Below are 66699 nucleotides of genomic sequence, written 5' to 3' on the forward strand. Positions count from 1 at the left end.
TGAAAAATTACCAAATAACATACTCAACAGAAATTTTCTTCCTCTGCTTAATCCTCTTCCTGTCCCCAAGCTTCAGCTCATCCTGTATCAAGCTGCTCCAGGACAGCGGGGTTTAGGAGAAGTGTAAGGGCCAAGGATGTCTGTGCATATTATTTTAACAACTTGAAGTGTGTTTCTTTATGCAGAAGTACAAATTGTCCCGAGTCAAAATGCCTGCTTTAAAAAGTCCAAGTCAAATCTCCTTCGTTTCAGTCTCATCTCCAGGTACTTCCCTGGACTAGCCAGCCCGTGCTCTGCTCCCCAGACCTCTTTGAGTTTTCCTGTCTCTGTTCTTTGATTTACATCATTCATTCCTCTCCCCTCCATCTTCCTGTGTCTGGGGCTTCCCTAGGGATAAAGCTCCAGACCTGGATGTTGCCTCACACGTCCGTCAGTTTGTCGTACTGTAGGGGCTTACCTATTGCTGAGATGCTAAAAGCTATGGCACCATTATTTCAAATATCAGCAGGGTCACCATAGAGAACAGATTTCAGCTAAGCTTCCAGACTAAGACAGACTAGAAAGAAGGACCCGGCAGTCTACTTCTGAAAGCATTAGCCAGTGAAAACCTTATGAATAGCAGCAGAACATTGTCTGATATAGTGCTGGAATGTCAGCCCCACATGTTGGAAGACACTTAAAATGCAACTGGGAAAGAGCTGCCCTCCTCAAACTAAGTCGACCTTAATGACATGAATGGAGTCAAGCTTTCGGGACGTTCATTTGCTGATGTGGCACGACTCAAAATGAGAAAAACAGCTACAAACATTCATTAATAATTGGAATGTGGAATGTATGAAATATGAATCTAGGAAAAGTGGAAGTTGTAAAAAATGACATGGAACACATAAACATTAGTGGCATTAGTGGGCTGAAAGGGACTGGTAGTGGCCATTTTGAATGGGACAGTCATATGGCTTACTATGCCGGGAATGACAAATTGAAGAGGAATGGCTTTGCATTCATCACCAAAAAGAACATTTCAAGATCTATCCTGAAGCACAATGCTGTCAATGATAGGATAAAATCCATACGCCTACAAGGAAGACCCAGTTAACACGACTATTATTCAATTTTATGCACCAACCAGTAATGCCAAAGATAAGGAAATTGAAGACTTTTATCAACTTATGCAGTCTGCAATTGATCAAACATGCAATCAAGATGCATTGGTAATTACTGGTGATTGGAACAAGAAAGTTGGAAACAAAAAAGAAGAATCGGTAGTTGAAAAGTATGGCCTTGGTAATAGAAATGATGCTGGAGATTGCTTGATAAAGTTTAACAAGACCAGTGACTCCTTCATTGCAAATACCTTTTTTCAACAACATAAATGGCAACTACACACGTGGACCTCACCAGGTGGAATACACAGAAATCAAATCAACTACATATGTGGGAAGAAACAATGGAAAACCTCATTTTCATCAGTCAGAACAAAGCCAGGGTCCAGCTGTGGAACAGACCATCAATTGCTCATATGCAAGTTCAAGTTGAAGTTGAAGAAAATTAGAAAAAGTCTATGAGAGCCAAAGTATGACCTTGAGTCTGTTTCACCTGAATTTAGAGACCATCTCAAGAATAGATTTGACGCATTGAACACTAATGACTGAAGACCAGACGAGCTGTGGAATAACATCGAGGACATCAAACATGAAGAAAGCCAGAGGTCATTAAAAAGACAGGAAAGAAAGAAAAGACCAAGATGAATGTCAGAGGAGACTCTGAAACTTGCTCTCAAACATCAAGCAGCTAAAGCGAAAGGAAGAAATGATGATGTAAAAGAGCTGAACAGATTTCAAAGGACAGCTTGAGAAAACAAGGTGAAGTATTATAATGAAATGTGCAAAGATCTGTAGTTAGAAAATGAAAAGGAAAGAACACTCTTGGCATTCCTCAAGCTGAAAGAACTGAAGAGAAAATTCAAGTCTTGAGTTGGACACAGAACAGAAGAAAGGCAAAGGGCAGGCATCAGTTGACGTTAAAGGAGGGTCCCCCTAAACTGCCATCGAACACTTCTGTCATGTGAGTGTGCACTTACAAACATAAATATATTCCCTAGATTTGTCCACTGAGAAGGCTGGGAGTACTGATACCTCAGTAGCAATGAGCACACCTTGAGCCCAGGTATTAACTTCTACATGACGTTCTCTACAAAAAGAAACCAAACTTGGAACAACGGTTGATACCAGGGTTAAAAAGGTGCAAGATGGACCCCAAACAGAAAGTAAGGAAATGTTCCAACTGTGATAGGGAAGTCAGAAGGAACACATGAGTCCGTTCGACATAAACGAATGGGGAGAAAATAAAGGTTTTTGTAGCAGAAGACCAACCTCTATATTTAGAAAGAATGATGATGGAGTTGGAAAATCACCACTTGGCAATAATAATAACTAATAATAGTAATAATTAATTTTAAAATATCCCAATTTGCTAAAGCTGGTGGGTGAAATTTGATAAGGATAGGAATGTTTATGTAGTTTTAAAGTGTCTCCTCCTCAAACACTTATTAATTAGAAAGGCAAAAAGAATAATCTTACAGTGGTGAAACCTGGCAGATGCCACCTTAATCAAGTGATCACAATTAGTACAAGTGACAGGACAGATTGACACCTGGTGCCACCTGATACAGCGAGAAAAAAACACGTATCACCTCTGTGACGTTTCTGCCAAAAATGCACATCCCGTATGTGATCATGGGGAAATGTTACACAAACCCAAACTGAAGAACAGTCTACAGTCTGCCATCTTCAAGACTGTCAGGGTCATGAAACTCAGAAAAGACTGAGAAGCTGTGCCATTTTGAAGGAGACTAAGAGACATGTAAGGAGCTCTGGCAGCACAGTGATTAAGCGTGGTCTGCTAACCGAAAGGTCGGTAGTTCAAACCCACTAGCTGCTCCAAGGGAGAAAGATGTGGCAGTCTGCTTCCATAAAGATTTACAACCTTGGAAACCCTATGGGGAGGTTCTACTCTGTCCCGTAGGGTCACTGTGAGTCAGAATTGACTCGACGGCAGTGAGTTTGGGTGGATTTTGAAGAGACGTGGTTCGAAATTGGAAAAGGAGTATGGCAGAGTTTTTTTTCACCTTATTCAATCTGTATGCTGAACAAATAATCTGAGAAGTTGGACTATATGAAGAACATGGCATCAGGATTTGAGGAAGATTCATTAACAGCCTGCGTTATACAGATGACACAACCTTCCTTGCTGAAAGCGAAGAGGACTTGAAATACTTACTGATGAAGATCAAAGACCGCAACCTTCAGTATGTATTACACTTGACCATGAAGAAACATAAAACCTCACAACTGGATAAACAACATCATGATAAGTGGAAAAAAACTGAAGTTGTCAATGAGTTAATTCTTTTTGAATCAACAATCAATGTCCATGGAAGCAGTAGTCAAGAAATCAAATGATGTATCGCATTGGACAAATCTCCTGTTAAAGGCCTCTTTAAAGTTTTGAAAAGCAAAGATGTCACTTTGGTAACTAAGGTGTGCCTGACCCAAGCCATGGTGTTTTCAATCACCTCATATGCATATGAAAGTTGAACAATGAAAAAGGAAAACCAAAGAAGAATTGACGCATTCAAATTGTGGTGTTGGTAAAGAAGATTGAATATACTGTGGACTGCCGGAAGAATGGACAAATCTGTCTTAGAAGAAGGACAGGCAGAATGCTCCTTACAAGCAAGAATGTGAGGCTTAGGCCCACTTACCTTGGGCATGTCATCAGGAAAGACCAATTACTAGAAAAAGACATCCTGGTTGGTAAAGTAAACCACCCCCCCGCAAAAAAAACCCAAACCCATTGCTGTCGAGTTGATTCCGATTCATAGTGACCCTGTATGGACAGGGTAGAACTACCCCATAGAGTTTCCAAGGAGCACCTGGTGGATTCTTTGGGTTTGCAGCTGTTAGCACTTAACCACTATGCCACAAGTGCTTCAGTGAAAATGAGGGAAGTCCTCAATGAGATGGATTGGCACACTGGCCACAACAATGAACTCAAACATGCAAATTATCGTGAAGATAATGCAGAACCTGGCAACGTTTTGTTCTGTTATGCATAAGCTTTCCATGGAGCCAACTAGACAGCAATTAACAACAGGGAGAGACTGAGAACTAAATACAACATAGGATTCCAGATTTTATCCTTTTGCTGTGAAAGACTTTATGGTGAAATTTAAGTGGTGTCTGAGGATTTTTTTTTTTTTTTTTTCCTTACCGGTTGCCTTCAGGTTGACTCTGACTTCTGGCAGCCCCACGTGTGTCAGAATATAACTGTCCTCCATAGGGTGTTCAGTGGCTGATTTTTCGGAAGCAGATCATAAGGTCTTTCTTCCCAGGTGCCTCTAGGTGGACTTGAACCATCACCATTTCAATTAACAGCCAAGCTTGCACCATGCAGGGACGTCTGTAGCTACAATTTCTACCAAGGGTATCACTGTACTAAGCGTGGGTTTACTAACTAAATATCAGAATATTAAGATGTATTCGATGCCTAAGAAAAGTAAGTTAGGGTAAAAAGAAAAAAAGATGTGTTGCTTTTATAGATGACAGCAAAATTCAATAATGAACTTCCTTGATAAGTGGTTGAGGGCAAAATTTTAAAAAAAGTAAAATAAGATTTAAATAAATTGTGGCTGTTAAAAACCACCATCGATTTTTAAAAGAAGCAAGGTTGTTGTTTTTTTTTTAATTATTTTTTTTTTATTAACAATGTCCTTAACTTTGTATTTGTCATCAAGGAGGGCGTGTGTAACCTGCCCCAGCGTGACACTGGTGGTACTGTTGTCAGAGACAAAACCGAAGGCAGGGTAAACCATGTATCTAATATTACGCTGTGATCTTTACCCTCCATTTCAACTAATCTGCTTCGGGGTCATTACTAGAATATTCTGGGGGTGGAATTATCCTTGGAGGGCTTGGAGGCAGTGTAATAGTTGTATTGCATAGATCCTCAAGTCCTACGCACCGTCTCTGTCGTACACAGTTGGCTAATCCACAACTCTGGTTGAGCCCAACTCTCCTCATACTCAGCTCTTGCACCTACATCACTCAGTGTGGCTAGAGAAAGAGAGCAAAGAATTTTGGTGACTAGTCTCATTTTAAATTTGTGATTGCCTCCCTAACGTGGGCCTTCATGTGTCCTGGCCGTTATACAGTTCTCTAGCTCCTTAATTCTCCTTCTTCCCTAGACGACTGCTTCGTCTCTTCTCAAAGCACTAACTCCGCTTTCTCCATCTTCACTCTCAGCTGATGACCTGGTTTCCTACTTCTCTGAGAACATAGAGACAATCAGAGAAAAACCTTCATGAGCTCTCCGTACCACACCCACTTGCCTACACTGGCCTCTGCCCATGTGCTCTGCTTCTCACCTGCCGCTGTGGAAGAACCACCCTGCTCCTAAGGGCAATCCTTGGCTGAGCCACTGAGCCTTGTCCTCCTGGGTCTATTCAGTGACATACATCAACCGTATCTCTCATCTGTTTTTTGCATTGCTGTTGTTAGGTGCCGTCCAGTTGATTCCCACTCACAGTGACCCCATGTACAACAGAATGAAACACTGCCCAGTCCTGCACCATCCCCACAGTCATTACCATCTTTGAACCCATTGTTGCAGCCACTGGGTCAATCCATCCAGTGAGGATCTTTCTCTTTTTTGCAGACCGTCTTCTTTGCCAAGCATGATGTTCTTCTCCAGGGACTGGTCCCTCCTGATAACATGTCCAAAGTATGTGAGATGTAGTCTCACCATCCTCACTTCTAAGAAACATTCTAGCTGCACTTCCTCTGAGACAGATTTGTTTGTATTTCCGGCAGCCCGCGGTATATTCAATATTCTTCACCAACACCAGAATTTAAAGGTATCAATTCTTCTTTGGTCTTCCTTTTTCATTACCCAGCTTTCGTGTACTTATGAAGTGATTGAAAATACCATGGCTTGGGTCAGGTGCACTTTAGATTTACAAAATCTGAAATTTAAGAGAAAACCTCTGGCTGAAATTTTGTGGGAGAAAAAGTGACATCTTTGCTTTTTTTTTTTTTTAACACTTTAAAGAGGTCCTTTGCAGCAGATTTACCTTATGCAATGTGTCTTTTGATTTCTTGACCGCTGCTTCCATGGGTGTTGATTGTGGATCCAAGTAAAAGGAAATCCTTGACAATGTCAATCTCTTCTCCATTTATCATGATGTTGCTATTGGCTCAGTTGTGAGGATTTTTGTTTTCTTCATGTTGAGGTGTAATTCACACTGAAGGCTATGGTCTTTGATCTTCAGTAAGAGCTTCAAGTCCTTTTCGCTTTCAGCAGTGCAGGTTGTTAATGAGTCTTCCTCCAATCCTGATTGTATTATACAAGTGTTAATGAACATGGACAGTAATATTTACAATCATATGGGCAAGAAAGGAGAGAGGTGGCCAAACCAGAGACAGATACTCTCACTCTTCCCCAGAAGAAGTTGTGGGTGTTTCCCACCAAGAGTTAACTCAGGATTTTCCTCATAGGGACGTGTGGCTTGACACCTAATTACCATGGACTTGGTGGGACAGGTACCCAAGATTTCCCCTCAAATCACAAAGTTAATCCCAAACAGCAGTCACTTGGGGGATGTGGACTCAGGTTTCTGCTGCCCATAAACAGGTCAGGTATGACATCTTGGCCCCACGTGGTAAAGCGTGCATCAATCTTTCAAGGGTGGCGTTTCTCCTCTTCATCTGAGTTATGCCTCCTTTTGAAGCTGTGGCATGGACCTAAAGTGGCATGGTTTGTGAAATGCTAATTGTCCGTTCCTTCCATATTTACCCATAAAGAATAAGTCACATGGTACTTTCAGGCTTTTTATTCTTTTCAGAACAGGAAAGTGGGTAGTTGATTATGAAGCTTATTTAGGTGTTGTGTGGAGCTTTTCAGAGAGCTTTATAAACATTCTAATTAATTTGTAATTTCCAAGAAGAACCAAGGAATGTTCTACAAAATAATAATTCTGAAATGAAAACTTTTTACATTTAAAATGGAAATTATCGAGTGACCTAGTTACATAAGCTTTCCTTCCGTCCTTTACCTCATTATTTTTAGATGATCTGAGGTATGTGTTGGAAGGATAGAACTTGTGGTGAGGCAGTTCCCCACATCACCCAGCGTGTGGGCAAAGACCGAGAGAGCGTCAGCTTCAGAAGGCAGCTGAGAAAGGAGCCTGTGAATGCCCAAGGTACAGATATTGCTTAAGTAGCCTAGCACAGGTCTTTAAATCTGGAAGAAAAAGACCTGTGTATTTACACTGGTGAACAGAAGTCTAAGAATTTATGAAATCTGAAATTTAGGAGCAAAACTCTGTGGCTGCAATTTTGTGGAAGAAAAAGCTGCTTCCTTATTGGGTAAGCTTTTGTTTTTGTCTTGGAATTTAGAAAATACGCCAACCTACTGATGGTTCAGTGGTTCAGAGCTCAGGCTGCTAACCGAAAGGTTGGCAGTTTGAATTTACCAGTTGCTCCTTGGAAACCCTATGGGGCAGTTCTACTCTGTCCTATAGGGTTGCTGTGAGTTGGAATGGACTTGAAGGCAATGGATGTGGGTTGTTTTAATAAGTGTTCTGGGCTTTAAAGTTAAGAGAGTTAGCAAAATTTTATATTATCAAGTCAGACTTTCTATTTGATGCTTGCTTACTTATTTACATGACTTCAGTGGTGCTGAGGAGAGATGGAAGACACTAACTTTTGCTGAGTCTATTACATGCCAGACACTATTCTAGGGACTTTGTACGCATGGTTTTATCCAGCACTCACGACGTCCTGGGAGGTTGGTATTATGCTATTTTAAAGAGTGTTGAGAGACTGAGGTAGATAGTGTGTCCCAGTAGAGGGATCTGACTCCAGGGGTTTCTAATTTTAGAGTGTAAGCTCTTGCTACCTCACAGAGACAGGAGGAAATATCTTCCTCAAGTCACTGTGATCTAATATTTGACCAACACTTACAAAAGGGGCCCTGGTGGCTCAGTGGTTTAGCTCTCGGTTATTAACTGAAAGGTTGGCAGTTCGAACCCAGCAGTCGCTCTGTGGTAGGAAGATGTGGCGGTCTGCTTCTGTAAAGATTATAGTCTTTGGAAACACTATGAGGCAGTTCTACTCTGTCCTGTGGGGTTGCTATGAGTAGGAATCAAACTTGACAGCTACGGGTTAGCTCTTATGAGGAGTTTATGGGTGGTGCAAATGGTTAACATGCTCATTACCAACCAAAAGGTTAGTGGTTTGAGTCCACTGAGAGGTACCTTGGAAGAAAAGCCTGGCAAACTACTTCCAAAAATCAGCCACTGAAAACCCTAAGGAGCATAGTTCTATTCTGACACACATGGTGTCCCATGAGTCAGTGTTGACTCCACCGCAACTACTTTTTTTTTTTTTTTTAACACTAATGAGCCATCACCATGAAGAGGAATGACAGATTCCGCCAACCTAACCCAAACGCAGGCTCCTTTCTTTACAGTGTGAGCTCAGGGCCCGACCTGGGTCAGGGGACAGGTGGTGTTGGGTGGATCCAGGTGAGGCCAGCGGCACAGAGGAGGTGGCCTGACTGAGGACAGGGTCAGGGATGGACACGGAATAGCAGGGAGGCATGCTGGTGATGACATGGTGGTGCAGTGGCACCTCCCGTATGGGGAAGGAGGGAGCTTCAGGAGACGGACAAACGGGGGGACGAGATGAGAGCATGGGAGAGGGTTTAGCATGCAGCCAGCTCAACAAGCAGATAAATCCATACATGATAGTGCGTCCATGCCTGTGCTTTTCTTATGGGTCAGTTTCAAGAGGATTCACGATGCTGTTATAGTGAGTTGAAGAAGTTCCCATGGTAACATAATCAAGTGAAAGTGCTAAATGGGAAGCCCTCATTTTCACTGCCTTTGGGTTAATGTATCTACGCCACAGGAGTCCTAGTGGCGCAGTGGTGCAGCATTTGACTGCTAACTGAAAGGCTGGTGTTTCAAGCCCACCAGCCGCTCTGCAGGAGAAAGATGTGGCAGTTGGATTCCCAGAGACGACAGCCTCGGAAGCCCTGCGCGGCCTGTCCTCTCTGTCCTGTAGGGTCACTGCGAGTTGGAATCATTCCATAGCAACAGGCTTTTATCTACACTACTTAAAACATGCTGTTGGGTGTTCCGTTTGTGATAATACTAGAGGTGTTTGCTTTAATCCTGGGTTATGTCTTCTCTTATCAAGCTCTGAACACCTTGCTGAGCGCTCGCTAACTCGTAGGTCACTCATCTGACAATCTCAACCATCCAAGACAAACTGAGAAAGAGGAAACGAGCACAGAGTAGTCTGTAGCCAAAATAGAAAATCACAAAGCACATGTCCTCCCAGGGGAGGCCCTCAGGTGCATAGATAAGGTGATGCTTATTTTAGGAACCGCCTTCCTAATTAGGCTTGTTTCATTTCCCAACCTAGAGCTTGTTTATTGGGAGCCAAAAGTTAGGCACAGGAAGGCCGGCGTGAGCGTCAGACACCCTGGAAGGAAAAGGGGGAATATCGGACAGGCTGCTGTCCCAGGTGAAGACGAAGAAGCCTGCACGCTTCCCTTGGGGCGCTGGCTGCAGGCCCAGGCCTACCAGCAGGTTTAGCCTCTGTGCAGGTGTGCAAGCTCAGCACACTTCCCTCGGGCGTTGGCTGCAGGCCCAAGCCTACCAGCAGGTTTAGCCTCTGTGCGCTGCACAGATCTTACTAGAAGAAGCCAGGAAATGCATCGTGTGCTTTAGCAAGATCTCCACCAGTCAGGTCTCAGATTTCAAAATGTCTAAAATGGCAGGCAATCGGCTTCAGCTGAAAATTACTGTGGAACAACTTTCCTTGAGAATGAAAGCCGGTTTAGGTATTACTGTGTTCCTGTGGAAAACACACGTCGGTCGTCAGGAGGTGCTCAGAAGACTTCATGGCGAGGCAGTGACATGCGTGGGCTCCATGTCAGAGACAGCTCATATATTCCCCCTCAACTTGTTAAACCTTTTGCTATTTGAAGGGTAGACTGAGCAGTTGGCAGACACACCAGTGTCTGAGTGCTGCCGTAACAAATTACCACAAACTGGGGGGCTTCGAGCAACAGAAATGCATCCTCTCACCATTCTGGAGGCTGAAGGTCTGGATTCAGGGCGTTGGCAGGGCCCTGCTCCCTCTGGAGGCTCTAGGGGGAGGCTCTTCCTTTCTCTCTGGCAGCCCCAGACTTTTCTTGGCTTGTAGAGGCATCCTTCCAGGCTGCCTTCCCGGGCGTCTCTGTGTCTCTTCTTGTCAGGACACCACTCAGATGGATCAGTACCCGCCCTACTCTGGTATAACCCCCGGTTAACTGATAACATCTTCAGAGACCCTGTTTCCAAACAAGGTCACGCTCACGGGTACCATGAGCCCTTCAACATGTCTTTTTCGAGGGACATAATTCAGTCCATAACAGGAGATGTACAGGGAAGGAGAACTGAAAAAGAAAAGAATGAAGATGTAGAAGAGGAAGAAAGCCCAGGAAGAACGTCACAGAATAAAAACGAAGCAGAAATGTTGAGCCAGTGAGCAGAGGCTGGGAGGATGGGGTGTGTGGTGGCCAGGACCAGGAGAGGGCTCAGCTGGGAACTGAGAGCTGGCCCTCATCTGGGGAAAACTCTGTTTCAGCAAATGCTGTGAAGATGCAAAGCAGGGACCCCGCTGTGCAACTGGGCAGCCTCGGGAGGTGGGCAACTCCCTTCTCTTGGGAAGGAGTCCAGCATTAGAAGGTCTTCCTCCTCCCATCTTCTCTCCATGCCAAGCCACCAGATGCTCCGGGGTTTGTGGGTGACGGAGGGTGAGGAGTGATTGTCTGTGGGCACCACTTGGCGGGTGCTAGAGTCACAGGGTCTCAGGCCCTGCCCTGACCCCATCGATCAGAGTCTGGGTGGAACAAGATCAAGAGGCATTCATGAATACGTCCAGCTTGGAAAGCCCTCCAATGGGTGTCTAGAGCCTAATCCATTCAGGTGTAAGTTGCTGTTGCTGTTAAGGTTTAAAAAAAAAATTTTTTTTTAATTTTTATTATTTTTCAAACTGTTGTAAAATATATATATATGTAAAATGGCCTTGGTAAGCATTTGTAAGTGTACAACTTAGTGGCGTTAATTACATTCACCATGTTGTACAACCAACACCACAACTTATTTGCAAAATTTCTCGTCACCCCAAATAGAAACTGGGTGCCTGCTCAGCTTTCCCAGCCCATGGTGACTATTAATAAACTTCTGTCCGTGCATTTGCCTATTCTACGTATGTTCTTGTGGCTGGTTCCTGTCCAGTGAGCTTCAGCTCATGGCGGCCTCATGTGTGCAGGCTAGAACTACTCCACAGGGTTTTCAAGGCTGTGACCTTTTGGAGGCCAACTGCCAGGCCTGTTTTCCAAGGCGCTTCTGGGTGGATTTGAACCACCAGCCTTTTGAGTAGTAGTTGGAGCTTAATGAACTATACCACCCAGGGACTATAAATTAGATTATACTTGTCCTTTTGCGTCTGGCTTATTTCACTCCTTTTCAACCTTCGTCCGTGTCGTAGCGCGTATCAAGACTTCATTTCTCTTTATGACTGAGTGATACTCCACTGTGTGAATGGACCACATTTTATTTGTTTAAATCCTGGCATGAGATATGGTTGAGAGGGCTCCCTTTCCTTTCCCGAGTCACTCCGTGTTAGCAACTGCCTGCTAGGACTCCCAGTAAGATCAGCCTGTGACCTGTCGTCTTTGTTGTGACAGCTTCCTTCCTTTTCATTTCTGCAGCTCTGTTACAACTCAGAGGTTTCCCATCAGACAAAGTGAGAAGAAAGACCCTGGGGAGTCTTAATCTGGGTCACGGGAACACAATGACTCAGGGACCAGCCAGAGCTCTCTGCTCTACGGCTTCTTCCCTGTCACACTCAGTGAACAAACGCAGTTAGCAACCAAGGCCGGGCGCTCTTCACAGATGAAAGCAAGGAGGCTTGAAACACTGTATTTGTGGATTTGTAAAAATCAACGTCAGTGGCTGGAGGTCCCCAGCATAAAAACAATGTGGCTTTCAGATTTCTTCCTGGTAGATAAGCAGATTTTTTGGTAAACCTAAAAATCACTGTCCTGTGTGTATAATTAGGTGACTATGTAATAACATAAATCAGTCTTCTTTGGTCTTTTTTGTTAGTTTGAGCCTCTTCAGATTCCACAAAATAGACTAACGCTGTTTGCCTGTCTCCTCCCACATACACCTCTGAGACAGTGGTTAGAAAGTAGGTGCTCTCAGATGCCCTCTGTAGACTTTTGAGGAGTGCTTTCTCTCTGGACTTGGAGGTTACCAGAGGATTAGAACCCACGCTGGCTGACTGTAGTTTATGAACCTGTAAGTGTCCTGTGGTGCCGTAACATAGCCCCACAAGCTGGGCGGCTTAAAACAATGGAAATTTGTTCTCTAGAAGTTCTGGAGGCTAGAGATTCCAAATCAGGGTGTCGGCCACGTTGATTCTTTCTGAGGCTCTGACTGAGAATCTGTGCCTGCCTCTCTCCCAGCGTCTGGTGGCCCAGGCATTCCTTGGCTTTGTTTGGTTTATGGCCACACCACTCCAATCTCTGCTTTGGTATTCCCATAGACGTCTTCCTCTGTCTCTCTCCGTACCTTTTTCCCTCTTTTACAAGGACGCCAGTCAACGCCCATGGAAGCAGAAGAAATCAAGCAATGCATTTCATTGGGCAAATCTGCTGCAAAACACCTCTTTAAAGTGTTGAGAAGCAAAGACGTCACTTTAAGGACTAAGGTGCGCCTGACTCAAGCCATGGTGTTTTAAAGCTGAACAATGAATGAGGAAGACTGAAGAAGAATTGATGCCTCTGAATTATGGCTTTGGCAAAGAACATTGAATATACCATGGACTGCCAGAAGAAAGAACAAATCTGTCTTGGAAGAAGTACAACCAGAATGCTCCTTAGAAGCAAGGATGGTGAGACTTTGTCTCACATGCTTTGGACAAGTTATCAGGAGGTATCAGTCCCTGGAGAAGGACATTGTGGTTGGTAAAGTAGAGCATCAGTGAAAAAGAGGAAGACCCTCAAGGAGATGGATTGACACAGTGGCTGCAACAATGGGCTTGAGCATAATAACAATTATTAATATGGTACAGGACTAGGCAGTGTTTCATTCTGTTGTACATGAGACTTGATGGCACCTAATAACAACAACAACAAGGACACTACTTAGATGGGATTAGGACCCACCCTATTCCGGTACAGCCTCACATTAACTTAACTGATTATACCACCAAAGACCCTATTTCCAAGCAAGTCCGTGTTCACAGGTGTTAGGGGATGAGGACTTCAACATCTCTTTTGGCGGGGGGTACATAATTTAACCCATCACAAGAAATATTCCGTTGCGCTCCTGATTTGACACCAAAAAAAAAAAAAAAAACATTGCTGTCAAGTCTACTCCGACTCATAGTGACCCTATAGGACATAGTAGAACTGCCCCATAGGGTTTCCAAGGAGAGCCTGGTGGATTCAAACTGCCGAATCTTTTGGTTGGTAGCCATAGCTCTTAACCACTATGGCACCAGGGTTTCCTGATTTGACACAGCAGGGTAAAAGGAGGCCTTTTTGTCATTCTCCTTCACTCTGTGATCCAGATATTGTCTACTCTGGCAAAATAAATCCTACCCTTCTGAAAGCCTTTTATGGTCATTTAAGTAAGTCTCAGAAAAACCAGCTTCATTGGAAGTTAGTTTTAGAGCTACTTAGAGCTCTCTTGTTATTCATAATAGTTCCTTTAGTAAAAAATGCCGCCTGCTCTACTTTTCCTCTACCTAAGCAGGGCCTCTTTCTTGTCCACCAATTCAGGGTCTTCCTCACCATTTCCTGTTCCTGATTTGATGCACAATAACATCAAAAAACTGACAAGAAAAAGACATTGTGATTACAGGACCAGGAAGACGATGGAAATTGTCAGGCATAATCTAGAAGGTCTTGTTTTTATGGCAGTGAAGATTAGTGATATCCGTAATAGTTGCTATAATTAGTTCCTTTGAAGTTGGAGATTTTTGTTTCATTTTACAATCAATTTGTCTCATTATTGAACATAGTGAAAGCACAAAGACATATGAAAACATATTTATTATATTTCTACCTCCCCAAACAAACATCCTTGTCATTTTAATGTGTTTCTTCCCAGTCTGTATTCTGGTCACAGTTCTGACATAGTTTCTGGCTTTTATTTATAAATTCTGGGAATAACAAGGCTGTGTCTGAAATAGTATGGTCAGAATTAGAGGTTTAAATTTGGGACCCTGTCTTAGTTATCTGGTGCTGCTGTAACAGAAATACCACAACTGGGTGGCTTTAAAGAACAGAGATTTATTTTCTCACAGTTCATGGCACCAGCTCTAGGGGAGGGCTCTCTCTCTGTCCGCTCTGGGGGAAGGTCCTTGTCTCAGCTTCTCTAGCGTTCTTCTCGGCGTTGCTTGGAGATCTCCACGTGGCATCTGTCTTCCCCCACTGGTGCTTGCTTCTGTGCCTCCTCTGCTGTTTTTATATCTCAGAAGTGATTAGGTTTAAGGCACACCCTTTACTGATACGGCCTCATTAACATAACAAAGAAAACCCTAATCCCAAATGAGACCACATCCATAGGTATGTTGTTGGTGTTGGGTGCCACGGAGTCAATGTGACAGCGACCCCATGTGACAGAGTATATCTGTCCCATAGAGTTTTCTAGGCTGTCATCTTTACGAGAGCAGATCTCCAGGTCTTTCCCCCACGAAGTTGTTGGGTGGTTCTAACCACCAACCTTTTGGTTAGGAGCAGAGCACTTACCCATTGTGCCACCAGGGCTCAGATCCATAGGTATGTTGTTGTTGTTAGGTGTGGTTGAGTTGGCTCCGACTCATGACCCCACATATAACAGAATGAAACACTGCTTCGTCCTTCGCCATCCTCACAATCATTGCTATGTTTGATCCCATTGTTGCAGCCACTGTGTCATTCCATGTCATTGAGGGTCTTCCTCTTTTTTCCTGACCCTCTATTTGACCAAGCATATGTCCTTCTCCAGGGACTGGTCCCTCCTGATAACAGGTCCAAAGTAGGTCAAATGAAGTCTCACCATCCTTGCTTCTAAGGAGCACTCTGGCTGTACTTCCTCTCAGACAGTTTTGTCCGTTCTCCTGGCAGTTCATGGTATATTCAATATTTTTCCCCAAAACCATAATTCAAAGGCATCAATTCTTCTTCAATCTTTCTTATTTATTGTCCAGCTTTTACATGTGTATGAAGCAACTGAAAATACCATGGCTTGGGTCAGGCTCACCTTAGTCATCAAAGTGATATCTTTGCTTTTTAACACTTTAAAGAAGTGTTTTGCAGCAGATTTGCCCAGTGCAATAAATCCTTTGATTTCTTGACTGCTGCTTCCATGGGTGTTGATTGTGGATCCAAGTAAAATGAGATCCTTGATGACTTCAATCTTTTTTCAGTTTATTATGATGTTGCTTATATTGGTCCAGTTTTGAGGATTTTTGTTTTCTGTATGTTGAGGTGTAATCCAAACCGAAGGCTGTGGTCTTTGATCTTCATCAATCAGTGCTTCAGGTCCTCTTCACTTTTAGCAAGCAAGGTTGTGTCATCTGCATAACACAGGTTGTTAATGAGTCTTCCTCCAATCCTGATGCCCCGTTCTTCTTCATATAGTCCAGCTTCTCGGATTATTTGCTCAGCATACAGATTGAATAAGTATGGTGAAAGGATACAACCCTGACACACACTTTCCTGACTTTAAGCCACATAGTAACCCCTGTCCATAGGTATAGGGGTTAGGATTACAGCACATGTTGTTGGGGGACACAAGCCAGTCCATAACAGAGCTCAAACAGAATTTTCCAAAGGGACCTCTACTTTCATGCTGCCAACTCAAAAACTTAAAAACTTCCTTCTGCCTCCTGTTTTCAAGATCCCAGGCATTATAAGGAAAATGAATATTGGCTAAATTGAATTGATTTTAAGATAGTGGCTGTCATGGATTGAGTTGATTTTAAGATAGTGGTTGTCAAGAATTGAATTATGTCCCCCCAAAAATGTGTGTATCAATTTGGCTAGGCCCCAGTTCTCGGTATTGTGTGACTTTCCTATATGTTGTAAGTCCTGCTTTTATGAGGTTAATGAGGGAGGATGGGCAGCAGTTGTGTTAGTGAGGCAGGACTCAACCTACAAGATTAGATTGTGTCTTGAGGCAATCTCCTGAGATAACAAACAAAGAAGCAAGCAGAGAGACAGGGGGACCTCATAGCACCAAGAAAGCAGTGCCGGGAGCAGAACACTTCCTTTGGTCTGGGGGTCCCTATGCAGAGAAGCTTCTAGTCCGGGGGGAAAATTGATGAGAAGGCCAACAGAGAGAGAAAGCCTTTCCCTGGAGCTAATACCCTGAATTTGGACTTTTAGCCTGCTTTCCTGTGAAGAAATAAATCTCTCTTTGTTAAAGCCATCCACCTGTGGCATTTCTGTTACAGCAGCACTAGATAACTGAGATAGTGGCTGTGCCTCTGACTGGACACAACTATAGAACCCCAACATGTCTAAGAGGGTAACATTGTCTCCCCATCCTGGAAAAAATCTCAACAGCCCAGCTGCCAAAAGATGTTGAGAGAGAATTCGTGTTTCTCTTGAACAACATTCTAGAGGTTTAATCATAACTCACAGTAGCCCATTGCCATGGAGTTGATTCTGACTCATAGTGACCCTATAGAAGAGAGTGGAACTGCCCCATGGGGTTTCCAAGGCTGTAATCTTATGTAAGCAGACTATCACATCTTTCTCCCACGGAGCAGCTAGTGGGTTCCAACCTCTGACCTTTCCGTTAGCAGCGGAGAGCTTAACCACTATGCCACCAGGGCTCCTTAGCCCGTTGTTGCCCTCGTTTAAGTTGTTTCCACCTCCTCCTTAATTCTCTCAGACTCTCTCACAACCAGAAGCCCCAGCATCCACGCTCAGCCCTGCCAGCTCTTTAGCTTTTAGATCAAATTACCCTTTGTGGCCAGGCCCTCCCCTCCCCTTTGGTGCCTGAGTTAACAAGGCCTGTCTTCCATCTCTTGACTCAACATCACCACCACAGGTGTGGGAAGGACTCTCCTGTCCCAGGGAGAGCAGGGCCCAGCCTCTATGTACTCACCAGATGGGCCCTGTATGCAGCATGTTGACAGGTTTCTAATTTCCATCACAGTGTGTACACATCCTATTTAATGCTAAATGGTGGGGCACCATTGCCGTCCACAGGACCCAGACCATCTGCTGTATTCCTGGATTGCGCCGGATGTTTAAATCTCTGTCCACTTCCTGTCCTCCCACACATCTTCCTCTCCGTAAGGTGCGGACAGACAAGTCCAGTCTCTGGGAAGATGTACAGATCGTCCTGTGTCCTGGGAGCCACCGCGGGAGAGCTGAGTGTCCTGCAGGACCTGGAGCACCAGCCCTCCCTTCTCTAGCTGCTGTGAAGTCAGCTTCAACCCCTGGTGACCCCAAGTGCATCAGAGCAGAACTGTGCTCCATGGGGTTTTCAATGGCTGATTTTTCAGCAGTAGATTGACAGGCCTTTCTTCCAAGACACCTCTGGGTGGACTCGAACCTCCAACCTTTGGTCAGCAGCTGAGCCTGGTAACTATTTACACCACTCAGGGACTCCTTCCCATCTGTGGAACCCTGGATTTCCTCATCACCTGCCCTTGTACAGTGTGCCCATCTGTCCCTCTCCTTGAAGTTTCTTCTGGGGCTTTCAGTGTTGAAGGCCAGGGAAACATCTGGGACAGGAACTGAGAGAACAAGCTATTCTCTTCCTGGCGAGTGGGAACCAGTGCCCTTAGGGAATTCGTAAATACAGTAGACACTGTAGGGAGTTTGTCTGGCACGGTGCTAAGGGCTTTACACAGGGATTCAAAATGCCCACTGGGGAACTCATGAGCTACCAAAATCCGTTCTGGGATTTTTCACGGTAAAGAGCTGGTTCCGCCTTTGCCCCCAGCTGCACACTCCCATGGTCTTCTGGTCTGGGGGTCACTGATGTCAACCCTGTACTTTCCTCGGAGTCTGGTGGTGCAGTGGTTAAGCATGCGGCTGCTAACCAAAAGGTCAGCAGTTCGAATCTAAAAGCCACTCCTTGGAAAACCTACGGAGCTGTTCTGCTCTGTCCTATAGGATTGCTTTGAGTCGGAATTGACTCCCCGGTATATGTTCCTTAAAGTCAGCAACTAAATGGCATGCTTTTAACTATCCCTGTTAAAGGAGCCCTGGTGGTGCAGAGGTTCCATGCTCGGCTGCTGACCATGAGGTCCGCAGCTCAAACTCACCAGTGACTCCGTGGGACAAAAGACCTGGCAGGCGATCTGCTCCTGTAAAGGTTAGAGCCTAGGAAACCCTGTGGGGCAGTTCTACCCTGCACACAGGGTCGCTGTGAGTTGGAATGGACCCCACGGCCACAGCAGCTGCAGCAACAATGACAGCAACAACCCTGCATATAATGTACTGAAAACAAAACAAACAACCACTGCTGTAAGACAGAGTAGAACTGCCCCATAGTGTTTTCAGGCACAGGCTGGTGAATCCAAACTGCCACCCTTTATGTTAGCAGCCGTAGCTCTTAACCACTGCGTACTCTATGCAGTAATTGTCTGTAAAATAAATTTGTAGCAGGTAAGGTATGCTGGCTTGCCCCAGCTCTTTGGGATTAACATTTCCAGGCCAGATAGTTGAGGGCATGGAGTAGCAGAGGGTGTGAAAACCCCCCAGGCTCACAGCCCCATGCAGGACCTGCAGTTGGGAACTGTAAATCCCAGAGTTGGAGGGGGCAGCACAGCTGGTAATCCTGCAACATTTTGCCTCCACTGGGACCTTGCCTTGCCGACATGATTTGATGAGCAGTGTTTTCTTTTTCTGTGCAGAGGAAACGATAAGATCCAAACCATGTGGCATAGATCCAAACCTCTGCTGGAGTCAGTATTTCACTTTTAAAGGTACTTAAACCCTGGTGGTGTAGTGGTTAGGAGCTCCTCCGCTAACCAAAAGATTGGCAGTTTGAATCCATCAGGTGCTCTTTGGAAGCCCTATGGGGCTGTTCTACTCTCTCCTATAGGGTTGCTATGAGTCAGAATCAACTCAACGGCAGCGGTTTGTTTGTTTAAGCCAGTTGCTATCTGCCAACGAGCATCACTGGCTTTGATTTCTTCATGTTTCCCACTGCTAGCATCTTTTCTAATTGTCAGCTTTCTTGGAAAGAGCAGTTTTATTTTATTTTATTACCAAAGAAAGTATTTTTGTTTTGTTTTATTTTAATATATCTTCATTGCTTCAGAGGTACATATTAAAGAGTACAGAATGTTCCTCCAATCTATTGTTGCTTAGCAAACCACCCCAAATCTTAGTGACTTAAAGCAGCAAATTCATTCCGGTCCCTCACGGCTCCCTGGGTTAGCGGGGCTCAGCAGAGCGGTTCTCAGCGGGCAGGGCCTCGCACTCAGTCTGGGATTGGGACGGTGGTGGGGGGCAGCATTTGAAGGCTCAGCTGTGCTGGTTGGCTCACCCGTATGCTGGAGTGGGGGTGGGGTGGGGGAGAAACATGCAGGCTGTGGGCTGGGGGCTTGGCAGAAGCCTCAAACAGAGCGGCCACACGTGGCCTCTGCACGTGGCTTGGGCTTGTCAACCCGGCATGGAGGCTGGTCCCAAAAGGAAGCATGCATTTGTTGGGGAAATAAAATATACTCCCAACCCCAAAAACCTCCCACAAAAATAGAAGAAAAAGAGAGGTTTCATTATTGAATAAGCTTTAAACTAGATTATGAGGCTAAAAAAATGAGGCTACCCAGGCAATCTGCTAAAGAGATCGCAAAGACAGAAAGAAATGTGAACCTGTATGTCACCAAGTGGACACAATCCATTGCATTGGCATTTTCAAGATAAAATTGCAGATTTCCTGTTTATGGTGTGGAGCTACCTCAGGTCATACAATCTTCTTCCGGGAAACTGGGAGGTAGGGGTATGACCTTCGCTGACACTTACATTTCAAAAGAGGTGGCCCCCAGGTCCTTGAGGAACCATATTTGAGTCACACAATTTGCACAGAGAAGGAAAAAACAGTTGCCAGGGAGTCAATTCCCACTCATGGAGGCCCACACGTGTGTCAGAGGAGAACTGTGCTCCATAGGATTTTTCAGAAATAATATTTAATTTTCAGTGAAGGTTTACAAAGCAGTTTAAGCTCCCATTCAACAATTTCTTCACAAGTTGTTCAGTGACTTTGGTTACATTCTTCACCACCCATGAACATTCTCATTATTTCCATCCTGGTTGTTCTGTTGCCATTAATCTAGTTTCCCTGCCCCCTTACAGTCTCATCTTTGCTTTAAAGTAATTTGTTGACTGTTGTTGTTATTAGGTGCCATTGAGTCAGTTCCCACTCCTAGCAACCCTGTGTACAACAATTGTTGACTCTTTGGTCTCCTTTAAGTGGTTTTTAAAAGGAGCACAGTACTTACGGGTGATATTCATTACTTTTTGAGCCAATTTGTCATTTAGCTACAAAGTGACCTCAGGGTTTAGTTTTGCTTCCAGGTTTGAAGAGAATCTCAGGGCAATAGTCTCAGGGAGTCCTCTAGTTTCAACCAGTCCAGTAGGTCTAGTTTTTTGTTTGTTTGTTTAAAAGGAATTTGAGGTTCTGTTTCACATTTTTCTCCCATTCTATCAGGGTCCATCTCTTGTGTCCCTCTTCACAGGATTTTCAGTAGCTGATTTTTCGAAGGCAGATTGCCAAGCCTTTCTTCCAAGGTACCTCTGGGTGGACTCAAACCTCCAATCTTTTGGTTATCACTTGCACCATCCAGAAACTCCATATTAGTTACCAAAAAAATACGCAAACCCATTGCCATTGAGTTAATTCTGACTCATAGTGACCCCATGTGGTGTAGAACTAAGTTCTGCAGGACTTTCTTGACTGTGATCTTTATGGATTATGTGAAGGCAGCAGTCAAGATATCAAACAATGCATTGCATTGGACAAATCTGCTGCAAAAGACTTCCTTAAAGTGTTAAAAAGCAAAGATGTCACCTTGAGTACTAAGGTGTGCCTTACCCAAGCCATGGTGTTTTCAATCCCCCCAATATGCATGCGACAGAGGGCCAATGAATAAGGTGGACAAAGGAAGAATTGATGCCTTTGAATCATGGTGTTGGTGAAGGATATTAAATATACCAAGGACTGTCAGAAGAATGAACAAATCTTTCTCGGAAGAAATACAGCCAGAATGCTCCTTAGAAGTGAGGATGGCGAGACTTTATCTCATGTACTTAGGACACGTTATCTGAAGGGACCACCCCTGGAGAAGGACATCATGCTTGGTAAGCTAGTAGACAGTGAAAAAGAGGAAGACCCTCAATGAGATGGATTGACATAGTGGCTACAACGATGGGCTCAAGTGTAACAACGATGGTGAGAGTGGTGCAGGGCTGGGCAGTGTTTTGTTGCATTGTACGTAGGGTCACTGTGAGTCGGAACCGACTCGATGGCACTTAACAACAACAGTCTTCACGGAATCAGATCGCAGGCCTTTCTTCTGTGGTGCCACTGGGAGGGTTTGAACCTCCAACCTTTTGATCAGCAGCCAAGTGCAGATAACTGGCACCATGTGGGGACCTCATATGAGACAGAGGACTAGTTAAGTCAGTGGGCCGAGAGTCCACTGCACTGCCGAAGGGACGTCAGCTTCTTCAGCCACATTCCCAGCAGCAGGTACTATCTTCTCTGGGTGTCAATCTTCTTTAGGAATTACCTGCAGCATTGAAAAAGACATGAAATCCTTTGTCAGCCCTTAAAGGAAAACCTAATATACATTTCAAGGAAGTCAATTTGACAGAAAAACTGTTCCTTTACACAATCGTTGCTTAAGCTGTTTCATTTTTTCTTATTTACACAATCAGCAAACTTTTCCTAAGTCCCTACTGTTTCTTTACAAATTTTCCCTTTCAGGGAAACCAAATTGTGTTCTCTGTCACGTGTCCTGGAAGAAAACCAAACCTGAACCCATTGCCGATGAGCTGACCCTGACTCATAGCGACCTTACAGGACAGAGTAGAACTGCCCAGAGGGTTTCCTAGGCTGTAATCTTTACGGAAGCAGACTGCTACAGCTTTCTCCTGCACAGCAGCTGGTGGGTTCAAACCACCATGGAGAAGGGTGCCCTCTAATTCTAAGTGTTGAAAGAGCTGCTTTTTCATATTCCAGTGGTTAAAAACCGTGATTGGGAATAAACGGTTGCTGATAAACCCCTGAGCTGCAGAGAACCCCCTCTGAATTACATTGTCTGTTCTCCATTTCCGCTAGATTATAAAGGACAGCCACAGGGAGAGGGTTCCCTGAGGAAAAACTCACAGCTATTCCTATGACTGCAGCATGAATTTACTAACGGATCATTGGAACGTGTTCTGAGTGGACTTTTAATTTTGTCAAAATTTTGACTGTAAAAACTGTTACGTAAAATGCGTAACTCTATGCTGTCTTTCTTTTTTATGTTCCTTTTCTTGTCTACGCAAAAGAACAGCATCATGTTAAGTTTGAGGAGGATTAAATAGGGTAAAATCTAACAGGATCTTTAACATGGAGCATTTTTCAGAGGGAGAAGGAGGAAATGGGCAGAAACTCCCTAAGGATAACATATAATTTGGATTTTTACTTGGAAATGTCGAAGGGACATTGGAGCAAAGAACCTATCAGACACCACAAAGGCCGGTGGATCGCCACCGAGTTTCAACCTCACTTATTGGAATTGAAGGAGGGCAGACCACAGGAGTGGGGGCCACTGAAGGCTAGGTCTAAGTTTCTCACAGATTCACCTCTTTTCTGGGGGTAGGGAAAGAGGGTGTAGGGAGGAGACCACTCCTGGGGAGACTTCTTGCATCTCCCCTGACCTTGGAAAAGTACAAACAAAAGGCAAGAGTTTGCAGTCTCTGAAAGGTGGCCGGCATACTGGTTTTCAAGCTACTTAGTAACTAACTTCTTGGTTTGCAAGGTGAGTAACTGACCTTGAGCCTTCTCAGTTCATCAGCTTTCTGTGTAGCTGCTCGGTGATGCTTTTCTCAGCCTGCTAAATCTCTATTTCTTGTTCCTTCTTGGCCCTTAGGAAAGTCCCAGCTGTCTTTTTCTTTCTTTCCTTTGTAAGGCAAGGCCACGTCCAGGGCTAAATTATCTATCAAAGATTTACCTTCTCACGGTCCTGCTAAAGAAAGCCATCAAAGGGGAAGTTCAGGGGAACAGAAAGTAGAAAAGACGGGACTGGAGAAGTCAATACACATGTTCCTGAATTCCCAGGTGACCTGTTCTTCCTCTGTGAGGAGCTTGGGGCTCCCCACTGAGACGCAGAACTTCCGGGGTCACGGTCGGTCGAGGTGAAGAGGAGAGGGAAGACGTGAAGCCTCTGTGGGAAGGGCTGGGGACGCCAGGAAGGAGGAGCTGATGTTTCTCGCCATTCAACAGTCAGCAGGTCTCAGGTCAGAGAGGATGAGGGCAGCCTGGAAAGATTCATCTTAGACACGAAGGGGCACAGCTTGCCCAGCGTCAGAGGAAATCCTAAGCTCTGTAAGTGAGAGGAGGCGAAGTACTTTCACCAGTGAAAGTGTGAGTCAACCCAGCCCTGCCGTTCACCTGGCCTTTCTTCCACGGTGCTACGGGGTGGGTTCAAACTGCCAACCTTTAGGTTAGCAGCGGAAAGCAAACCGCTTGTACCACTCGGGCACTTTTTCCAGTCTTGCTTCTTAGCGGTCCTTTGAATCCCTTTGTTAAATGATTCTGGTATTTCCCTAGACTTAACTCACAGCAACCCACTATATGGTGGTGGACACCTATGATCTGGAATTCTGTTTTCTTTTTCTCTCTATTTAAATAAAAAAATATCATTTTACCTTAAAGTCAGTCCTCCAAGTGAATCATCAATTACTGTTTCTTGTTATCTCTAATTCCAGGTGCTTGTTATAAGTGTCGTCTGCTGTCTCATAAAGATTATATGCCCAGCTTTTTAGGGACTCGTGGCTCTGATCCCAGACTATACACTAATAACAACCTGTTGTTGTCTAGTTGATTCTGACTCATGGTGACCCCATGAGCGTCAGAATAGAACCGTGCCCCCTAGGGTTTTCAGTGGCTAGGTTTTTTGGAAGTAGATTACCAGGCCTTTCTTCCGAGACGCCTCTGGGCGGACTCAAACCTCCAGCCTTTTGGCTAGCAGCTGAGTGTGTACACTGTTCGCACCACCAGGGACGCCTATACGTGAAAATGGCTGGTACCAATTAAGGACCTGCTCTATTCCAGGCACTGTTCAACAGCTGCTCGCCGACTAACCCAGTCATTTCTCCTGAAAACACTCAGGACCCTCACAATCTCTCTGTGCAGGGGGGAAACTGAGGCACAGAGAGGGGTGCACACTGGTAGTGTAACCCAGCCGAGGACCCCAGAGCCTTTGCCACTGGCCACATGCTTTCCCATCTTCCCACGTGATCACATGAGAAAATCAGGCGAAGGAATGAGAACAAACCCGTGGTCACAAATTGAAAATCGAGCCAGGGATACAGCTGTTCCGGGGAGCCACCACACCCAACTTTAAAAGTGTTGTGACTGATTTCTCGGAGTCACATGGTTCTTTTCTAACCTACAGGATGTACATGGTTAAGCATCTCCCTTTGGGTAGGTAGGCGTTCCTCTTAAATAGGAAGTGGTCAGCTAGCAATTTGCTTTTGGCCAATTCTGGTATCTCACTACCTTTTTTCCCAATGACCCCGACAGATTGCGTCTTAGCAGGACTGAGTCTGTGATGTGAATGCCCGGAGCGTCATCCCGCTGCACGTAACCCAACAATTCACTTCGGATTAGTGTGTTCCTTAAGGTGAGCATGTTGAGGTATCCCTAAACTTTTTCTTTCAAAAACTTAACTTTGTTGGCACCTTTGCCAGAGATGGGAGTGTTAGACATGGAGTTGTTTTACTCTTGCTATTCCAGGATTCTGGCATCTTAACACAGCTTGCACTTAATGAAACGGTCTTCCTCTCCTAAGCGCTTTGTCCTTGCAACTGCAGCAAGAGGGCTGCCCATTCAGGAAGCCCACCTTCCCTGCAGACGTGGAATGAGTGTTTATTCTGCCTGCCTTGCATAGAGGTTGGGCAATGGCTTGGGTACGGCTTCTTCATATGCTAAGTACCTGTGGGACATTGGGCTACAGGAAATTCCATTCTTTATTTAACCAAATAAACGAAAAGACTTTGAAAAATGAAAAACTAAGCTAAGATTTTGAAGCACTGAAAGGTAAGCTAAGGAATGTTTTGGATGCAGTAATGACTTATACGACGTGCAGTAGTGAGTGGGATCTGAGAGCGAGGAGATTGGGCGGCAACGAGCTTGGAAGTGAAGTTATTCAGGAGAAATCTAATAAATCTTTATGAGACTGCGTACGATGAAGGCAAGACTCTGAAAATTGCTGCAAATGCCACAATGGCTGGGACGTCATTTTCTTAGGGCCATAGAGGAGCACATGATGACATTAGAGTCATCCAGGGTTGGCTCCCCAGCCTGGAGAAGCTGGGAAACCTGTAGCTGTCACGTTGATGCTGACGCATGAAAACAGATATTATAGACATCAGCACTGTAAAGAAGAGAGAAATGCAAGGTCTGGATTAAAGCTGTCCTTGACATTGTTAAAGGCAAATAAAAAAGAAAACTGAAAATCAAGTTTTCAACAAGATAAAAGGAACCAAAAAAAAAAAAAAAAACCAATAAACAAATCACTGGAAAAAACCTTTCGGCTTCCTTCTTAACCACTTTTATTCAAAAGCAGAAGGAAGGCAGCCTAGTGTGTCAGCTCCACTGAGGTTTCTTTTAAAAAGTATAAAAGTTCCAAAAAATGTGTGCTGATTATACCCACCATTGCAGCATGTACGATTCTGATATCAATAAGAAATTTTAAAATAATTATTTAAGATCTTGTGAGAATTTTGCAGCTTTTCAGCGAGATCTTCTGGAGACCAAGTGGTTAAGAGACTGGGGGGCAAACAGCACCATTTCTCACGGTCTCGGATGAGCTGTATTGTTCCCACGTATGAAATGGCATAACGCCTACCTTAAAGAGCTTTCATGAAGTTAAAAGAGGTAATAGGTGGAAAGCCATGAGCCCAATGCCCAGTATGTAGTTCACACTTAATTGACAACACACAACACACACACACAAACACACGCACCACGTGCATACGTACCACACACACCCTCCCACACATGTGCACACTTGTACATCCACACACATGCATATGAACTACGCACATATATGAACCAAACGTACACACACATACACACACATACATATGAACCACACAAATACCCACACACATACACCCTCCTAGACACATACACACTTGCATACCACATGTCTATATACACCCCCACACCCTCCCACACACATACACACCACACATGTACATATGAATTGCACAGATACACACACACAAATATACACACATATACACACACGTGCACACACTTCTTTCTTGCTCTTTGTATTGTGGCACCATCGCCATTTATGGAAGTCAGCTCAGATTTAAAATCTTCTGTTTCAATTTAACTTTCACAAACTGTTTAATTTGTTACGAAATTTGTTCAAATTACAATTTAACACAGTTTCCTTACTGATAATCTTTTGATAAATATCGTTAGTGGCTTCCCCATATCTGACTCTTTGGGTGGAGATTGCCCTTGGCCGAATGGATACCCAGTTGAAGTTGATCTGCTTCCCCCCACCCCCCGCCTCTTCAATAGCCCCCCTCTGCCCGGGACCCCTTCCTTCCCTTCTGCTGCCCCATCCCTGCTGCCACCCCAGCCCACTCCTGGCCCCAATGTTACCCAATTAGAATTAAGTTCTTCTGAAAGAAACACTTTCTTTTCATGTGTGGTAACAACCTTTGAAATGTCAAAGTCAACCGGCAGCAGCGGCAGCGGCTGGATTATTACCCCTCAGAAGCCTGCCTGTAATTCTGGTGGGACCTCAGCATATTTGCATTCCATTTAAAAGGGTGATGTATTTGCACGCCTTCGAACCTTAAATGCGAAAGTCACATGAGTGTTTGACTTCTTATGCACCTCTAAAAAGGGGAGGAAACCATTCTAAGCTGTATCTTTTAGTAAAGGTTGATTTCTTCGTCCAAAGCCATTGCCATCTAGTTGATTCCGACTCCTAGCGACCCTACAGGACAGAGTAGAACGGCCCCGTAGGGTTTCCAAGGCTGTAAATCTTTACAGAAGCAGACCGCCACATCTTTCTCCTGCATTCTTAGTGCAAAGTACATCCATGTGAGAAGAGGACCAACCAGGAGTTAGCACAGGCGAGGCCTGCCCGCTTTTTGTTCCGCACCATCTCTGAGTGCCTGGATACACCCCATGTTGGGGCCTGGCGTGAGGGCCAGCAGGCTGCCTGGATGATTTGTTTGCCAGGAAGGCCCTCCCCACACTCACTGAATCGGGCAACTTCAGGATTGGAGCAAGCCTGCAGGCTGTCGAGGCTTACAACAGGCCCGACTCACTTTTTAATTGTAGTGAAATATATATACACAGTCTTGTGTCGCTTAACATCCGTGATGCATTCTGTAAAATAGGACGTTATGTGATTTGAACGCTGTGCAAACACCATATTGTGTACAGACGGACCCGGGGTTACAAACGAGTTCTGTTCCCAAGTCTGTCTTTAAATCGAACTTGTACATAGATCGGGACAGTTAGGTATGGTTTGTCTCTAACGTCAGTTAGTCAAATGTTTGCCTTAGTGTACAGTATATAGTTTACATTTCTAAGTTATGCATTCAAGAAACATTAAAGAAACACTTCCAGACACACTGACATCTTTAACATAGTAATATAGTAATAATAATGTTTTGACGTGTGTCGCAAAGTAGCACTCATTTGTTATTATGAACCATCGTTATGTACCAGGAACTTTTAATATAATAGGCTTTACGGGCGTTGATTCATAACTATGGGTTTTACGTAAGAATATCTTAACCTTATGGGACCACGGACCTGTGTGCAGTCAGACGTTTCCTGAACAGACATTATGTGGTGTGTGACTGTATAAATATATATATACACACACACACACATATATATACATAATATGTATATGTATATATTTATGCACGTATACATGTATGTATATACATATGCATGTATGCAAACATATATGTATATGTGTATATATGTATAAATAAACATTTGCCAGTTCAACAATTTTTACATGTACTTTCACTGACATCAATTACGTTCATCATATTGTGCGACCGTCATCTGTTTTCAGGCTATTCCCCCACCATTAACAAAAACTCAGAGCCCCCTAAACAATACCCCCCTCCCTTTCCCCTCCCTTCCCCTCCCGTTATTGTTATTAGGCATCCTCGAGTCTGCTCGGACTCGTAGTGACCCTGTGTACAACAGAGCGAGACACTGCCTGGTCCTGTGCCATCTTCACAGTTATTGCCCTGTTTAAGCCCTTGTTGCAGCCACTGCGTCAGTCCATCTTGTTGGGGGTTTTTCTCTTCCTCACTGACCCTCTACCTTACCAAGCACAAAGTTCTTCTCCAGGGCCTGGTCCCTCCTGGTAACATGTCCAAAGTACATGAGACGAAAAAAAGTCTCGCTATCCTCACTTCTAAGGAGCATTCTGGTTGTACTTCTTCCAAGACAGATTTGTTTGTTCTTCTGACAGTCCAGGGTATATTCAATATTCTTCACCAACACCACAGTTCAAAGGTACCAATTCTTTAGCCTTCTTTATCTGTTGCCCAGCTTTCACAGTCATATGAGTGATTGAAAATACCATGGCTTGGGTCGGGCGCACCTTGGTCCTCAGTAAAAATTACAGCCTTGGAAACCCTATAGGGAAGTTCTACTCTGTCCTATAGGGTGGCTATGAGTTGGAATCAACTCAACGACAGTGGTTTTTTTTTTTTGGTTTGGGACTAAAATCAAAGTGTGGGCAGGTCTGGGTTCCATTCTGGAATCCCTGGGGAGGATCCCTTTCTTAGTTCAGTCAGGTGATTTTCAGAATTCAGTTCCTTGCAGCTGGAAGAGTAGACCCCTGTTTTGTTGTTGGCTATTGTTGGGGGATGCTCTCATTTTCTGGAGGCCACCCAGGGCTCCTGAATTGTGAACTCTTAATTCCGTCTTCAAAAGTGTGTGGGTGGCACAATCCGTTTGTGTCCATCTACTAGCTGAAAGGTTGGTGGTTCAGGCACACCCAGCAGTGCCCCAGAAGAAAGGCCAGGAGATCTGCTTTTGTAAAGATTACTATGAAGAAAACCCAGTGGAGCAATTCTACTCTGCACCCCATGGGGTCACCATGAGTTGGAAATGACTCGACAACCATGGGATTGAATTTTGGTCTTGGTTCTTCCATCTCCAGAGCCAACAACAACGGATCGAGTCTCTCTCACGCTTCACATCTCTCTTCCTTCCCTAGTTTCTCTGACCTAGCTGGGAAAGGTTCTCCACTTTAAGAATTCACGTGATTAGATTGTGCCCACCTGGGTAATCCAGGATACTCTCCCATCTCAAGGTCTGTACCCTTAATCCCATCTGCAGAGTCCTTTTGCTGTGTAAGGTAGCATATCCACAAGTTCCAGGGATTAGGGCACAGACATCTCTGGGAACCACTATTCTGCAGACCACAAGCATTCTTCTTCTCCTGACACTTCACACTCTGTATCTGATATTAACTCTGAAATCAATAAGCATTCAAAGGGGAAAGATGATCTAGATGAAGCTGCAATGAGATAGTTTCCTAGTGGGTTGGGTGACTGTGCCCAAGTTATGCTGTTTCACCAGCCTGTTAGTGAAAACTAAAAAATCCAAACCCGTTGCCCATCAGTCAATTCCAACTCATGGCGACCCTGTAGGACACAGTAGAACTGCCCCATTGGGTTTCCAAGGCTGTAGTCTTTACGGAATCGGATTACCAGGTCTGATGGGTTCGAACCACCAACCTCTCGATTAGCAGGTAAGGGCTTAACCATTGTGCCACCAGGGCTCTTCCTCCTAGTGAGCTTACTGTCCAGTTACACTCTTGAGATTCTTGCTGCCGTTGAACTGTCATCTTCTGTCTCTGTAGTTGTCTACTTAAATTCAAGTGCAGAATCTTCTATTTTCCATACCAAGTTTCAGTAGGGAATCAAACAATTTTCTCCAGAACATTGATTCTGTCACCGAACATATTAATTATCTTTTTAGGCTCCTTGTTATCCTCAGGGAGCGTGGTGGCACAGTGGTTAAGAGCTTGGCTGCTAACCAAAAGGTGGGCAGTTTGAATCCACCATTTGCTCCTTGGAAACCCTATGGGGCAGTTCTACTCTGTCTTACAGGGTCTCTATGAGTCTTATAGGAATTGACTCAACAGCAGCAGGTTTGGTTTTCTTTTTGGTTTGTTGCCCTCAGACCCAATAAGTGTTCCTCCTCTATTTTCATCGTTACCATTAATAACAACATCGGGCTGGGCACGTCTGAAAAGCTAAGTCCCCACGGTCCCACTGGGTGACTGGCAGACCAGGACCTTGTGGGCAGTCATCCAACCCACTAGCAAACCCTCTTGTGCTTTCACTCAGATCATAGTTCCCACCTCGATTGCTTATTCATCTCAGGCTTGATCATAGACACACAATGACTATGACCCCTCCCTACTCTGCAGTCTAGTAACCATGACAACAAAGGTTGGAGATCTGTCTTATAAGACTCATTCTTCAAAAACCCACGCTGACCCTGAATGGCCACCACTTCCATCTCAGCTCTCCCACTGTTCTTTATTAACACCAGCCAGGACCTGCCTTGATCAACCTCAAACCTGAGGCCAGTGGAGGGTTTATCTTTCCTCTTTCTGAAACTTCATCTGAGACTTTGTCTTGGACTTTGGACACGTTATCAGGAGGGACTAGTCCCACAGAAGGACATCATGCTTGGTAAAATAGAGGGTCAGCAAAAGAGAGGAAGACCCTCAATGAGATGGACTGACACAGTGGCTGCAACAATGTGCTCCAGCATAAAAATGATTGTGAGGATGGTGCAGGACCGGGCAGTGTTTCATTCTGTTTACACAGGGTCACTATAAGTCGGAATTGCCTGCTAACTAAAAGGTTGGCAGTTTGAACCCACCAGCGGCTCCTCGGGAGAAAGATGTGCTAGTCTGCTTCTGTGAAGATTTACAGCCTTGGAAACCCTATGGGGCAGTTCTGCTCTGCCCTATAGGGTTGCTATGAGTAGGAATCGACCTGATGGCACACAACATTTCTAAATCGTCACCGAGTCGTTTGACATTCTTCCCTCTTAAACATGCATGCATGTAAATTTCTTGGATCCCTGGTGGCACAGTGGTTAAAATGCTCTGCTGTTATCCAGAAGGTTGGCAGTTCGAATCCACCAGCTGCTCCTCAGAACCCTATGGGGCAGGTCTACACTGTCCTGTAGGGTTGCTATGAGTCAGAATTGACTCGAAGGTAACTTTTTTTTTTTTTTTTTAACAACAGCAACAAACAACAACTTTTTGATAATGCGTTTTGCTAGTTCCTGCACCAGATCTATTCCTGGGATTCCACAGTCTTAATTCATCGGAGTTGGGCAACCTAACCCTGAAGTTTCCTCAGTGTTGTTGGACTGATTTCCTAGAATGAATAGAAAGACGTAAAATAGGAGTTGATAAATTCTGTCTTCTCTAGTTTTAGGAACGTGTAAGACAGGACTCTGTTCTATCTGTATTTCGTGGTGCTGGCAGAGAGAATATATATAATATGTGTTTATTTAAAAGGCTCAATAATGTTTGTTAAAGAATTGGTTAAATCTGTCATCATTGTGCCATCATCTCCAATCAACTGGCTTATCCCTTTTTCCTCTCCTCTTTTATCTTGGAACCTAATTTTAAAGAGTCGTTTTGGTTGTCCTTATGTATTTGGCGACACTTGGATCATCATGGGCTTTGTCTTTCCAAAGTTAATTTGTAAGTCTGTGCCCCTCTCTTTGCCATTTGTCACGTCTCTTTTTGAGCACCTGAGCATACCTGGAGGCTCTTGTCAGAATCACACAGCTTACCTCTTCGGCCCCTTTGTTCACTGACAGGTTCCTCCTTGCTGGTCCAGATCTGGAGTACAGTCTTCTCTGATTCTTTCTTCTGTTCCTGTGGGTGAACACAGGTGGTGAACTGCCAGCAGGGAGGGGGCAGTAAGCTCTCGAGGAAGATGACTTCCGGCTGGCATCCGAGTGGCTTACATCCCTCAAACTGGTTCCTGTGCCATTTCCGTTTCTTGCATGCACATTTCTTTCATCTGGCTACGTGGCGTGTGGACACTCTTGCAATGACGTCACTTCTACTTTTCTCCCCTTTTGTGCTTCCTCTGGTGCTCACAGGAGGAAGTCCAGGAGAGAAGCCAGCCTGGTAGTGTTGTTGCTGCCATTGAGTAGGCTCTGAATCACAGTGAAGAATTGACGCCTTTGGATTGTGCTGTTGGCGTGGGGTTGGACTGCCAAAAGAAACAACAGATCTGTCTTGGAAGAAGTACAACCAGAATGCTCCTTGGAAGCAAGTATGGAGAGATTGCGTCTTACATACTTTGGACATGTTATCAGGAAGGATCAGTCCCTGGAGAAGGACATCATGCATAGTAAATTACAGGGTCAACAGAAAAGAGGAAGACCCTGAACGGGATGGATTAACACAGTGGCTGCAACAATGGGCTCAAGCATAACAATGATTGTGAGCATGGCGCAGGACCTGGCAGTGCTTCGTTCTGTTGTACATGGATGGGATCGCTATGAGTCAGAACCAACTCAACAACAACAACAACTATGTACAATAGAGCAAAATGTTGCTCGGTCCTGTGCCGTCTCCCTGATCATTTGTATGTTTGAGTCCATTGTTGAGGCTACTATGTCAATCCATCTCATGGAGGGTTTCTCTCATTTTTGCTGACCCTCTACTTTACCAAATATGATGTCTTTTTCTAGCAATTGGTCCTTCCTGATGATGTGTCCAAAGTGAATGTAAGTCTCACCATCTTCGCTTCTAAGGAGTATTCTGGTTGTGTTTCTTCCAAGGCTTATTTGTTCATTCTTTTGGCAATCCATGATGTATTCAGTATTCTTCGCCAACACCAAGAGTTTGGATACGTCAATACTCCTTTTGTCTTTCTTTCTCATTATCCAACAGAGAAGGTAGTGTAATCTTTTTAAAATCAATGAGAGCAAAGGTCAAATTCGAGGGCGGTCACAAGGTTGCTGAATGACCTTGGAACGTTACCTCGCTGAACCTTGGTTCAATCATAGACGCATTGCAAAGAACCAAGCCTCCGAGGTGGGAAGAACTGAGTGAACCGGTGGCCTACAGAAAGCACCCAGTAACTCAATCATCAACAGCCAGAAAAATCTGGGTGCCCTCAATGCTGTGGCTTTCTGTGTCAGCCCATACCTTCCTGACCTCTATATTCAGTATGAAGCCCTCGTTCATGGCCAATTCCTACAGCAAAATCTTTGGCCTGGGGCCCATGTCATTGCAAGGGGAGGATGCAGAGAGTGTGCCCAGCTTTCCTTCCTAAACAACTGTGCTGTGGTGCCTACATTTACCTTAGTTTGTCTCCTGAGCCCGATAGTGCCTGGTGTGCAATGTAGGCTGGGACTGGGGGAGCCCAGGCTGATGTGGGGGTGTGCAGGGGGCAGGGTGAAAGACCTCAAGGCCATGGAATGATGGAAGTATCCAATTGAAAGGGACTGAGAAGCTCAGACCACACTGACATGCAGGCTGAAACCAGGGTGTGCGGAGTGGGGTGAATAGTTGTGAGGGGCTGGGGGGCAGCTCTGGGGAGATTTCCTGAGGCTTCTGGAACTCTGTGCTCTCCCTCCATTACCCATGGGAGAGAAGGGCACTGGGCAGCTCTGCACAAGACCACCTTGATTTCCAGTGGAAATGGACTCAGTAATTTGCCCACCCACAATGTCTCGCTGTGTTCAGGGCTGGGCAAGGGTGAATAAGGTCAGGAGAAGCAGAAGGCAGCTGAAGATGTTACACTCTTCAAATCACATGTTGTTGTTGGCTGCCATCCAACTCATGGTGACCCCAAATACGACAGGATTAAGCACTGTCCCGTCCTGCGCCATCATCACGGTCGTCTGTGTGTTGGAGTCCATTGTTGTGGCCACTGTGTATCTTGATTACCTTGTAACCAAGGGAGCTCATCTTCCAGCACTATATCAGACAATGTTCTGTTGTGATCCATAGTGTTTTTATTGGCTGATTTTTGGAAGTAGATGGCCAGGTCTACCTTCCTAGTCTGTCTTAGTCTGGAAGTTCTGCTGAAACATATCCACCGGGGGTGACCCTCCTGGCATTTGAAATACTGGTAGCCTAGCTTCCAGCATCACAGCAACATGCAGACCACCACAGCGTGACAAACTGACGGGTGCTGGTTACAGTACATAGTCTGTCTTAAAGCTGAGTCAATGCGGCGCAGCGAAGCGGGCACTGGAGTCAGGCGCTAACTCAGTCAAGGCTTGCCTGGTGAAATTCCCAGGTCTATCTGGCTGGAGCACCACAGTGGAGTCATTTAACATTGTGTTGACGCAAACCTTAGTGAGTGAGAACTGCCTTTGCGTTACTTAAGATACCAGGGGCACTTGTTGTTTTAGGTACACAGGTGTTTTGCCTGGTGCAGTGCCACACTGTAGCCTGAAAGAATTATTAAGGCCTGTGAGCGCCTAGGAAACCCTGGTGGCATAGTGGTTAAGAGCTATGGCTGCTAACCAAAAGGTTGGCAGTTTGAATCCACCAGCCACTCCTTGGAAACCCTGTGGGGTAGTTCTACTCTGTCTTTAGGATCTCTATGAGTCAGCATTGACTCAACAGCAGTGGATTTGGTTTGGTTTTGGTTGGGCCTAGGAGCCCTGGTGGCACAGCGGTTAAAAGCTTAGCTGCTAATCAAAAGGTCAGCAGTTTGAATCCACCAGCCACTCCTTAGAAACCATATGGGGCAGCTCTACTCTGTCTTATAGGGTTGCTATGAGTCGGAATCAACTTGATGGTAACAGGCTTGGTTTGGTTTTGGTGGGGACCTAACATGCAGGCAGGTGGTGATAGAGGGGAATTGTTGAGACAGCAACTATCAATGCTTTACTCAACACAGCTGAATACTGGAAAACCAAACCCTTTGCTGTCGACTTGATTTCAACTCATAGTGACCCTATTGGACAGAAGAGAACTCTCCACAGGGTTTCCAAGGATTCAAACTGCTGACATGTTGGTTAGCAGCCAAGTTCTCAACCACTGTACCAGCAAGGCTCCAAATGTTGGACAAGAAGGGTGTTAATTGTAAAACCAAATTGAATAAAAGGTGGTACCCTCTTTGTTATTGTTGTTAGTTGCCATCGAGTTGATTCCGACTCATGGCCACCCCACATGTGCAAAGGGATTTCAAGGCTGTGACCTTTAGGAAGCAGATCACCAGGCCTGTCTTCCAAGCCACTTCAGGGTGGGTTTGAACTGCCAACCTTTTGGCTAGTAGTCAAGCACTTAACCGTCTTCGCCACCCAGAGTCAATTCCACCTTGTTGTTGGATACTGTTGGGCCGATTCTGACTCACAGTGACCCCATGTGACAGAGAAGAACTGCCCCATAGGATTTTCTAGGCTGTTTTTTTTTCTTTTTTTCTTTTAATCTTTACAGGAAGGAGTCCTGGTGGTGAAGTTGTTAAGCAGTTGGCCACTAACCGAAAAGTCAGCAGTTCAAACCTACCTAGTGGCTCTGTGGGAGAAAGACCTGACGATCTGATCCCGTAAAGATTACAGCCTAGAAAACCTTTGGGGCAGCTCTGCTCTGTCCCATAGGGTAGCTATGCGTGGAAACGGACCTGAAGGCACCTGCCAACAACAACAGCAACAACAAATCTTTATGGGAACACATCACCAGGTCCTTCTCTCAAGGAGCTGCTGGGTGGGTTCGAACCACCAGCCTTCGGGTTAGCAGCCGAGCACTTACCCATTGTGCCACTAGGACTTCCACCAAGAGACAATTACAATAGTTTGCCCTGCAGACATTCTGGATGCTCATTAGTTTTGTAGAAGTCTCAGCATGCCCACAAGATTGAGAGACACTGACTTGGGAAACGTTTAAATTCCAAAGGTAAATAAATTACAGTTTAAGAATCAGTTGAAGTATAACATGTTTTTTATATGTGACTTTGTTGTTGTTATTGCTGTTAGGTGCCATCGAGTTTGTTCCGACTTATAGCAACCCTATGCACAACAGAACCAAACACTGCCTCGTCCTCAGCCATCCTTACAATCATTGTTATGCTTGAGCTCATTGTTGCAGCCACTGTGTCAATCCATCTTGTTGAGGGTCTTCCTCTGTTCTGCTGACCCTGTACTTTGCCAAGCATGATGTCCTTCTCCAGGGACTGATCCCTCCTGACAACATGTCCAAAGTATGTAAGATGCGGTCTCGCCATCCGTGCTTCTAAGGAGCATTCTGGTTGTACTTCTTCTAAGACAGATTTGTTCATTCTTTTGGCAGTCTGTTGTATATTCAATATCCTTCGCCAACACCACAATTCAAAGGCGTCAACTCTTCTTCGGTCTTCCTTATTCATTGTCCAGCTTTCACATGCTTATGATGCAATTGAAAATACCCTGGCTTGGGTCAGGTGCACCTTAGTTTTCAGGGTGACATCTTTGCTCTTCAACACTTTGAAGGGGTCCTTTGCAGCAGATTTACCCAATGCGATGTGTCTTTTGATTTCTTGACTGCTGCTTCCGCGGGTGTTGATTGTGGATCCAAGTAAAATTAAATCCTTGACAACTTCAATCTTTTCTCCATTTATCATGATGTTGCTCATTGGTCCAGTTGTGAGAATTTTTGTTTTCTTTATGTTGGAGTGCGATCCATGCTGAAGGCTGTGGTCTCTGATCTTCATCAGTAAGTGCTTCAAGTCCTCTTCACTTTCAGCAAGCAAGGTTGTGTCATCTGCATAAAGCAGGTTGTTAATGAGTCTTCCTCCAATCCTGATGCCCCGTTCTTCTTCATATAGTCCAGCTTCTCGTATTATCTGCTCAGTGTACAGATTGAATAGGTATGGCTAAAGAATACAACCCTGACGCACACCTTTCCTGACTTTAAACCAATCCGTATCCCCTTGTTCTGTCCGAACATCTGCCTCTTGATCTATGTAAAGGTTCCTCATGAACACAATTTAGTGTTCTGGAATTCCCATTCTTCGCAATGTCACCCATAATTTGTTATGATCCACACAGTCTAAATGACCCCAAAATAAGCTCTGGCAGAAGGGTAGCAGTAAGGAGTATGTGGGAGAAAGGAAAGGGCAAGCCTTAAAAATGCAGCTGAGCAGGACTCCTTGCTTCAAATAACTTCACTCTGGTTGATTGGTTGCTTCAGAGGTGAAATGGACAGAGTGAGCAAAAAGCCAGAAGATCTGCTTATGTTTAGATGCCGGCCACAACCCCAAGGAAACTCCCTTTCAACCAATTGGCCATTCGCAGCAGATCCCGTCATGGGAGTGATCACATATGAACAGAGAATCATGGCCCAGCAAAGCTGACGCACATTCTTCATCATCATACATCGATACTTTTTACCCTGAGGGCTTTCAAGAAGGTACAGAAATACTTGTTTTAAAACTCCTTAGTTCCTCACCATCAAAATTTTCATAATATAATACCCACACCTTGTTTCTTCGAAGAGAGGGTAATCTCTGTTCCAGGTTTGAGGTCATTTACTTGAACACAAGGGTCACACCAGTCTCTAGGTGTGGTGCTGGCCCAGATGCTAGTCTGTCACCAGCACAATTTCCTTTAAAACTACTCACACGAGTTTTGTGGTAAAACGGTGGTTTGGGGCAGGCTGGATCATTTCCAGTGAGTGTCAGGGGCATGAATAAACCTGACAGCAATCTCTCTATCACAGTGCTGACTCCTAACCGCAATGGCGGTTTTGTAGATCTCACGCGCTCGCCCACTGGCGCTCAACAGTATGCAAGGAGGTGTAGGATTTACGCATATTGGCTTAATGTGACTTATTCTACCATCAAGAGGCTTACAATCTAATCAGTTGTTGCTGTTAGGTGCCGTCAAGTTGGTTCTGACTCATAGCGATCCTATGTACAACAGAACTGAACACTGCCCGGTCCTGTGCCGGATGTCCTCACAATTGTTGCTGTGTTTGAGCCCAATGTACAATCTAATCAGAAATAAGAGTAAATGAGAGGAAACTAAAATTGCGTTTCATGAATAGGGCATGGTTAAGACCAAACTTCCGTTTTCCCACTTGGGAAGTCCTTCCAACACTGCCTGAGTATCCCATTCGCACCAAATGGATTTCCAAAATCTTCCAGCCAGGGATCCGGGAGCCCACGGGCGGCACAAACGGTTAAGTGCTCGACTACTAGCTGAAAGTTTATTGGTTCGAACCCACTCAGAAGTACCTTGGAGGGAAGGCCTGATGATCTGCTTTTGAAACGTCACAGTCTTGAAGATGTTATGGAGCGCAGCTCTACTCTGCACACGTGGGGTTTCCAGGAGTCAGAATTGACTCAACGGCAGCTAACGACAACAATGTGTAGACTCCACAAAGTCTTTGCTGACATGGCCTTCTTTTCCCCAGGGGTTGATCACTTTTTTCTTGTACATTCCTCTATTTCTAGTGCTACACACTTTTGCAATTATTTGTTCACCTGTTAGCTTCTTGAAGCTGGAAGTTCTGTTTCATTCATCTTTGTATGCTCAGTGCCTAACCTTGGTAGACATCTCATAAACATTTGTTGACCTGAATTAAGTCTGAATTCAGAAAACATTATCCCTAGGGCCTCTGTAACAAAATACCATAAGTGGGTGGCTTTAGAGACCAGAAATTTATTTTCTCACAGTTTAGGAGGCTAGAAGTTTGAATTCAGGGCACCAGCTCTATGGGAAGTCTGTCTCTCTCTGTCGGCTCTGGGGGAAGGTCCTTGTCTCTTCTCAGCTTCCATTCCTTGGCTCCTTGGTGATCTTCATGTGGGCTGGCATCTCTCTTCCCCCATCTCCCCTTGCTTGCTTCCCTGCTTAATCTTCTCCTTTGTATCTCACACTCTACACTAACCCTGCCTCATTAACATAACAAAGAAAACCCATTCCCAAATGGGATTATAGCCACAGGTATAGGGGTTAGGATTTACAACACATGTTTTTGGGGGACAGAATTCAAACCATAACAAAGTCCAAATCTGGGTATCAGCCATGTTGACTCCTTCTGAGTATTCTGAAAGATCCAGGTCCATGGCTCTCTCCTAGCTTCTTGTGGCTCCTGGAATGCCCTGGTTTGTAGACAGAAATCTACAATCCACCTGCATCTTCACACGCCATCCTTCTTCTGTCTAACCCCGTTTCTGTGTGTGCTCCCCTCTTCTTATAAGGACACCACTCAGATGGGGTTAGGACACACCCCATTTCTGTGTGACCTTATGTTAAATGATAATACCTTCATAGACTTATTTCCATACTAGGTCATGTTCCCAGGTACTAGGGGTTAGGACTTGAACATACCTTTTGGGGACACAATTCAGTCTGTAGCAATAATATATCTTAGTGCTATGGTTAAAATATGATTTCCCCAGGTGGTGGTCCAGCCATGGCTCACAAACTGTGATTGCTTTTATTCACATCATTACTGGGCTCATCTGCATATAAAATGAATTTTGGCATATCCCATGCCAATCCCAACAACATCCCACCCAGAACCCACACAGATCCATCCTCTCCTTCTTGGGCTGACCTGAATCTCACACTGCTCCCTAACAGCTCCTCCTCGCTGTTCTCTCAAGTAACCCTGTGCCTTCCCACCTTCACGGCTCCCTCCCCGTGTAGCCTGCCCTCCCCAGTCTGTCCCCAGAGTGCATATTTCCCTTCAAGGCCTACCTCCCTCACCAACCTTCTCGACCCCCTCAGTCCTCAGCGATGGCTCCCTTCTCTGACCTTTCACAGGCCGTCCTGGGCTTACCACATATTCCAGTTACCACAAACCGCTAGTAGGGCCACCTTTGTTTTTTGTACATCTTATCGTTACTAATACGTACAACATACAATGTTGCAGCACGTAATTTGCTGACATTATTCTCAGGTGTTCACTTGCAGATGTTCAATATAATGGTTTACTGCTCAGAACACCTCTGTACAGCAGACTATGGAAACAAAAACAAAAAACCCCAGATATTTGACTTACGTCAGAATCAATTTATGACAGAGTTGTCAGAAAGGAACCCCATCATAAGTCAGGGACTACCTGTACCTCACGTTTGTGTGCCACTGTCTGCAATTCTGTCTTTATTAGCTTTATTGAGGTATAGTTTACCTACAGTGAACTTCTTCAGTTTGATGCATACAATTCAATAGGTTTTGGCAAAGGCGTAGAGCCATGCGCTACCATCACAACCCTGATGTGAACATTTCCATCACCACAGAAAAAGTCCCTTGTAGTCAATCCTGTCCTCCTATTCCCAGCCCAAGACTATCAGTGACTTCATTTCTGCCACGGCTTCTTCGCCTTGTCTAGAAACCATATAAATGGAATAATCGGCGTGTAGTCTCCTGTATCTGGAGTCTTTACCTTGGAAAATGCTTTTCAGATTCACCCACGTTGGAGCACGTATCACTAGCTCATTCCGTTTTTTTTTTGAGTCTTACCTTAATATATGGATACACTACAATTTATTTCTTCACTCACCAGTTTTATGGACATTCAAGTTCTTTCCAGTTTTGAGCTATTAAGAATAGACCCGCTGTGAATTCAAGCACAAGTCTGTCATTTTTATTTCTCTTGGAGTCAGATTGCTGGTTCACGTGAAAAGTGCATGTTTGACCTTATAAGAAACTGCCACACTCCTTTCCAAAGCAGCTGCACACTTGTGCATTCCCACTGCCCCAGTAGGAGAGTTCCATGTCTTCACCTGCACTCAGCATCTGCCTTTTTAATTTTAGCCATTCTTACCAGCTAGCAGTTGCTGTCGAGTTAATTCTGACTGATGGTGACACTGTATGTGTCAGCGTAGAACTGTGCCCTATAGGGTTTTCATTAGTTGATTTGTGGAAGTAGGTTGTCAGCTCTTTCTCCTTAGTCCATCTTAGTCCTGAAACCCCGCTGAAACCTGTCTAGCACATAACAACAAGCAAGCCTCCACTGACAGGTGAGGTGCACTGGCAGGGAACCGAACCTGGGTCTTCCTCAGGGAGGAGAGAATTCCACACTAAATCACTGCTGCCTCGTTCCCTAATGATAGCATAAACTTGCACACGACTTTTGCTTTTAAGATTTGAAGCCATGTGAACATATTACCCTTTTTAATTACATACAAAGGTGATAAGATCCCACCACGATTAAATGTATGCTTCTGAGGAGTAATAACCCAGCCTCTGTCTGTCTGCTTTAACATTTTAAAGATTTTGGTAACCACACGTGGAAAATATTACCTTGAGAAAAACCATTCTTGTAGGTGTGAAATGGTACCTCACTGTGGTTTTCCTTTGCGCTTCCCTAACTATTCACGGTATTGAAACTCTTTTCTTATTTGCCATCCCTGTATTTCCCCTGCTGAATTGTGTTCATTTTTTTTTTGCCTGTTTTTTATTGAGTTATTTGACTTCTTAATATTGAGTTTTAAGAGTTCTTTGTTCTGGATCAAAATCCATGATCAGGTATGAGTTTACAAATTTGTTTCCCATTTAATGGTGTGCTTTTTCATTTTCTTAAGTGTCTTTCAAAGAGCCCAAAAACTCGAGCCTGTTGCCATCAAGTCATTTCCAACTCAGGTTTTAATTCTGATGAAATACAATTTACCAATTTATTTCTTTTACATTTCATGCTTTTTCCAATTTATATAAGACAGTTTTTTCTACTTCCGAGGTCAAATACATTTCCTCTATGTTTTCTTCTGTATGTTTTCAATTTTGAGTTAATTTTTGCATATGGCCTGAGGTAGGGGACAAGGTTCAAGGTTTTATACATGAATATCCAGTTGTTCCTGCACCATTTATTGAAAAGGCTGTTCTTCCTCTATTGAATTGCCTTGGTGCCTTAGTTAAAAATCACCTGACCGTCTACATGTGGGTCTGTTTCTGGGGTCTGTGTTCTTTTTCACTGATGTATGTGTGTATCCTTTCACCAACACCAAACATCACAATTACTGTAGCTTTATAGTAAGTCTTGAAGTCAGGTAGTGTGAGTCCTTCAATTTTGTTCTCTTTTTCAAAATTATTTTTGCTATTCTAAGTTCCTAAAATTTCCATATAAATTTTAAAATAAACTTGTTAATTTCTACAAAAAACCTTGTCGGAATTTTGATTTAGATTACATTGTATCTGTAGATCAATTTGGGGAGAACTGATATCTTAACAATATTGAATCTCTTCATCTTGAACCTGGTATCTTTGCATCTAGATCTTCTTTAATTTCTCCCAGTAAGGTTTTGTAATTTTCAGTTTATAAATCTTGCACATATCTTGCTTGATGTGTCCATAAATATTTCATGTTTTTTGATGCTATTGTAATTTTTTTTTTTAGTGTCAGTTTCCAATGATTTGTTGCTAGCGTGTAGAACTGCAGTTGATTTGTGTGTGTTGTTGTTAGTTGCATTGAGTTGGGTCTGATTCATGGTGATCTCATATATAACAGAATGAAACTTCGCCCAGTTCCGTGCCATCTGCATGGTTATTGTGTGTTGGAGACCGTTGTTGAGGTTCAGTGTCGACCCATCTCACTGAGGTTTTCCCTAGTGGTCATCGACCGTCCACTTCACTAAACACGATGTCCTTCTCTAGTGGCTGGTCTTTCCTAGTGACACGTCCAAAGGAAGTGAGCTGAAATCTCACCAGTCTTGCTTCTAATGAGCATTCTGGTTGTATTTCTTTGAAGACTGATTTGTTCATTCTTCTGGCAGTCCATGGTATTTTCAATATTCTTTGCCAATGCCACAATTTGAACTCATTGATTCTTCTTCTGTCTTCCTTTCTCTTTGTTCAGTTTTCACATGCACTTGAGGCAACTGAAGAAAGCATGGCTTGGGTCAGACACGCCAGTCATCAAAGTGACATCGTTGCCTTTTAAAACTTTAAAGAGATCTTTTATAGCAAATTTGCCCAATGCAATATGTTGTTTGATCTCTTGACTGCTGCTTCCATGGACAACTTGTGTACACTGACCTCATATCCTTCAATCTTGCTAAATCCTAATAGCTTTGTTTGTAGATTATTTGGGATTTTTGACATAGATGGTCATGTCTTCTATGAATAAAGACATATGCGTTTCTTTCTAATCTTATCGCCTTTATTTCTTTGCTTGCTTTGTTGCAATGGCTAGGCCCTCCAGTACACTATTTAAAAAAGCGGTGCAAGTGGGTGTTGTCTTAAGAAGTATTGAGTTTTTCATTATTAAACATGAGAAGACAGCTGTAAGTTTTCATAGATGCACTTTAGCATGTTGAAAAAGCTCCTATTATTCCAAGTTCGCCGAGAAATTTTAATGCTGAATTTGTCAAATGCTTTTTCTGCTTCTATCAAGATAATATAAATTATTCTTACATTTGTAGTATTGATATAATAAACTCAAAAACAACCAAACCCGTTGCTTTCGAGTCAATTCCAACTCATAGTGACCTTACAGGACAGAGTAGAACTGCCCCATTGGGTTTCCAAGGAGCACCAAGTGGATTTGAACCTCTGACCTTTTGGTAAGCAGCGAGCTCTTATCCACTGTGCCACCAGGGCTCCACTGATATATGTATAAACCAAACCCATTGCCTTTGAGTCAGTTCTGACTCATAGCAACCCTATAGGACAAAGTAGAACTGTCCCATAGGGTTTCCAAGGAGCAGCTGGTGGATTTGAACTGCTGACATTTGGTTAGCAGCTGAACGCTTAACCACAGCGCCACCAAGGTTCCATTGATATAATAGTATATATTATGCATTTACATTTAATATGTTGTTGTTGTTAGGTGCCTTCGAGTTAGTTCTGACTCATAGGGACCCCATGCACAACAGAATGAAACACTGCCAGGTCCTGCCCCATCCTTATAATCCTTGTTATGCTTGAGCCCGTTGTTGCAGCCACTGTGTCAGTCCACCTCATTGAGGGTCTTCCTCTTTTCCGCCGACCCTCTACCTTACCAAGCATGATGTCCTTCTCCAGGGACTGATCCCCCCTGACAACACGTCCAAAGTATGTAAGACGTGGTCTCACCATCCGTGCTTCTAAGGAGCATTCTGGTTGTACTTCTTCTAAGACAGATTTGTTCGTTCTTTTGGCAGTCCATGGTATAGTCAATATTCTTCACCAGCACCACAATTCAAAGGTGTCAACTCTTCTTTGGTCTTCCTTATTCATTGTCCAGCTTTCACATGCATATGATGTGATTGAAAATACCATGGCTTGGGTCAGGCACACCTTAGTCTTCAGGGTGACATCTTTGCTCTTCAACACTTTAAAGAGGTCCTTTGCAGCAGATTTACCCAATGCAATGCGTCTTTTGATTTCTTGACTGCTGCCTCCATGGGTGTTGATTGTGGATCCAAGTAAAAGAATCCTTGACAACTTCAATCTTTTCTGTGTTTATCATGATGTTACTTATTTGTCCAGTTGTGAGGATTTTTGTTTTCTTTATGTTGAGGTGTAATCCATACTGAAGGCTGTGGTCTTTGATCTTCATCAGTAAGGGCTTCAAGTCCTCTTCACTTTCAGCAAGCAAGGTTGTGTCATCTGCGTAACGCAGGTTGTTAATGAGTCTTCCTCCAATCCTGACGCCCCGTTCTTCTTCATATAGTCCAGCGTCTCGTATCGTCTCGTATTATTTGCTCAGCATACAGATTGAATAGGCATGGTGAAAGGATACAACCTTGATACACTCTTTCCTGACTTTAAACCAATCAGTGTCCCCTTGTTCTGTCCGAACAACTGCCTCTTGTTCTATGTAAAGGTTCCTCATGAGTACAATCAAGTGTTCTAGAATTCCCACTCTTCGTGTGTGTCATTTTGTCCTACTGTGGGGGCTGCGTGTTGCTGCGATGCTGGAAATTATGCCACCAGTGTTCAGATACCAGCAGGGTCACCCCTGGAGGACAGGTTTCAGCTGAGCTTCCAGACTAAGACAGACTAGGAGGAAGGACCTGGCAGTCTACTTCTGAAAGGATCCAGCTGGTGAAAAACCTTATGAATAGCAGCAGAACATTGTCTGATATAGTGCCAGAAGATGAGCCCCTCAGGTTGGAAGGCACTCAAAAGATGACTGAGGAAGAGCTGCCTCCTCAAAGTAGAGTCGACCTTAATGACGTGGATGGAGTAAAGCTTTCGGGACCTTCATTTGCTAATGGGGCATGACTCAAAATGAGAAGAAACAGCTACAGACACCCATTAATAACTGGAACCTGGAAAGTATGAAGTATGAATCTAGGAATATTGGAAATCATCAAAAATGGAATAGAATTTATAAACATCGATATCCTAGGCATTAGTGAGCTGAAATGGACTGGTATTGGCCATTTTGAATTGGACAATCATATAGTCTACTATGCTGGGAATGACAACTTGAAGAGGAATGGCATTGCGTTTATTGTCAAAAAGAACATTTCAAGATCTATCCTGAAGTACAACGCTGTCAGCGGTAGGATAATATCCATACACCTACAAGGAAGACCAGTTAATACTATTATTCAAATTTATGTACAAACCACTAAGGCCAAAGATGAAGAAACTGAAGTTTTTACCAGCTTCTACAGTCTGAAATTGATCGAACCCACAATCAGGGTGCATTGATAATTACTGGTGGCATTTAATATACAATATATAAAATATAAAATATAATATATAAATGTTTACATTTGATATGATATTAAATACAGTAAAGTCTGTGAGAGCTGGAACTTGATGGGACTGCCTTGTTTTTCCAGGTCTCGCAAGTTTTCTGCCATTGACATGGTGCAGTCTTACCGCTTTCCTATCCTTTCTATTAGTGGAAAATATTTGAATTTTTCTTATCTGACAGATTTCTGCCTTACACAGGTTCTAGCTTTCACAGGTTTTACTGTATATTAAACATAAAATTGTTTATTATGATTTTTCTTCTTTAGTCTATGCCTGGGGGAGTACAGCGATTGCTGTTTGAATGTTGAACCAACCTTCCATTCCCGGGATAAACCCCATTCGGTCATGATATGTTACCGTTTTTATACATTGCTGGATTTAATTTGCTAATGTTTTGTTGAGGATCTTTACATCCATGATCATGAAGGATACTGGTGGGTAGCTTTATGTTTTGTAATGGCCTTGTTTTGTTTTGGTTTCTGAGTAATACTGACCTTGTGAAATGAGGTAGGGACTACTCTCACTGCTTCTGTTTTCTGGAGAGTATTTGTAGAAACGGTTATTATTTCTTCCTTAATGTTTGTTAACATTTCACCACGGAAGCCATCACGCATGAAGATTTCTTTTAGGGAAGGCGTTTTTTTTTTTAAAAAAAAAAAAACAATTAATTTGATTTATGTTTTAGGTATAGGGGTATTTGAGTTATACATTTCTTTTTTTTGAGCCCTGTGGTTAAAGCGCTCAGCTGCTAACCAAAAGTTAACAGTTTGAACCTACCAGCTGCTCGGCGGGAGAAAAATGTGGCAGTCTGCTTCTGTAAAGATTTATGACCTTGGAAACCCTGTGGGGAAGTTCTACTCTGTCCTATAGGGTCGCTATAAGTTGAAATCCATTGGACAGCATTTTTTTTTTTTCTTTTTAAGTAGGCTGTAGAAGTTTGGTACTTTCAAGGAATTTATCCATGTATCTAAGCTGTCAAATGTATCATTATATAGTTGTTCTCAGCATTTCCTTTTTTATTTTTCCCCCTTTAATATCTGTAGAATTTGTAGTAAAGTTCTTTCATTTTTGATATTGGGACTTTATATCTTATTTTACCTGCTTAGTCTAGTTCTTTTTAAACAGCTAGCTATGGGCTTCATTGATTTTCTGTATTGTTTTTCAATTTTCTATATTGTTGTTTTCTGTTCTTATCTTTATTATTTCTCCTTTCTGTTTACTTTGAGTGTAATTTGCTCTTATTCTTCTAGTTTCATATGGCAGAAACTTAGGTGATTAACTCGAGAGCTACTTGCTTTTTAACATAAACGTTAATGCCATAAATTTCCCTTTAATCACTGTTTTAGTTGCATCCTGTCAATTCGATATGTTCTTTTCATTTCTATCAGTTGAAAATATTTTCTAATTTTCCTTGTGATTTCTTCTATGACACATTGGTTATTTACAGTGGTTTTATTTAATTTCTAAATATTGGTGGATTTTCCACGTGACTTTCTGTTACTAATTTCTGGTTTAATTCCATTGTGATCAGAGAGCAGATTTAACGTTATTTCAATCCTTCTGAATTTCCTGAGACACGTGCTGTATCCCAGGACAGAGTCTATCTTGATGAATGTTCTGTGTGCACTTAAAGGGAATCATATATTATGTTATTATTGGATGAAATGGTCTATAAATGTCCATTAGATTGGTTCATAATTTATTCATGTTTTCTATATCTTTGCTAATTTTTTTTACACGTTCTATAAATTACTGAGAGAAGAAAGTTGGAATATTCAACTGTATTGTGTATTTATTTCTCCTTGCAGTTTTATCAATTTTTGCTTCATATATTTTGTTGTTGTTGTTGTGTGCCATCGAGTCGATTCCAACTCATAGAGACCTTGTAACACAGAGTAGAACTGCTCAATAGGGTTTCCAAGGAACTGCTAGTGGATTTGAACTGCTGACCTTGTGGCTAGCAGCCTGACCTCTGAATCACTTCGCCCCAAATTTTGGAGCTCTGTTATTAGGTATGTAAGTTCTTAAAAAAAAAAAAGTGCTTATGACCATTTTATTGCCTCATGGTTAGTTGGCAGCGAGGCTCACATTATATGCCTGCCTGTATGATCCTGTCCTATGGCTCATTGGTGCTCTATTCATTTTTTCTGTGTTTCTATTGCTACCTCATCAAGATCACTAATATTTTCTTCTGCAGTGTTTAATCTGGTGTTAATCCCAGTCAGTGTGTTTTTCATTTTGTAACTTTTCTGTGTCTTTTTCCTATCTTTCATCACTTTCCTCATCAGGTTTATGCTCCCTTACCTTCTTGAACACATAAACCTGTAAAACCCATTGCTGTCAAGTCGATGCCGACCCACAGCAACCCTATATGTCAGAGTAGACCTGCCCCACAGAGTTTCCAAGGACCACCTGGTGGATTTGAACTGCCAACCTTTTTGTTAGCAGCTGTAGCGCTTAGCCACTAGGCCACCAGGGCTTCCTCTTGAACACATGGAGCACGTTTATATTAGCTGTTGGAGTATCTTTGTCCTCTAATTCTTCACCTCTGTCATTTTACTGTCTCTCTGTGTACATTATGGGCCATATTTTTCTGTTTCTTTAAATGCCTGGTGAATTTTGTTCAAATGCCAGAAATTGTGAATTATATACATTTTGTATGAAAGTTTTTGTGCGGGTCGAACTCTGTGGTCTTGCTGATATCACTCTTCTGTGTAATTTGCATCGAGGTGGGTAAATTACAGCCAGCCCATTCACTGATGTTCTTGTCTGTGGCCCCTTCTAAGCTTCAGTGGCACAGCTGAGTAGTGTGACTGAGACCATATGGCCTGTAAAGCCTAAAAGGTTTATTCTGTGTCCTTTTACAGAAAATGGTGCTGTTCTAGAAGAGTAAAAAAAAAAAAAAAAAGAAGAGTATTGTATGTTAAATAGCATGTCCGCTCTCTGTGTTCAAGTGGGGTGGAATGCTATGAACTGAATATTCTCTCTCAGAGAAGACTTGTCTTAACTATGGTGTAAATTGCTTTTTTCTTTTTCTTCTTAGATCCACTTCTACAATCCTATTGTCTCTGTTGATGAGGGTTGAACTGTCCTCTCCCCTTTCAATGGCAGGCCCTCACTTTCTGCCCAAAACAACCACCCCAGTGAGTGAGGTAAATATCTATTTTATTTTTGGCCGAGAGTTTAATTTTGGTTAATTGTGACTACCTGAAAATTGCACCGCGGCTAACTCTGTCTTCATTCGCTTTCCAGGAACCAGCAAACTCCAGCAATATCAATGATGATTACTTTGGGTCGACCGATATGGATTACTCGGAGGATGGCTGGGCCTTTCCATGCTCCTTGTGGGAGGTCAGAAAATTCTCCAGTTTATTTGTGCCAATTGCTTATGCCCTGATATGCATCTTTGGCCTATTGGGAAATATTTTAGTGGTGATCACCTTTGCTTTTTATAAGAAAGCCAAGTCTATGACAGATGTCTATCTCTTGAACATGGCCATTGCAGACATACTGTTTGTCCTCACGCTCCCGTTCTGGGCAGTGAATCACGCCAGCGGAACATGGTATTTCAGCAATGTCTTGTGCAAACTGATCAAAGGCATCTATGCTGTCAACTTTAACTGCGGAATGCTGCTCTTGACCTGTATCAGCCTGGACCGGTACGTCGCTATTGTGCAGGCAACCAAGTCATTCAGGCTCCGATCAAAAACGTTAGCGCACAGTAAGGTCATCTGTTTGGTGGTGTGGGTAGCGTCCATCATCATTTCCAGCTCGACCTTCATCTTCAGTCAGAAATACAACATTCAAGGCGTCGACGTCTGTGAGCCCAAGTACCACAATGTCTTGGAGCCCGTCAAGTGGAAATTGCTGATGTTGGTGCTCCAGCTGCTCTTTGGTTTCTTCATCCCATTGATGTTTATGATATTCTGCTACATGTTTATTGTCAAAACCTTAGTGCAAGCCCAGAATTCCAAAAGGCACAAGGCCATCCGTGTGATCATAGCAGTCGTTCTTGTCTTTCTGGTTTGTCAGACCCCCCACAACATGGTGCTTCTTGTGACCGCTGCAACTATGGGCAGCATGGGCCGATCTTGCAGCAGTGAAAAGCTGATTGCCTACACCAAAAATGTCACTGAGGTCCTGGCCTTTCTGCACTGCTGTCTCAACCCCGTGCTGTATGCCTTCATTGGCCAGAAGTTCAGAAACTACTTCCTGAAGATCATGAAGGACCTGTGGTGTATAAGGAGAAAGCCCCAGTCCGCTGGCTTCTCCTGCTCCAGGATGTACTCAGAAGGCGCCGTCTCCAAACAGACCAGCGAGACGGTGGACAACGAGAACGCGTCGTCCTTCACCATGTGATGTTTGTGCAGAACGAAGTGTTCCCTGGCGTGGGTCGTGAATCCTGTTATTAGATGCTACGCAAAAAATAGTCCACAGCCAAATGCATATGGGAAATGGGGAAATTCAACAAGACTAAGCAGATGTGTCTACTGCAGGGCCAGGGACGGAGTGCGGCGAGCTGAAGTGAAGAAGGGTTTCTACAGGCTGGGCCGGGGTGGCTCCATTACGAAGGGTTTCCCAAATTCACCTAAAAAAGAACGCTTTGTTGCTCTAGAGCATCTTACAGGGCTGGTGTTCCACAAAACGGGCTTTGGGAAATGCTGAATTAAGATGAGTTATTTACAAATTTGAAAAGTTCTAGAATCACTCAGGAAGCAGCCACTGACCACAATTACTTGTGGTCCTAGCACAAAATAACAGTACGGTTTGACAAACCCAAACAGGAAAAACAAACAAACAAAGTCCCCCACTTACCTAAATTTTGAAAATAAGGCTGAATGTTTTTGCTCATGAAAATGTTTACCTTTGCCAAATAAAAGCAGCAAAATGGACTGGCTGGAGTCTATCTCATTTTTCTCTGATATACTCAGCAAGCGTGAGATCGTAGAAAGGCAGAAGAGAAACGGACTCCAGGACTCGCAGCGTGGAAATGCCAGGGGAAGGAAGCCAGGCGGCTGAAGGAGCACGGGCAGCGGCCGTCACTGCGGATGAGGGAGTCGAGGCTGTGACGGCCTTCAGACAAACTGCAACCTGCTGGTGCTTCCCGGAGAGATTATTTTCTGTAGGTGGTGACTTGACCATAAAAGTCTGTTAGACAGAAAGTTGTACCAAGGCAGGACCTACAGTGGTCTTGTTCACAGCTGCGCCTGGGTGTCTACCAGAATTTTGGGCATATGGAAGGGGCTTAAGAAATATTTAGCGAATCATAATGAAATTGGAGTTTTTAATGCAGTTTAAAGTGTTACTTTTTTTTTTTTTTTGGCAAATTGAGTAGTTTTTAAAAGAAGAAGAAGGAAGCTTTCTTGGGACTGTATAATAGAGCTGGGGAACCGGGTGTGGCTGAGGTCTCTGGGCTATTAAGGCTTCTAGCTTGTGTGTCCTATAGGGTCGCCATGAGTCGGAATTGACGTGACGGCACTGGATTAGCTTGTGTGTAGCTAGAATAATAGTGACTTCTGATTCTGATTAAAGTGGCTTTACCCAACATCTGAGGTCGGTTATGAAATCACACTTTAACCACTCCAACTCCACAGAACTAAAGTGTTTTTAAAGTGCTGTTTAAATATGTGCACCCAAGGGGGAAAATATCAGGGCTTCTTACAAAAACACAAACACGTATTCCAAAAGTACTGACAGTAATTACAAAAATGCTGACACGTTTCATTCTGACGAATGTGCTATTTGAAGCTTGATGTTGTTCTTGTAAGCTTTAATTACGTCTCCGTGTGAAATTCAAAATTTTGCCTTGAGATCCAAAGTCTGTGTTTTTCAGACCTGGTTTTGGCTTCACGAAATACAGCTGTTTTGTGTGTGGAGAAGGAGCCTCCTTGAATTCAATGTTCAGCCCACAGGGACCTGGGACCACTGCCCAGAGTGTGGCGTTCAAGGGGCCTCCTTCCCCCTTGCAGGCCTGTCAGCATCTGGCTCAGGGATCAGAGTGAGGAAACTCACAGGCCCCCTCAGTGTCTCCAGGTGCACTGATGGGGGCTGTCCGATATGTTTTTCGTTTGAAGATCAGCACAGAAACACCTCGCTTACTGGGCACAGGAGGTGACTGAGTTACAGTGGATGTGACGTGCGAGAGCCAGAACCCCACAGGACTGCCTTGTTTTTCTGGGTCTCGCAAGTTTTCCACCTTTGACAGAGTGCAGTCTTACCACATTTCTAACGATCCTTTTAGTGGAAAATAGTTGCGTTTTCCTTCTCTGACAGGTTTCCGCCATACACAGGTTCTGGCTTTCACAGATTTCACTATGGTGTGTGTAATTTAAATTTTCAGATCCATGAAGTTTATTCTTTAAGCAATAACCCTTTAAAGACGTTGGCCATATGAATAAAGGTATTTCTAAAATGTGCAGCATGCTTTCTTTCTTCTTAGATACAGGACGCTGGGTGCCATCATCTTGCGGCGCTAGTTAGGGACTCAGAACAGGCGCGGGCTATCTGCTCCGTGCTGACCCCTCAGGAGGCACTAAGCTGTGGAGGGGGGGGGCAGACATGACGTGCCAGTGGAAGCGGGGCCCCTGTTCTGCCCGTGCATTTGTGTAAACAGGCCATCCGTGACCCGGGAATCAGGGACCCCTACTGCCCCATTTTTCAGGCAACTAGAACACCACATCTGCTTCCTCAACTCTGCAGGAAGGGAGGGGCTTTACATTGACTGGTCCCCACAAAGTGTAATTGCTCTGATGTACCCCACAGCCTGCTAGTTGCTCTGTGGAGAAGATCTTGTGCCCACTGCCACTGGCCTCAGGGAGTGGATGGATGGTAAAGATCACCCTCAGGTAAAGGAGAGGACAGCTCAGAACCACCTGCTGGGACTGATTTCCACATTTTGTAATTTAGCATGCACAAAGTCTGTTGCAAATTGCCAGACAGCATTCGTACTTTCTTCCTTGCAATACAATTTTTTGTGTGTGCGTCCTATTTAGGTAAATCCATAAGAGAGATAAAGACAAGGATCTATCTTTTCTAACCGTTGGTTTATTTCTCTAACACATTAGAGTCCAGGTAGCCAGTCCAGGACAATGAACAGAATGTTGTTCTCCTTAACTTGAGGCTTCCTCATGGCCCAAGGGGGCTGCTCTGGCTCCCTCCATTACACATGCATCTAGCCAACAGAAAGGAGAAAAAGGGGGAAGCAGACTGCCTCTCCCTTCTCTGTAAGGGCACAGCCTGAAAGCTGTGGACACCATTCCTGCTCTCCTCCCGTTGGTCCTAAATTAGTCACATGGTCACAATAGGTGCATGACAAAATGGGAGATGTAGTATTCAGCTGGGTGGCCATGTGTCCAGATAAAAACTCAGTACTACGGAGGAAAGAAAAATGGCTGCTGGGAAAACAGACTTTCTTTCACTTCAAGAAAGGGGGAAGTTTGTGAATTTTAACCACCAAAACCAGTTGCCATCAAGTCGACTCCAACTCGTGGTAACCCCTGTGTGTCGGAGTAGAACTGTGCTCCACGGGGTTCCTGATGGCTAATTTGTTGGAATCAGATTGCCGGGCCTTTCTTCTGAGCTGCCTCTGGGTAGACTTGAACCTCCAACCTTTCAGTTAGCAGCCAAGCACATTAACCATTTGAGCTCCATAAATTGTAACTAGGTGGTTAAAGCTGCAGGAAAGCACAGAGACCAAGATTTGGTAATAGTTTCAGGAAAGGAACCTGAGAAGAGCCAGGCACTGACGGACGGGAGAGTGGCTGACCGGGCAGAGGGAAGAGGTGGCTGCGCGGCCGCTGGCCTCCAGCCCCAGCCTGGTCCTGTGAGCAGAGGCCTCGCTGGCTGTATTTCACTGATGGCCACCCCAGTACCTGGAACTGCACATCTAAATTTTTAGAGCAATAATATCAGTAGAAAAGTCTTGTTTTCTGAGTCATTTTGAAAGATTTACTGTATTCTTTACTTATTAATGACATTTGAGTCCCCTTTTCTGAACCTACAACTCTTCCCACTGTAGTGAGCAAATGCATTCATTATAACGTTGTAAGGTGGTTTGGCTTCCTCGCTTTTCAAACCCCAAGGCCCGGGGTGGGGATGGGGCGGGTCATGTTACTGTGTGGGGCTTCCGGCTTCCTTTAGCCAGGGTACCGCTGCCCCCTAGTGGATGGAAGCTGCGCTCACAGGTCACAGAAACAGCCTTCCTGACGCCAAAACGCTAAACGACGAGAAAAAAATTAAAGTTAATTAAAAAACCCAAATGTATGAAATTAGTAGGATTTTATACCTATTCTTTTTTTAAAAAAGGTATAAAATCCTTCGAAGTATGAACTTGAATAATCTGACTGCGATATTGCTGCCGCTGCATTTTTTCTTACTGTTGAGACGCCCCGGCGGCGACAGATCCGGTCTGGTTTTGGTTTCAGTGTTCACGTTAAAGCAGAAGGGATCCTAACTTGTTTTATTGTTATTATTGCTATCATTTTTTTGCCACGTGAGTACCGAGATTTTAGTTTTCATGATTTTGCTTGTTCGTTGTTGTGTGTGAATGAACGTACACTGGCATATAAACGTATACGGACACAGATACACATTTTAGCACAATTTTGTAGGACATTGTAACTATTACGGAATAGATTTCAAAAAGGAGAAGAAATGTTAAGTAATCTCTACTCACCAGAATTAAGTGATAAAATTCTAATATGAAGGAAAAACCTCAATTTTCCAGCTTTCTAAATTCTGGGCACGGACTCAAGCGTCTAACAGTTGTGAGGATGGTGCAGGACCAGGCAGTGTTTCGTTCGGTTGTAAACAGGGTCGCTGTGAGTCAGAACCGACTAGATGGCACCTAACAGCGACGGCAAATCCTGGGCGTATCAGAATCTGCTTTGCCCTGTTTGGCAGGACAGCAGAGGAGCAGGAGTGGCCTTTGGGTGGGGGGCATCCCCCTAGAACCTCTGCTGCTCTGGTCCACACAGGGGGTCAGGGAGTGGTCAGTGGTGGGGGTGGTTCTTCTCAGAGACGCCCCGTCAGCACTGCTGACAGCCCCCTCCCTGCTGGAACAACAACTTGGCCTCCTGGGTGTTGAGCCTTCTCACAGGGCTGTCACTGTAATGACAGCCATCTGCAGAGCTTATTCAACGGGTGCCTGTCCAACACCCAGAGCACATGGCTGAGCACCCTACACATACATCGTCCCCCAATGACCCTGCATCCTTGTCTCGTTCCGTTTTATCAGCAGAACATGGCAGAACTGGGAGAGATTTGGCGAGCAGGGCCTCTACAGCTGCCCTTAAGGAAATACGTATGACCCTGTCAGCTATCTCCAAGGCCATTTCATACCCTTTCATTGATTCCTTTCCATCAGCTGTAAGTCATGTATTTGCTGTGGCTGCTGGATGATAGATGCCAGTTGCCACTGAGCTGACTCTGACTGACGGTGACCCCATGTGTATCAGAGAAGAACTGTGTTCCATAGGGTTTCTAATGGTCGATTTTTCAGAAGTAGATCACCAGAGCTTTTTTTTTGAGGCACCTCTGGGTGGACTTGAACCTTTAACCTTTTGGTCAGCAGCTGAATGCATTAACCATTTGCAGCACCAGTGAATCAGTGGCATCAATCGCGCCCACCAAAGCCCAAGACCACCCATCTTCCCGAGTGCCCAGCTGGACCACACGCCCCGGCCTTCTCTGGGATAAATGTGGCTGTGTGGCTAGGCTGCCGCCACCATGCGTGAGTAGAGATGAAACGCACTGCTTCCAGCCGGGCTCAGAGCACTGTCTGGTGAGCGCTCTCCTTGCTCGTTCCAGGTGGCAGATGGAGATGCTTCAGCGTGGCAGTGGGTGGCAATTGTTGAAAACAGCAGAGCCTGCCTTGGCCTGAACCCCTGACCTGTCCACTCACCCAGTATTGTTCCATGAACACGAAATTAACTTCTATTAAGTTTGAGCCAACCTGCATTTCATTTTTCTTGCCGTCAATTAGCCCACCTGAGTGGGTCAGGCATTCTAAGCCTGGGTTCCTCCCTGTCCCCAGGGTCATCCAAGCACAGTGTCTGGTAGGATGGCCCTTCTACTCCCCATGGAGGCTCTTTCCTACCTTCCTTCCCTCACTCCCCAGATGTTTGCTTTCCTCCAATTCGTACCCCTCAGCTGACTGTGAATGACGCCATCAGACGGGCGTTCTGCCCTACTCTGTGACGATTCTACAACCCTCCCTGCCCTGGCCTCATCGTACCATTGTTCCTTCTGCTGACGGGAGAAGCATCCCTCCCCATCAAAAGCCAACTTCCCGCCCTCATTCTGGTCTTGTCTGTGGGAGGTTGGATCATAGTGGGAGTGTTGCACACCCACACAGCCTTGCTGTGGCCTCCTGATGGGTCAAATATACCTCTGACCCTTGACCTTGGAGTTTGCCACATGGTGGAGCAGATAAGGCGTCTAAGGCAGGCACTGAGCTCCATTTCTGTATTTGCAAATTAACTAGACAAATATTTATGGAGAGCATGACCATGGGTTAGGTAGGAACCATGCAGCAGTGAGAGATGTACTTCCTGGCCTGATGACGCTTCATCTCAAGGTGAGGACACATTATGAAAGTAAAATACATATAATGGGTGGATGGATGGATGGATGGGTGGGTGGGTGGGTGGGTGGGTGGGTGGATGGATGGATGGATGGATGGATGGATGGATGGATGGATGGATGGATGGATGTGTGGATGGGTAGATTTGTGGGTGAGTGGATGGATGGATGGGTAGGTGAGTGGATGGATGGATGGGTAGGTGAGTGGATGGATGGCTTGCAAATATCCCAGTTGACAAGAAAAGCTGGCAATCTAGATTTTTGAAAATGCAGAGTCTCTCTTTTCTAAACTAAATATAATAAAAAATTCTTAAAATGATTTATTTGTGTGCCAACCACATGTTAGAAGGCTGCCTTTCTTGCTTAGGCTGACTTTTTGCCTGGGTTGCACTTTATCAACAATCCGTTGTAGCAACTACAAGTGCATCACATCCTTTTTGTTTTCACTGTGACCCCTAACACGTGAGTTCTTTGGACTCAGGGACCATCTTTTCAACTCAATATGCCTAGTTCCCAGGATAGCAAAACTGGACCACGGGAGTTTCTCAGCCATATTCTCTTTTCCCGTTAAACATTTCAGTCCAACCTAAAAGCCAGCACCGATGTTTGCAGGTCTTGGCAAGAAGGGTGTGGGTCCCAGGCACTGGTGAAAGGACCCAGAGAATTGCAGAGTAAAATGTGTGGTGATTTCATTTAAACCATGGTTAATATCATAAACTGGGTATTGAGGCAGGATAAATGGACGTATGCTCTTGCCTGCATTTATTCTGAATTCTGGGTTTCTCAGAGAAGCAAACTCAAAGCCTTTATGGTAGGAATGGTGTCACTCCATGTATATAAACCACAGGTTTGGACTCTTGAAACCTGCCTGGAGATTTTCATACCCTGCGAGCCCACCCTTGGGTGCTGAGGAATTTGTCAATATTTTGCAACTGAAGAAAAGCCTCTGGGCCAGCACTCGCTGGGCAACTTCTCTACTGAGGCATCTCCAAGCTGTTTACTGTTCCTATGGTTAAAGGCTTGAATTTTTTTTCAAGTTGCAATAGGATTCCATGGGGGAAAATATTAAATGACGCAGGGAGCATCAAAAGAAGATGGAAGGAATACACAGAGTCATTATACCAAAAAGAGTTAGTCGATGTTAAACCATTTCAAGGGGTGGCACATGATCAGGAACTGATGGTACTGAAGGAAGAAGTCCAAGCTGCTCTGAAGGCATTGGCGAAAAACAAGGCTCCAGGAATTGATGGAATATCAATTGAGATGTTTCAACAAACAGATGCAGCGCTGGAGGTGCTCACTCGTCTATGCCAAGAAATATGGAAGACAGCTTCCTGGCCAGCTGACTGGTAGAAATCCATATTTATACCTATTCCCAAGAAAGTTGTTCCAACCGAATGTGGAAATTATAGAACAATATCATTAATATCACACGCAAGCAATATTCTGCTGAAAAAAAATTTTTTTTTTAAGATCATTCAAAACAGCTACGGCAGCATACAGACAGGGACCTGCCAGAAATTCAGTCCAGTTTCAGAAGATGACGTGGAACCAGGGATATCATTGCTGATGTCGGATGGATCCTGGCTGAAAGCAGAGAATACCAGAAAGATGTTTACCTGTGTTTTATTGACTATGCAAAGGCATTCGACTGTGTGGATCATAACAAATTACGGATAACACTGCGAAGAATGGGAATTCCAGAACACTTAATTGTGCTCATGAGGAACCTTCACATAGATCAAGGGGCAGTCGTTCGGACAGAACAAGGGGATACGGATTGGTTTAAAGTCAGGAAACGTGTGCGTCAGGGTTGTATCCTTTCACCATACCTATTTAATCTGTATGATGAACAAATAATCCGAGAAGCTGGACTATATGAAGAAGAATGGGGCATCAGGATTGGAGAAAGACTCATTAACAACCTGCATTATGCAGATGACACAACCTTGCTTGCTGAAAGTGAAGAGGACTTGAAGCACTTACTGATGAAGATCAAAGACCACAGCCTTCAGTATGGATTACACCTCAACATACCGAAAACAAAAATCCTCACAACTGGACCAATGAGCAACATCATGATAAATGGAGAAAAGATTGAAGTTGTCAAAGATTTCATTTTACTTGGATCCACAATCATCAGCAGTCAAGAAATCAAAAGACACATTGCATTGGGCAAATCTGCTGCAAAGGACCTCTTCAAAGTGTTGAAGACCAAAGATGTAACCCTGAGGACAAAGGTGCACCTGACCCAAGCCATGGTATTTTCAATCACATCATATGCATGTAAAAGCTGGACAATGAATAAGGAAGACCGAAGAAGAGTTGACACCTTTGAATTGTGGTGTTGGCAAAGAATATTGAATATACCATGGACTGCCAAAAGAACGAACAAATCTGTCTTGGAAGAAGTGCGGCCAGAATGCTCCTTAGAGGCAAGGATGGCAAGACTGTGTCTTACATACTTTGGACATGTTGTCGGTAGGGATCAGTTCCTGGAGAAGGACATCATGCTTGGTAAAGTAGAGGGCCAGCGGAAAAGAGGAAGACCTTCAACGAGGTGGATTGACACAGTGGCTGCAACAATGAGCTCAAGCATAACAACGATTGTGAGGATGGTGCAGGACTGGGCAGTGTTTCGTTCTGTTGTGCCTAGGGTCGCTATGAGTCAGAACCGACTCGATGGCACCTAAGAACAATAACAACAACAACATGGTTAAATGCGGAAACCCTGGTGGCATAGTGGTTAAGTGCTATGGGTGCTAACCAAAAGGTCAGCAGTTCAAATCCACCAGATGCTGCTTGGAAACTCCGGGGCAGTTCTACTCTGCCCTATAGGGTCACTATGAGTTGGAATTGGCTTGACGGCAACAGGTTTGGTTTTGGTTTTTATGGTCAAATGAAGGGGCCCTGGTGGTGCAGTGGTTAAAGTACTCGGGTGCTAACCAAAAGGTCCTTGGTTCGAACCCAGAAAGAAAACCTTATTGGACTGTTCTACTCTGTTTCATAGGATCATTATGAGTTGGAATTGACTCAACGGCAATTGTTTGGATGGTTACAAGGGCAGAGCAATCAAGGCCAGAAGACTTCTGGAGGGGATCTTGATGAAGGTGGAGGGACCACAGGTGCTAAAGATGGGTCACCTGCCATCAGGGACACTGAAAGCTGTTCCCACCAGGAGATGCTCGAGGGGCATCTGGATGTGAGTGGTAAAGGGCTCCCCATTCTCTTCATCTACCCCAGTCCTCTCCCGCTCCACTAAGGACTTCGGGTTTCCTCGTGCACCCCTCTGTTAACAAACCCGCTCCTCTCTATCAGTCCGCCCAGCTCCCCACATACCCATGTAATGACAGGGTGGAAATCCAATTTTCAAGGCATTTGGTTTCTAAGTCACCATGGTTTCCAGCTAATTTTGCCTACGCCATTTTAGTTCTTTTTTTCTTTCCTCTGATTTGAACAGTTCTTACCATTTATTGGCAAGACGAATAACCAGTGCATTTTTCCAGGCAGCTAGCTCTTGGAATTGTATGACCCTGGTGTTTGAAATCAAAGAAACAAAATGTTTTAGAATAAAATAAAAGCTGTAATTGCTTTTCACGAGTAGTGGGTAAATTCCAGAACAAGGGGCTTGATGTTACATAGCTGGGTTGGCCACCATCGGCTTTTCTGGAGAAAAGACCTGGCGATCTGCTCCCATAAAGACTATAGCCTAGGAAACCCTATGGAGCTGTTCTACTCTGTGCAATAGTATCACCGTGAGTCAAAATCAACTCGATGCCAACTGGACTAACCTGGTAGATTTACAACTAACATAAAGATTGATTGTTTAGATCCAGCCATGGCTCCACAGGAGAAAAGACCAGGCAATCTGCTCCTGTAAAGAGTATATAAAAACAGCCTAGGAAACTCTGACGGGCAGTTCTACTCTGTCCTATAGGGTCGCCAAGCAATGGCCGATATAGACCATTTACACACAGTGAGCCGACTGGATATCTCCATAAGTCCTGCCAAGCCTGTAGGGTAGTGAAGTGGTTTGGGGTTGGGCCTTGGTCACAAAGAGGGAACGGCAGTGCTGGGCCTTCTCTTCCTGACATGCCCCCACCCCAACACACACACCATATTCTCCCTGCTCTGAATCTCTCCAATGGAGGGCTGCCCAGCACTTGGGAACTATGGGGAAAATCTCTTGGGAGCGATCTCAACAGCCTTCCATTACATGAGAAATTATTGCCGACGTAGAGTGAAAATGGCAGTAGAATAAAGACTCGATTTCCTCGTTGACTCAACATGATCCATGAAGCAACCTGTCTCTCCTGAATGAACATCTGGGAGGAACTGGGATGGCCTTATCTACGTGCTAGATTGACAGATTTATTCATGGTCCCAGCCACCACCACCTGGCGGCCAGCAACGAGATTCCAAGGGAGGAAGTGGACGTAAGCAGAGCTGGCGACGATGGCGGCCACGCCGCTCTTTGTCTGACTCTGCTTTTAGGCTCTTTTTGTACGACTTTTGGAGCCCCTAGGTGGTGCAAACAGTTCAGCGCTTGGCTGCTAACCAAAAGGTTGCAGGTTTGAGTACACCCAGAAGAGCCTTGAAAGAAAGGCCTGGTGGACCATTTCCGAAAAATCAGCCATTGAAAACCCTACGAAGCGCAGTTCTACCGTGACACACACGGGGTGCCATCAGTCAGAACCAACTCGACGGCAACTGGTTTTTGTCTGGATTTATCCTTGACTCCCAGTGCCCAGAACCTTTTAAAAAAGTGTTCCATGTTGTTATATACTTCTTGAATAAAATATATAAAAGTAAAATCCTTTAGCATTTTTTGTTCATGTGTTTTGCATTTTATAAGTTTTCTTTTGGCTTAAAATATTCTCCAAAAATCGCCTTAATTCCCCTTATCTGTAGATGGGGTGTTGTTTCATTCATTGCTTACAAAGAAGCAGAGTGAAGCCCATCAGTTGAGGGTAGAGAATTCAGTGTTTATATAATCACGGAACTTTCTGTTAACTGCCGTCAAGTTGGCCCCCAACTCATGGTGACCCCGTGCACAACAGAATAAAACTCTTCCTGGTCCTGCATCATCCCCATGATCAGTTGTGGATCGGACTGTTGTGATCCACACAGTTTTCAACGGCTGAGTTTTTGGAGGCAGGTTGCCAGGCCTTTCTTCCTAGTTGCCTCCACTGACAGATGGACAGGGGCTGTGCATGAGGTGCACTGGCTGAGAATGGAACCCGGGTCTCCTGCATGGAAGGTGGGAATTCTACCATGGAACCCCCAACATCCCCGGATCATGAAACCTTTTAATGCAAAGCTTCTCAAAGGATGGCTGTGGCATAGAACACACTTTGGGGAAGCCTGCTTTATCCATTTAATCTTTATGAGAACCGTACTGGGTACATGCCCTGACCCTCGTTTAATAGGCACGGAAACAGGGAGGCTATGTCACCTGCTTCAGGTTGTACGTTCTGAGCCGTAAGTGGAGGAGCTGGGATTTCAGCCTAAGAATGCCTGACTTCCTGCAGTGTCTGCCCCAGAGTGCTGCTCTTATTTTTAATCCTCGAGAAATTCAAGACCTTGACTTCAGTTGCTCTCTAGTTACTAAAAGTTCACACTTCAGAGCATCTTGCTGAGCTTCTTCTGGGTCACTGGACTTGGCTGGCCTTTCAGTGCCTATAAAGGACCTTACACTAGACGATGTTTCTAAAAGTTTCCACAAGGTGCACAGGATGCTTGGGGTGGGTGAGAGGCAGTGCTGGCAGGAAGTACCTGTTAGAACAGGCGCCTGGGCTCTTCCACTTCCCTGGGCTGAGCTTCTGAGGCTGTTCTCCTGCCAGCCCTTTTGTGGACGTTTTCCTGTCAGGGTCTGTAGTAAATTCGCATCTGCTTTCTTTAGTATATTTCAATTCTGTCCCAGTCTTCTTCTCTGTGTGGGTGACACTACGTGGAAGAGAAGACGACATGCAATTCCCAGGATGGATGGCCTGCACACACAGGGGAGGAGGTGGTGGTGTATAAGCCATGCGTGGTGGAGAAGCAACAGTGAAATGCCCAGGAATTGGGCCAGCCAGTTGTTTACCTGCTGGCATGTTAAAATCAGCCATCTGGGAGTATTTACACCACAGAAATTGGCAGATACTACAAATCAGAAGTGGTCAAGGATTTCATTTTACTTGGATCAACAATCAATGCCCATGGAAGCAGCAGTCAAGAAATCAGACGACGTATTGCATTGGGCAAATCTACTGCAAAAGGCCTTTTCAAAGTGTTGGTATTTTCAATTGCCTCTTAGGCGTGTGAAAGTTGGACAATGAATAAAGAAGACTGAAGGGGAATTGAGGAATTTGAACTGTGGTGTTGACCAAGAATATTGAATATACCGTGGACTGCCAACCAGCAACTAACCTGTTGCTGTTGAGTCGATTCTGACTCATAGCGACCCCTACGGGACTGAGTTGAACAGCCATATAAGGTTTCCAGGGAGTAGCTGGTGGATTGCAACTGCAGACCTTTTGGTTAGCAGCTGTTGGTCCTAACCACGGTGCCACCAGGGCTCCCTGGACTGCCAGAAAAACAAATAAATCAGCCTTGGAGGAAGTATAGCCAGGATGCTCCTTAAAAGCAAGGATGGCAAGGCTTTGTCTCACTTACTTTGGACATGTTTTCAGGAGGGACCAATCACTGGAGGAGGACATCGTAGTTGGTAAAGTAGAAGGTCAATGAAAAAGAGGAAAACCCCCATGAGATAGACTGACACAGTCTGCAACAACGGTCTTAAACACACTAACAGCTGTGGAGATGGCACGGGATGGGGCAAACTTTATTCTGTTGTATACGGGGTGGCCCTGAGTGGTAGGGGATTCGACAGCAATTAACAACAAATCAGAGCTGCTTCTGCTGCCGCTCTTTCTCCTTCTTCTCCTTCACCTCCTTCTCCTCCTCCTCTTCCCCTTCCACCTTCTCCCCTCTCCCTTCCTCCTCCTCCTTCTTCTTTCTTTCCAGAGAACTGGTTTACCAGCTTACCAGTGTACCACCACTGGATATAAGGAAAATCAATATGTAAGTAAGCAAATACAGACCCAAAGAGAATGGTAACAGGAGTAGAAAGCTGGGAGATGAGAGCTTAGTGAAGGGCACTGGACCAAGCCAGGCAGCCTCAGCTCACGTCTCAGTCTTGTTGTTTAGAAACTGTGTGGTCAGGCCAAACCGCTGAGCCTCTCAGAGCATCAGTTTGCTCAGCTGTAAACGGGCTTGTAATACCTTCCCTGCTTACCTCACAGGTTTTGTAAACAATAACTTATTATTATCACCTCTACATTATCGTTGTTGTTATTGTTAGGTGCTGTGGAGTCAGTTCTGACTCACAGCGATCCTGTGTACAACAGAACAAAACACTGCCCCGTCCTGCACCATCCTCACAGTCATTGTTATGCCCATTGCTGCAGCCACTGTGTCAGTCCATCTCTTTGAGAGTACCACGACGTTGGTGCATTTAATATTTTGGAGGGTGGTGGCTTATGGAAGCACAACGCGTGTGTGCTGTGTAAGTGTTGACTGTCTACACCCTAGTCAACTGGCCCGATATAGGGGAGGTTTGTCAGGTCACCATGGAGGAGGGCTGCTGACCCCTCAAGAAAGGACTCCTGCTCATGATTTTGGCCTTGAAGCGTCCAAGAGGGCAGGGTAAGTAAGCCTTGGACAGACGTGAAGGACGAGAATGGGTAGGCAGCAGTTCCTGTGTAAAGGCAGCTTTAGAAGATGCTTGGAGGAGGGAGGAGAGATGCCCCCACCCACGGGGTATGAGGAGAGATGAAGTAGTATTTCACCCTTCCTTGCTCCTCTGTTTTATGATCACAGCCCACGCACTATCATCCATAAGGGTCCCCTTTTCATTGAGAGGTATTGGTGGGGGGGTACCTGTGGAGAGATGTTATCACCTCCTGGGGGTATAGGAGGGAAACATGGGCACCACCCTGCCTGGGGGATGGTATGTTACCACAGTGCTGAGGGGTCCCCCCACTTTCCCAGGGAGCTTTCCTTTTGCAAAGTCCTTTCCTGTGTAGTTCAGTCATCTTGACTTTGCCCTGCAGAAGGTGCCATTCTTTTGGCTTTTTGGATGAAAAAAATCAACTTCGTGTGGTACTGTGCCACGTCCCACTGCTAAAGAGCAGAGCTGAAGGAAACTCAGGCCAAGGCCTGAAGCCACCATGTCTGTCACATGTCAAACTGTGGTGGCTTCTGTGTTGTGATGCTGGAAGCTAGGCCACCAGTATTTCAAATACCAGCAGGGTCACCCATGGTGGACAGGCTTCAGTGGAGCTTCCAGGCTAAGAAGGCCAGGAAGAAAGGCCTGGCAATCTACTTCAGAAAGTCAAGCATAGAAAACCCTATGGATCCCAAGAAAATACTGTCCGATACAGTGCTGGGAGATGAGCCCCCTAGGCTGGAAGGCACTCAAAATATATAACGGCAACCACAGGGGACTGGATCATATCCATGATCGCGAAGACGGCACGAGACTGGGAAATGTTTCACTCTGTGCTCCAAAGGGTTTTCAATGGCTGGTTTTTCAGAAGCAGTCAGCGGACCTTTCTTCCGAGGCACCCCTGGATGGACTTGAACCTCAAACCCAGTTAGCAACTGACTGCGTTAACCATTTGCATCACCCAGGGACTCCCGGTAACAGTTATTCGGCAGAATCCACTTATCCCATGGCCTCTGGTCTCAATAAGAACCAGGGTGTAAAAATTAAAATTGTGTGACATCTCCAGGCATTAGAGTGTGGTGTGGTGATGCCATGAATGAGTCATTGGCTCAATCATGACTTCCCAGGCCTCAGATACAGAGATTTCTTATTCCCAATCTCAGATACAGGGGTCTCCTCTTCCCAGTACTACTCTGTCACATCGGGACTGTCATATGGGGTTGCCACGAGTCGGGGGTCAACTCGATGGCAATGGATTTGGTTTGATTGGTTGGGATGCACTCTGCTCCTGGTGCTGCTTTCTTGGTGGTATGAGGTCCCCAAGTCTCTCTTCTCACTTCTCTCTTTTATATCTCAAGAGAGACTGACTTAAGACAAAATCTAATCTTGTAGATCTCATCAGTGTAACTGCCACTAATCTATCTCATTATCATGATGGCAGGATTTACCACACCTGGGAAAATCTCATCAGATAAGAAAAAGGTGGAAATCACACAATACTGGGACTAGTGGCATAGGCAAATTGATACACATATTTTCGGGGGACACAGTTCAGTCCATGATTTTTGATGGAGAAATGACAAGATGAACAGTCAGAATTCAAAAACAGCTGTAGCACGAGTGGAAGAAGGGAGAGAACTGTACCCCTCAAGTTAAAATTTGGGCTTCTTCTTAGTAGGTATGCTGAAATTCAGAGAGGGCTTGAATCTGCCAGGCTCACAGGTAACGTCGAGTCCCTGCTGTCTTACAAGAAATGAGTCATGGGAGAAAAGAAACTGAAGATTGATACACACAGCAAAATGGTTGTGGTTCCTGAGACCCAGCGTCTGCACACACTTTCCTTCTGAGTCATTTCCCTGTTCGGAGAAAATCATTTGGGGAAGAAGAACCTATTCGTTCCACGCTCTCCCAAGAAGAAAACCACTCGACTGCAGTATGGCAGGTGTTTCTTTAGTCGGAGCAAATGTGAAAGAAATGTTTAGGATAACGAACGGGCTGTTCTCATGATCCTACCCGCGAACATGCAAACATATTCCCCCCTTTCCCGGGTGTGTGGAGTGAAAGTTGAGTCATAAAATCTTTACAAAAGGTCCAAGAAGAATTTACTAGAAAGAGGTAGTGATAACCAACCTTCAACTCAACAGAATCTTTTCAGGGTCCAGTTCGTGGAGGCCCTGCTGTGTGCTCTGTTCTGAGCTGAGGGTGTGCAGGTGGAAACTGTCCCCAAAGCCTGGCTGGGGGTAAATGAAGACAAGGGAACAAAAGCAACGATTTAACAATAAACCAGTTGTCGTCACATCGACTAGACTCCTGGCATCCCCACGTGTCAGAGTAGAGCTGTGCTCTAGAGGGTTTTCAAGGACTGATTTGTTGGACTTTGACGGCCAGACCTTTGATCTGAGGTGCTTCTGGGCAGACCTGAAGCTTCAGG

The 66699-nt window shown here is 44.5% G+C and overlaps 1 protein-coding gene across 4 annotated transcripts; it reads left to right on the forward strand.

Moving 5' to 3' along the window:
• The first annotated feature begins 7091 nt into the window (after positions 1-7091).
• On the forward strand, positions 7092-52424 carry CCR6 (C-C motif chemokine receptor 6). 4 transcript variants are annotated; one of them, XM_049905381.1, is made up of 4 exons: positions 7092-7424; positions 24869-24968; positions 49020-49128; positions 49229-52424. In XM_049905381.1, the coding sequence occupies exons 3-4, from the start codon at positions 49051-49053 to the stop codon at positions 50333-50335; spliced, it is 1185 nt and encodes a 394-aa protein (XP_049761338.1). In that variant the 5' UTR covers positions 7092-7424; positions 24869-24968; positions 49020-49050; the 3' UTR covers positions 50336-52424. The 4 variants fall into 4 exon arrangements, with proteins under 4 accessions (XP_049761338.1, XP_049761349.1, XP_049761359.1 ...); XM_049905392.1 differs by having other exon boundaries at positions 7092-7258; XM_049905402.1 differs by lacking the exon at positions 24869-24968.
• The last annotated feature ends 14275 nt before the right edge of the window (positions 52425-66699 follow it).

This window comes from Elephas maximus, chromosome 1, assembly GCF_024166365.1.
Source record: "Elephas maximus indicus isolate mEleMax1 chromosome 1, mEleMax1 primary haplotype, whole genome shotgun sequence".
Taxonomy (NCBI): domain Eukaryota; kingdom Metazoa; phylum Chordata; class Mammalia; order Proboscidea; family Elephantidae; genus Elephas; species Elephas maximus.

Bases quoted from the DNA above. Each gene is read 5' to 3' on its own strand.
- CCR6 (XM_049905381.1), top strand. From the start codon at position 49,051: ATGAGGGTTGAACTGTCCTCTCCCCTTTCAATGGCAGGCCCTCACTTT. The intron at 49,129-49,228 runs GTAAATATCTAT...TTCGCTTTCCAG, and splicing joins CAACCACCCCAGTGAGTGAG to GAACCAGCAAACTCCAGCAA.